Raw genomic sequence first — 70,191 nt, 5'->3', positions numbered from 1 at the left:
GTTCCTGTCCCATAAATATTTGGGTAGGGGACAACTGGGAAACTAATTGCCCTCAGCACCACATCCTCTCATTTGCAGGTCAGGTACAAAGCAGGCACCACCATGGCCATGCCACAGCTTAGAGATACCCTGGAGGAGATGGCTGGCCCTTGGGTTTCCACCTTCTAGTTTCCTTCTCAGCAACTAGATGGCGTTGGCTTGATGCCGTGAACAGTCTCGGTTGGCGTTGCAGAGGCAGGGTTTGCAGGCAGGGAGGCAGGGTTTGCCCCCAGGGCCAGGCAGGTGCGGCTTGGTGGGTCAGCAGACAGAGTTGATAACACCGGGGGGTTGCTTCGCTGCCTCTGTGCACCTTGCACATAACCCCTCACCTCTCTCCCAGGAGCTCCCTTGTTTCCTTTTCACCTCCAAACCCCCATTGACCCGTGCTCCTTAAAACCTGGTGCTGGCATGGGCGAAGCACGCACCAGCTCAGCCGGCATAGCCAGCGTGCAGAGCTGTCACCTGCTGTCCCCAGCCTGCTGCGTTATTAAGCCACGTCTTCAGTGTGGGAGTCCCGCTGAAAGGAACATTTCCTTGCAGTGAATGTAACGTTTTGAATAAATCATTTGCGCTGTCGGGGGGCTGAGAGGTACCTCTGAGTCAGCCTTTACCAGTCCGAGGAGCTCAGATTTTCGGCTTTTCTGCAGCGCTGTGTGTGGGCACCTGAGCGCTGTGATTCCCATGGGGAGTCCCCAGCACCCGTGGTTGGTGGCCTCTCTGCTTGTGCCGGGACAGAGGGGCTGTGCTGGATGGCACAGGGAAGTCCACAGCGTCCCTCGCCCTAGGGCTGCTCTTGAGACAATGCTGGGCAGGGGTCTGGCACTGGCCCAGGGTGTTGTGAGCCCCCTGCTTGTCCCCTGTGCCTGGCAGGATGCCACTGGAGTCAGGCAGGTCCTTGGCATGACGCACGGGGAAATGTGTGGGACATTCTCCCTTCGACTTTCTTAAAGAGAAAAATTGCACGCTGACACAAAGCAATCTCAGGATATTGAAATTGCAGGCTCAAAAGGCCCAGAAATCAGGAAATGAGGGAATTAGGGCTGCTGCCCAGCTGGCAGCAGTGGCTTTGTGCCTCTGTGCTTCCCTCACTGCATCCCGATGGATGCTCAGGGCATGCTGCTGGCCGGCAGGAGCACAGCTCCTGGCCATGCCGTCCCACCAGCCTGTCCTGCTCAGCTCATGTGCTGGCAGAGGCACGGCTCCTGTAAAAGGTGGGGTTTGTAATCAAGTTGCTAAAGACTGTCAGTGCATGTGCACATCGTGGCACAATTCAATTAGTTTAATGCAGTCTGCGTGTGTGCTCCCTGCAACACAGGGAGCTGGAGGAGGCTGGGATGAAACGAGAATCCTCTGCCCGGTGGCGAGGGGATCCTCTCAAAGGGAGGTCAGGCAGGATGACCTCCAGAGATCCCTTCCAGCCTGAATTACCGTGGGATCCTGCGGTTCCTGGGTGCTGCTATGCAGCTGACAGGCTGCTCCGTGCTGTACGGCAGCGCAGGAATCAGGGCGAGCAGAAACCCCTGCACAGTAAACACCTCAAAATGCCATGCTAAAGGCCAGTGTAGTTTCACAACAGATGCCTTTATGAAACGGGAGTAAATGCAGAACATGTGTCACAGGTATAGATTTGCAAAGCCACATGGACTGTTAACGTTTTGCTCTTAACTGTGGCTTGACTGGGAAATACGATGGGGTTGGCTTTGCCATCTGCTCTCCGGCCCCTGTGCTGCAGCTCATGAGGATCTCCTGCCATGGAGGGGGGCGGGCATCATTCGCCATATCCCCGCCATTTATCCGAATCGATCCATCCTGAGCACCATTGCTGCCGTGCTCCCTGTCCCTGACGTCTGTGCTCTTTGTCCCCAGGTTCCCTTCTCCGGGCGGCGGATGCACCACACCTGCCCCTGTCTCCCCGGCCTGGCCTGCATACGGACTTCTCCCGGCAAATTCAAATGTTTACCAGACTTCAGAAAAGAAGATGTCTTTTTTTAGCAGGAGCTATTCTGCACTAGAAAGAGCCACTCGATGTATTCTTTTTTCTTGTTGTTGTGACGAACAAGGTAACTTGCCAGGGGAAACCCTTTACTATACTTTCCTGCCTCACCAACATTAAAACCGAAGATGAGATACTGCGCTGTGGTGGCCGAGGTTTGCAGGAGGGACTCAGGGTGGCAGATGCTTTCATTTTTGGGGTAAGCAAAATGAGATTTGCTAAGGTGACACTGCTTTCCGAGGGCAGGAGCTCAACGATTTCTGAGCTGTCTCGTGGTCTTCATGGTTCCAGCTTAACCCCAGAATGAAAACATCCAAGATTACTGTCAGTTTTGGAAAACTTTGGCCACGTTTTTACACTTTGGAATGCCCAAATGGAACTGAGAATTGAATAATTGCTTAGCGTGAAGCATATGATGATTGCCAAAAAACTGTATTTACATCACATTTCATATCTTTATTAATATAACTGTATTTGTAAGTTAGGCGCATCTCTAGGGTAAAAGTTTAACCAATAGATGTAGTTTTTACACTTTTTTAAAGTGGCAGGTGGAACCAAAGCACTTCAATATTCAAAGCATTAAAAGGTTATTTTAGTATTCTAAGATGCGAAGACGTTGTTGTTACTTGAGTTGGTGTAGAACTACCTGATCATCTCAAACTATGTATTAAGATGTAGTTTATATTAAAAAAGGAACCCTGAAGTTTATTGTAATGGGCTGCCTGACTTCTTGTACATGTATCTAATTTGCTGTGTAAAAATTCTGTATCAGAATAATGGCAGTATATGATTTGATTTATTTTAATATTATAACATTATTTTGTCATTGTGGTTTTCCATTTTTATTCAGTGTAATCCGTTATCACATACTCGATCCACCCAAGTTAGCAGAGCTCCTTACGGATAGCTCAGCAAAAGATTATACACCTCTGGCTGCTTTTAGGGAAACTCAGCGATTTACAAGGCATGAACTCCCCAACCAAGCTGCAGTCTTAGATCACGGAGGTATTTTGGTGTAGCTAATACCAGAGGTTTTTCTTGGCACACACCTCAAAGGATCAACTTTAACCCGGCAAACATATAACTTGTGGGTTTTCTATGAAATACCGTGCAACTTCATATTTACTTGTCAGTCCCTGGAGCTGGAATTCCAATAGTTTGTGTGAGTTTCACACATTTCTTGCTCTCAGACATGCAAACATATGCTGGAACTGGAAAAGTGAAGTCATTCATCATTCAACAAGCAGTGCTTTGCTGCTGATGACGATGAGCGGTTTGAGAGAAGTTAGCACACTTGTATCAAAGCAAACACCTGTATTAGAGAAGACGAGAAATGTCCCAGTGAGTTTACCAGGTACCTTCCACTGGGCTACACAGCCTCCCTGAAGAGACAGAAAGGACCACCTGGATCTGCTATTTGGCCAGATCCTTGTGGATCCTGCACCCCTTAGAAGGATAAGTGTCTTGAGAGACAGGATTGCATCCTCCCAACTCTGAACAGCCCAACCCCAGGGCTCCTGCTCCAAAGCCTGTATATTTTGCTTCACCCTTTGCGGTGGCGATACAGGAGCTGTGCAAGTGACAACAGACTCAGGTCCTGTAGGAAAAAAAACAAACAGAAAGTCTGGGGCCACCAAAGAGTAATTTTATATGTGGTTTGCATTAATGTGATCAGGTGCAAAGAGCCGGTATTAGATCTGAAGTCTTAGAGGGGCTCATCGCTAACCCAAAGGGCTGGATTGTGTTGGTGAAAGAGCATGAGTGACCTGCGAGCACTGCAGAAATTCCCTTAACCAGGATTTAAAAGCCCCAAAACCTGATCCTACCACTGTCACTCAGTAGTGGGGCTCCTCAAACACCCTGTGCACCCACACAATGAGTCTCCAGAGGAGGAATGCACTGGGAGCCTGGGATTTGCTTTTCTGTCCATGTCTATCAGTGTAAAATTAGCTTAATACCATAGACTTGAATTTACACTCAAAGGGAAAATGAAGAAGGAAAATAGAAGCAGCCCAAATGTGTATGTGTTACACCTCTTGCTTCATTCATTTTTTTACCAAAGCACGTTGTCATAGTGCTCAAAACAAAGAACCACAGCATGAAACACCAGCCCTGCTTCTCATCTCCCACTGGCACAAATCACCAGTGACTCTGCTGAAGGTAATAATCCTGGTTTACGTCATCGTGAGTGGACAATTACATCTGATGACAGCCTTAGACCTGCCCAACTGAACTCCTGGGAGAGTTTATCAGGCAAGAGCAGAGCAACTTCACAGTTATCATTTGTGCCAATTAACTTGTGGGATTAGGCATTTATCTGGGTAATGAGAACAGCCCCAATTACATGAGTTCAAAGTTCACACCATCTGTAGGAGGTCGAAGTACTCATGTCCTGCAGATGCCCTGGGACAGGGCATTAGGAAGGTGCTTCTTTGAGGGACATTATCCTGAACTTGTCCTTGAGGGGCTTCTCCACACCGTCCCTGCCGCAGCCGGTCTGCCTGCCGCTGGAGCGGCTGCTGGCATAGAAGAGCTAAAGGCACAACCTCACTGTCCTACATCGCCACTATATTCACTTGGCAGTCGTTATTACCACGATTCCCCTTTTAGTAATTTAGTTCTCATTAATTGATGCTTACAGTGAAGGTTAGTTGATTTGAGAGATCATTTTGGAAGGAAGATTAAGCTTTTGCATCCCAATTCTTTCCTAAACTCTGTCCTAATCAATTATCTTTTCTGCCATCCTAGGGGAGATCTCCTCACCCAAGCACACCTGCAATGCGCCTTTCATTTCTGTCTGCAGTGGAAGAGGGGGAAAAAAGCCCTTTACCTTTGCTTTACGGTGATAACAGGTTAACCAATGACCACAAAGAGTATTTCAAAATTTAAATGGCCACGCATGCCCCTCTGCATTTCCCTTGAGGCAGCTGTAGACTGGAGGGGCACAGCAAACTAGACTCCATGGGAGTGCTGGAAAATGTGGCCAGCCTCGAGCCAGCTCTGCCACGGGAGTTTTCCCGGGGCCCCCCGTGATGCTCAGTTTGCTTCAGCGTCACCCTGGCAATAATCCCAGGGCAGGAACAGCTTCCTCGCCCACCTGGGAGGAAGGGAAGGGGCCAGGCCATTGCAGGAGGAATGGGATGGGAAAGAGAACAGAACTCTTGGCAGCCCTGGAAACACCTTTGTGACAGGGAGCAGTCTCATTCTCCACATGTAGCTTGTTAAGAGACAGCCTGTTTAAACACTTTCCTTTATTCACTCCACCTAGGAGATCTGAGCCAACATTTGGTTTAATTTAATTAATATTGAATTAATATTATCAATTATTAATAGAAACGTGCATTAATGTTTAATATTATATTAATATTTATATTACAGATATGCTATAGAATAATGATATCACACCAAACCGTAGGAGCTTCCACGTTTGTAACCAGATTTGGGGTTAGCAGAGAGCCATTTCAGGAAAGGACTCCACCGCATATAATGAGCTGCTGCCTTAATTTGATTATGTGCTTATTAGGAAAGGTGAAGCAAGGTGTTTCGGGTTTGCGGGTGCACAGCTGGCCGAGCAAACACACACCTGTGAGCCTGGGGGGGCTGGAGGGAAAGCTCTGCTGTTGAGCTGGAGAGAACCCAGCTGCACCTCAGCCTCATCTGCATCCTCCTGCCCACACCCCCCCTGGGAAATGTGGTCACTTTGAAAAAAAGTATTGTTACGAAGTCTATGAGTGAGGGGGTGACACAGAATGAATTGTCCTGGTTGTGTGGGAAGTGGGGCTCAGATCGGCATGGGTGCTTGCCTGGGAGACAGGTCACCCTAGCCACAACATTGGTTTTATAGCAGGAGCAGCTGAAGTGAAGGCTGCTAATTTGAAGAGTGTCTTGATGGCTGAGAAGATAGTTTGGGGTACCATATGGTCTGTATGGTAAACTCTAAGGTAAGAAACAGGATTATGATTGGCTTTATCCCTTTGTAGATAGAGTCTAGGCTTCAGACTTGTTGTTACTTCAGAACCCTAGTACGTTAGAAAATTTTACAATGTATCTTGTCAAGAAGTACTTTGCTGATTAGCTTTATCAGCATAATGCACCATAATGATGTATGATAACACCAAGTATGACCACGGTCTGAGGTCCTCGCTGATGACTCCCCTGCCCCAGTAGCTCCCTAATTTGTTATTACTGTGCAGATGGCTATTCGAGAGAAACAGAAGGTGCTAAGAATCTCTTGATTTAAACAAGATGTCTCAGGAATTTGATCTTGACAATGTGTAACATGTTCTCCAGAAGGAATTAGAAAATTGCAGGAAGAGAAAAGACTGTGCAAATACAAGAGGATTTTGATAACAGCAAAATCAGTGTGCCTTTCTCTATTACATAGATATGAAATGCCAACCCAGCGGGGGTACAGCTGCTAGACTAATCAATAATTCTGAGCACAGGAATGGAGATGAGTTTAATGCACATCAAACGTACAGCAAGTCACCTGTCATTTCTCAAGGAGAGTCTGGAGTGCGGGCAGAGCCAGCCCGGTGCAGTAGGATACATCCCGATGATTTGGCAGGGCAGACTCCCCCGTATGATGCGGCTGCCTCAGAGGGTGGTGGGAGCCTTTGGCTACTCTGCCTGGTCGTCAGGGCTGGGAAGGGCTGAATGTGAAGGGCTGAAGCCATGTAAGCCCGGTGCGCTGAAGGCAGGGTGGATGGCAGCGCGTTTAATGGCAAGGAGTACAGCCCAGTGTGCAGGAAAGGAGGAATGAGCAATATAATCCTACAGCACCCTTGTAAACACCCCCGTGGCACGGGTTCCCCAAAGGTCTGAGTGTAAGACAGCTTAATTCGTGGGGGAAAAGAATGCATGCACAACATAAAAATGAGAGAAAATCTCCTCTGCAAACACAGATTTGCCTGGGAAACTGGGTACATGTTCATTGTGTGCCAGCAGTGCCCAGAGCACCCCAGATTGATGCTCCTTTGTACCGTGGCACCAGACATCGGCATGTTCCAGGCATGTCCCGGTCCCCAAAAGGTTATGAATCTCATAGACCAGATAAAGCATGTGCTGTACGCAGCATGTGCCCACACCACGGCAGCCTGAGCTATCCTGGGATGCAGAACCGTCCCAGCAGGCGGCATGGGAAGGATGGGCTGTAGCTGTGTCCCTGCCAGCATCCCGTGAGCTCAGCATGGCACCCTGTGGGCAGTGCGTATCTCCCTGGGCTGGGAATCCCACCCAGCCTCCGCCCCAGCATCGCAACACGTGGAAGGGGTTAAATCTGGTTTTAAATGCAACGTGGCTTTGTAAATCCCAAGGCTGTAGTGCAGCTCAGAAGCAGGCTGAAAACATGGCCAGGTTCCAGCCAAGCAAGGAGGGCTGAGCCTTCTTTGTTTACTTTTTCTCTCGTACGTGTGAGTGCACTCATGTCACTTCGTGCAGACGTTTGTGGGCTCTTTCAGCGCGAACGGGCAGCTGTGGCTCTTGCGGCAGAGCGTTCATAAAGCAGCAAAGCTGCTATTAATTTCAGGGGGTGCAAAGGTGGGCCCACCATGTATTTACTCCTCTAGGCTACCCTGGAGCCCAGGCATCGGAGCGCATCTCTAATCCCTTTCCTGGGACCAGCCAGAAAGGCCAGCCCAGGCAGAGGCACTGGCAGGGTAGCTGTAACCATGCTCCCTCTTTCCAAAATTTTCACCGCATCCTGTCAAATTAGTAGATTTATTTTTTTTCCCCTCTGCAATTTCTTCTCTCGCATGGGTGAAACCTTGACAGGAAGGTCCCCCACCCCTTCAAATTCAATGGCAAAACTTCCTGACCGCGGTGGTGTCATAATTTCACCTCCGTCCCCGCCCTGGTTTCATTAAACTCCCCGAAGTCGCTAACAAACCTTTTGCACATTGCAACAGAGCCTTCAACTGTTTGGATTTGGTTTACATCAGCACTTGGGCTCAGACAGACATTGCACAAACGGAGAGTAAGAGAAAGTCTGTCTGGCTGAGAGTTTAGGATCTATTGGTGAGGAAAATGAGCGCGGTGAGCTCCGTCCCCATCGGCAGCGCTGCGGGCAGGTCCTGCAGAGCCTGGCTTCTGCAGCATCCTTCATCACCCCGTCGGGAAGCACTTTGGTGATGCTCGGCTTCAGCGTGTCCCTCCTTGCTTTTACACCATGGCTCCGAGCTTTACCTCTGCCCATTCTGCTGGCTCCTTGGCTCAGGTGCCCATGTTTTCCCCCTTTAGTCACACTGCAGCTTGGCTGAACATATTGCACGTTCACCCGCCTTCCTCCACACCCAGATGTCTCCTGCGGCTCTGCTCGTTCCCCTGGGGCAGCTTGGCTGGTCCCTCTGCCCCAGGGCCACTGCAGCCCCATGGCACCCAGGGGACCGTCCGTCTCCTCCCTCACCCTTGGCGCAGCACACTGGGGGACCCGCTGTGCCCTGTGAGCATGCGAGGCCTAATGAGGGAGGAAAAGGAAAAGAAAAGGAAAAAGCCCAGTTGATTTACTCGACTATCAAGCTACTCAACAGTTTCCTTTCCATCACCCTGCTGCAAGCACTTGGTGACAGATGGGGACAGACTGAGTGGTTCGATGGAGTGAGGTAATATTCCACTAAATCGTTCCTCTCTTTCTCGCTGTCAGAAAGCACCCAGATTTCAGCCTTTCCTTCTGAATCTTCCTCTGTTTCCCTCTGTGGATTTTTTTTTTTAATGACAAAGCCATTTCAGCTCTACCTCTGCTAAAATTCCTGAGAGAGGCAAGCACTGGTATTTATAAGGTATGATAAAATCGGTGTTGTAAAACAGTTAGCAAAAGGAAGGAGTGAATCACTGCGAGACAGAGAGGGTTCTGGTGCTGTTTACTGGTGTTTCTGATTTCTTGTCCTCCCTGGGGGCTGGGCTGAGCCCCAGGCCCTGGCGCAGGGCGGGCAGCGGGCGCCGGGGCAGGTGTGCTGTGGGCAGGCGCGCAGGCTCACACCGCACCTCTCACAGATGGAGGATCCGTTTTTTTTTTTCTCTGGATGATTTGTTCCAATGGTTAATCATCCTCACAAAAACACAGGATTAATTTGTTTTTTTTTTTTAATGACACACCAGTAAATAACATTCAGAAACTTTAGGATGGGCTTTCTCTTCACCAAGCGATCTCTTGATTTCTGCCTACTCTATTAGCGCTGTGATGACTGCCTAAAATTAACTGGGACTTCACAGCTTCCCTGCGCCCTTGCAAGACTGGCTTTGAACTTGAAAGCCTCCTACACAAAGTGCTTTGCGCTATCAACCTGGTCACCATAGAGGTGAAAAATGTGGCACTGAAGAAAGTGGCTTTCCGATAAATACATCCACAGTACAACCATGTGTGACTCACAAGATCAAAGACAGAAAGCAAGTACTGAGGTCATTAAACATGAATGGAAATACAGAAATGCAACAGCTTGCATTAAAGGCTTAGCTTGACTTTAAAGTTAAGTGATGAAAGCTTATGTAGTCAGCGATTGTTCACCCGTGGTAATGCTCTGCTCTTGCCATCAGTAGTTCTGTGCTTTACAAAGGTGACTAAGAATAATTAATCATTTTTCAGATAAAGTACCGAGGTGTGGGGCAGTTAATGACTTGTACCAAGTGAAAACAGGCTCAAAGATGCTCAGCATCGTCAGCTTGAAGGAAAGTCAGAGCGCTGCAGACGTCAGGCCTGAGGGAAAATCAGCTCTCGGTCACCGGTTCTACAACCGACAGATGAGTAAGGACTTACCCCGCACAGGGTCCTTCATGAATGACATGGCGTCAGAGGTCACCAGCATAAAAGGAGCTTTGGGGTAAGACTTCTGTTGGCATGGCCCCGGCCCAGCGTGACTCTGCGCCAGCATTTAAGTGACGATCTTCACTGATGGTCTTTCTCTGATGGCTCCATTTCTTCAAGACGTCATATACTTGATAATATTCTGAAGCTTAAGAACACCATAGCACGGGAGGTGCTTTCTGGTTCATATCACAAGCAAGTTAATTGTAGCCTGTGCAGTATTCTTAGCAACTATAAAGGAAGCTGTGCTAAAATTGAGGATTTTAGGGGACCTCTATTAGAAAATAGCCCCCCTGCTGTGTTTCTAATAATTTTATTTGCAGCATAACTATCTAATATGGTTTCTGGAGCATTCTGCTATGCCACAGCAGCATCTAATCTGCAGACTAAGTTAATGAAGTGAGATACTTAACATTGCGTTCTGCCAATATGTGGCTGTTACTTTGTCTGGAGCCGCATCTCTCGGGGTGGTTTGTTGGCAATTCTGAGCAAGCGCGGGTGCCACACAGAAGCAAGGTGACTGTGCTCAACCGTGTGGGGCAAGTGGCAGGGGTCCAGCCAAACTCCACCCATCCTTTGCTGGGAAGAGAGGGGAAAATGCCAGCTTTGCTCTCCTCCGCGCTCAGCACAACGTGTCCCAGGGCAGTCCCGCAGCATATGGCAGAACAGCCTTCTGGAGGTGTAGCTGTATCACATCCAGGTAGAGCCCCAAGAAGGAATTGTTGCTATCAGACCAAGCCAAATTCCTGCCCTTTTACTCAAGGCTACTGGCTTCACACCATTCTGGGAGGCAGCTTTGTCTCCTCTGGTGCAGACCTAGTACTGGAAAAGCAAATGATGACAGCTTGTGGGCTACGCGTCCCCCTGCTCATCCTCCACCTCTAGCAGGACCACCGAATGAGGCCTTTACCCAACAAGATAATTTGGCTGGGACCAAACATTTCAGCCCCTTTCCTAGCAAACTCTTTCCAAATCTAACAGCAGAGCTAGAAGCACCCCACAGTACTCCAAGCATTGAGTGTTGTAAGTCAGAGATCACCGTAGCCACTTCTTGAGATTTCAGTCCAGTGTCATTTTTCAAGCTGGCCTGAGATTTAAGTTTATCCTAAAAACCTCCACTAACTTCAAGATTTTTGACTGGGAATGTTGCAAGGAATGTGTTAAATACCTGGGGAGTGAGTGAAGATGCCAGCAGCAATCAAGATTTTTTTCCGGAGCGGGTCTCAGTGTAACTGCAATTCTTCACCACAGATATGCAAAAGCCAGCACGCTGTGACCTCGGAGCCAGACTGCCGAGAATCTCTGGGGGAGATGATGTTGGTATTTCCCGTGATGCTCAGCACTCGTGTTGCCCGGAATATGGAAAACTCTCACACATCTGCCTGGAGCGGTATAGAGAAGACTCAATCTCTATTCTGGTCAAGCACAGGTAGAGGGAAGAACTGGGAAAGCCCCGCTGCAGCTCGCCAAACCCTCCCAGTACTTTGCGTTTTGGTCAGTGGGGATGGGGAGAGGGGTTCAGGTCATCTGAGTTTTCACAAGTGAGCCCAGGACTTGCACAACAGGCTGCAACAGCTTCTCACATGGACGGGGGAGGTAATTATCAACACCCAGCTCTCCCCGAGTCTCAGCCACTAGCACGTCTCAGTGAGACCAGCAGCACGCTGGATTTTGGATGGGCAGCTGGGGGCGTAGGGGCTTTGAGCTGCTCTTCACATGTCCCAACAGCATCAGGGATGGCTCACTATGCTCAGCCCATTCTCCCTGTTGTTATTTCTCCAATTTTGTTACCCAGAGCAGGTTTTCATCCTCTCTGACACCCCTTCTCTGATCTTGGGCAACACATTTAATCTCCGTGACCCACTTTCCCCATATGCAGACTAAAGGATGCTGTGAGAACATAATGCTGCGCTTTGGAACTGCTATGGTTTTTTTGCAACTTTATTATTTTTTCTTGGATTTCAGAAGGTATGTTTATCCTCTGGTGCCTCGCCATCCCTTTCTGGTTTCTCATACTTTCTTGGTGTGCCCTCAGCCAGCAGGACAGACCTGCAAAGTGGTGTTTGTTGGTGTGCTGGCACCAAGCGCTGTTTCATTTTCTGCCACGTGTCTGTCCTCGATATTTAGTTTCACACTTTCTGGAATGAAGGCCTAGTGAACAACACCCATCCAAACCCTGAATTAAAGCTACTGGAGTTCCTTCTCTTCTGTACTAGCCTGGCCAGCATCACAATCTGCCTGATATTACAAGTACCTAAAATATAAAATTAACTTCAAACAGCACTGATTCTGCCCATCGTAGGGTCCTGAGACAGCCCTGGAAGCTACATGCAAGCAAAAGGCCTGGTATAGACTATCCTTTTAAAACTTTTTTTTGTATCCTTTTGCTCTGGTAAGGCTGGGTCTGGTTGCCACTGATAGGTGATAGCAAAGCATCTGTTATCTTCAGCAGGTAAGAACCAGACTCACCCATCTAGCGAGGGCATCACTGCAATGGGTGATGCCTACACAGAGACTGGCCTTCAATACAGCACCATGGCTTGATAAACTAAGTCTAAATCAAACCATCAGGTCAGCCAAAGGTGTTTTTTTTTCATCCCCCACATACATTATTGACTGTACAACTTGTGCTTAATTTTTCTGGAAGTGAAAAATCTGGTCCTTGCAGCTTTTAAGGAGGTTTTAAAATAACTATTCTCCCATCTCTGTGGTTTAAATAGAATCGCAACCATACTACTTATAGCCTAGAAGCGAGATAGGATGCCAAAATATCAGGCATTTTTAATAGGATAAGAGAAAGAAAACATTGGCTTGGGTACCAGCAGAATTAGGAAAAAGAAGGCAAGATTTGAGTTAGAGATCATAGTTCTAGGCCTCTACATAGGAAGCTTCTTAAGTTTTAAGGAAATATGATTCTGCAAAAGTTGGAATCCTGCTAAAAAGGCCCATCAGCAAAACAGGCATGTAAGGTGTACTTGGAACACCATTCCCAGCAACAGCATCGATGGCTTGTCCCTAGGTCTTTGTAAGACAACTCTACCCCATTACTCTCCAAGATTCACTACGCTATGATCTGATATTCCAGGATGAAAATATAGCCAGCTCTGATAACCATCTCCTGCTGTGATCTGGGGTTCCTGACAGCTTTCTTCTGTACCCAGATGCATTTTCAAACAGCTTTGGAAATGACCATTAAGTCTCACTTGGTTTTCAAGACACCCCATCCATGGTTGTATTCCTCAGCCCAGCTCGGGCAGTATCACTACAGCTCCATCTTCCTCCTGCCTGCCTTCTCGGCCGCTATGCCGAAAGCTCAAACTGCAAACTTCTCCTTATGCATGCGCTTCAAGAAATGTTGCCTCTCTGGTGTTCAGATCTGATTTGGGGTTAGAAACCAAGACATAAAACCAAACCAGAAGCCTCACATTTCATTCCCTGCCTCCATCTGAAGCTGCCACCTCAGCCCTCTTCTGATCTGTCACACGTCTCCTCGGTGCTCACTTCTGTCAGGACAACCATTTCTCAGTTGATGCCTAACAACTTTGCACTACTCTACAGAAATACTCTTAGCACAGACACGGATTTCTTCACGGAAATGGAGCTTTTCTCTGCCACCTTGCGTGTGACTTGCTCCAGCACTGCTATCATCTGTGTTTGATAAATGTTATGTGATGCATCGGAAAGAAAGCACGGCAGGGACAGCTTCCTCTGAGATGGCTAAAAAGTTGTGTCAGGATCTTGCCATCAGACTGCCGGTTAAAATAGTTTCAGAGAAGTTTTTTTTGTAGGACAATAAAGCAGGTTAAAATGCCACACTTAATAAACGTAGATTACCCATTAAGAATATAGTTTAGAAATGAGTACAGTATTAACCAAGCCACCATGCTAAAAAACTGCTTTGACAACTAAAATTAGCGATCCACAATTACGCACTTTTCTATCATTAACAGAGGAGCGATTAGCTAAAGCAGAAATTTGCTTTCAGTAGACACACAGAATTGTGCTATTTAAACCTGTTGCCCATCATGAACTTAAGTCTTCTTAAAAAATAGCTTTAGTCACTTTTATTGGTATAAACACCTAAATTGAGATCTGACAGCAAATAAGGATTGTGCTTGTCCATAATAACCTCAGCTGTGAAATCTACTCAGACACAAGACATACAACCTTCCACATACACAAGTTATTTGCCAGCAAAGCAGAATGCTGCCATTCTGAAACAATTACATACAGTAAAGGTTTTCAATATTTTATTAAAGAAAACAGTCAAAATGTACAAGTATTACCCAGGTTTGTAGATAACTTCCTATAAAGGCAGTAAAATATGAATTTCAATCTAGGTTTTAAAAACTGCTATAGTTGATTATTTTTAAAGTTGGTATTTTAAAATCACGTTTCACAAATAGTTCTGAAATATTACCAAATGAATAGTGCAACAAGAAAATTGAAATTAGTTCTACACTGTTTGCATGTCAAGCAAAAGTTATAAGTAACTGCTTCAAATACTCAAAACCATTTAAGAATGAATGAACCCAACAGCTCCCACCAAAAACTGACTTCTGACCACATTAGGAACATCCTCTTCTTGTTCTTCACTTAAAATCAAATAATAATAAAACAACACCTCTTGAGGTCATCAAAAATAACTTTAGTATAAAATTGTCTCGGCCCTTATCAAATATTACATGAGTAAAATTGTTAAGCCTTTATCAAAACAGACAGGAATAGGGAAAGAAAAAAAAAAAAAAGTCATGGCCTTAATCCGTATCTGTTGGAATCATGTCTAGAAACGTTAGAAGCAAGACCAGAAACTTGGAGCCCTGTTTAGTTTTTAAAAACCACACAATCACAAAGAAAAACAGCTTCTTACTGCCTAAGGTTTGGGGGTGTTCTGCTCAAGTACCTGTTCCCATAGACAGCAACCTTTTATGTTCTGAAGAGAGCATAAGCAAAATATAGAAAAATAAATAAAATAGCTTCTTACAGCCTAAGGTTTGGGTGCTGGGTGGCGGTTTATTATGTCCCCCACAGGTCACACTCTCTTGAGATCATATGCAGAAACATGGAAAATGATATCCATCTTTCTTTTTCAGAAAGAGAAAAGCCCCCCTACATCCCAAAGCTCTTGAGATCGCAAAGGATGGTGCCCTGGGTGCTCTGGATGCTTTGGCAGCATGGGAAGTGGGCTCGGAGACAGACCCTGAGCTCCTTGTTGAAGATGAAGCAGAGGATGGGGTTGACCCCTGCCTGGGCAAAAGTCATCCAGACGGAGGTGGTCAGGTAGACCTGGGGGATGGAGCTGGCCTTAATGAAGACCCGCAGGTAGCAGGCCACAATGTAGGGGGACCAGAGGAGCAGGAAGAGCAAGGTGATCATGTAGAACATCTTGCAGAGCCTTTTCTCCATCTTAAACTCCTCCAGCACCAGCAGCCTCTTGATCTGGCTGTGGGTGGCCTGCCTTATGCCCACGAGGGTGGGTGGTGTGGGCCCCCTGCCAAAGCCAGCCGTCCAGTTTGCAGCTGCTTGGCCGGTGGCTCCCGGCCCGTGGAAGGTCCAATTCTGGCTGATGGCCGGTACCAGCTGGGCCGGCTTCATCTTGCGGTGGCCGTGGATGAAGAAGAGCAGCTTGATGTAGACCAGGTGGGTGGCGGCGATGACAGCCGCCAGCATGAGCATGAAGCCCAGCGTGTCATTGGCCTTGACGTAGCGGTGCTCGAAGATGCACTGCTCCTCCTCCCGGATGAACTTGTAGGTGCCCACGTCGAAAACTGGGGGGAAGGCCATGGCCATGGAGAGGGTCCACACCATGCACACCACAGCCAGGCAGGTCCAGCCCGTCATGCGCTTGGCGTAGAAGCGGTGGTGGGCGATGGCCATATAGCGCGTGACCCCCACGCAGAAGAGCAGGAAGGCGGCGTGGAAGCAGAAGAGCACGGCCAGGAAGGCCAGCACCTTGCAGCTGAGGGGCCCGTGGGGCCAGGCGGCCCCACTGCGCACCGACAGCATGACGAAGGGGAAGCAGGCCAGCGAGCGGAGCCCGTCGGCCAGGCAGAGGTCCAGCAGCAGGTAGTACGGGGCGCGGTGCAGGTGCCGGTCCTTGAGGATGAGCCAGGCGAAGAGCACGTTGCCCGCCAGGCTCACGCAGAGGATCAAGCCCAGGGTGGCCAGCTTCAGCCCGGAGGCGCTCAGCAGGCCGCCGGCGCTGGGCAGGTGCGGGCTGCTGCTGCTCCCCAGCTCGCTGCTGTTCGCCATCGGTCCTTCCTCCTCCTCCTCCTCCTCCTCCTCCTCGGCGGCGCCGCGCAGGCAGGGCCGGGGTCTCAGCGCCGCGGCAGCGCGCCGGGGCCGAGGGCCGCGCCGCCCGCCGCCCCCATGCCCGCCGCCGCCGTCCCCCCCCCGCCGCCGCCGCCCCGGCGCCGCGGGGCGCTGCCGCCGCGCTCCCCGCGGGCCATGCGGCTCTCCCGCTCCGCGGCCGCGCTAGGGCCGCGCCCGGCGCCGCCGCCGCCCCATCGAAGATGGGGGATGCGCTGGGGGCGAGGCGCGGAGCGGCGCGGAGCCGCCCGCCCCCCCCTTACCGCCGGCGAGCTGCCGCTGCTCCTCCGCGCCGGGCGAGGGGCCGGCCGAGCCTGCGCACAGCGGCGGCGGCTCTGCCCACCTCCCGCCGAGGACAATGGGGTAAATCCCCCTCCCTCCCTTCTTCCCTTCCCTCCTCCTCCTCCTCCTTCCCTCCGCCCTGCCTCCGCCCCCCGCGCAGCCCGGCCCCTGCGGAGCGCGGGGCTGAGTCAGGCGCGCAGCGGCGCGGAGCGGCGCGGAGGTCCCGCTGCCGCAGCGGGGCGCGGAGAGGAGCGGGGGGATGGTGGTGGGGTGCCGAGGTGGGGCTCGGAGGCATCCGGGGTGAGGGCGGCATCCCTGCGGCGGTGGGGTGGGATGGGATGCGATGAGATGGGATAGGATGAGGTGCGGTGGGATGGGGTGGGTTGAGGTGGGGTGGGGTGGGACGGGGTGCCGTGACTGGCCACTGCTGCCATTCGACTTCGGTGTGGCCTCAGAGAGCCCCCATGTCCCCTTCTGGAGGCGGAGCAGTGAAGCTGTTCGTAGCTTATGGAGCTGCTGTATGTATGCGTGACACAGGTGTGTATATGCCCATGCGCACACCTGTTCATACCTACCACATATATGTATCAGTCCAATACATTAGCGATATACCTGTGTCACAGTCACCAGTGTGCTTTTGCTTGACTTGGTCTAGCAAACGCCAATTTGTTTGCGAACTGGGGGGGCAAGTCCAGTAGCACCTGTTGCAGTGGAGTGTCCAGGCGTGTGGTCCCTTGCTGGGCAGGGAGGTTTGCAGGGGAAGGAGGTTTGTGGCAAGCTCACGTGGCAAATGTTTGAGTGTCAACATGGAGGAAAAGCTGCCTCTGCAAGTTGTGAGCCTGCCATGTGGGGTCTGACTGGGGTTCCAAAGAAGGCAGAACAGGAGGGGAGATGGCAAAATGTCCCCAACCCACATGGCTGCTTTCAGTGTTTCTGCGTTGTGCAGGCTTTACCGGATCCCAGGCTCAGTTACACAGGACTCATGGAGGGCTGGGCAGGTTTTTGTGAGCTGGGTAAAAACCTTTGGCCAGACTAGCACAGAGCTGCTGCTGCTGCACCCATACTGCTGGTGTGGGTTTATAACGGGCAGTTTAATTAATGTAGGCCAGGGAGACGCAGATCCTTGTCCTCTGTCTCCCACTTTGCCATCCTTGTGTATGTAGGGCAAGGCCTCGCTGTGTGCTTGTAAGGCATGCACCATCACACGGCCCTGGGCTCGCTGGAGGTGCTAATGCAATTAGCGTACTATTACTGGGTTTCCTTCGTGGCCTCTTGTGAAGGACATGTCTGAAATCCTTTTTGAGCATTCTATTAAAAACCATCAGTAAATTCAGCGTTATTCCAGAAATGATAGCAATTAAATTGTCTGCATTGGCCCCAAAAGCAGATGTCGGTGGAGCGGCTTTTGAGTGGATCTTGCTGGCTGGTTTCAGAAAGTCTCACTGGAAGTGGTGGGGGCCAGGCACCGACCTTGATCGTGCCACCAGACCTCCAGAACAGCTCTGCTGAACTCCTGGCATTTAAATGGTGGTGGAAACAAAATCAGACTTTTGGCCCAAAGATGTGTTGAGGGCAATCGGTATTGCACGCAGGAATTCGTTTGCCTGTGGATTTGCTTTGTATCTGTTATTTATTGCTAGTGTTAGGAGAGTAAAGAAATCCTGAGGAGGGGAGAAAAAAGAAGTAGCAGATAATTGAGGCTGCTTTTTGCTTCCTACCAGCACATCTGAGCTGTTTTCAGTTGTTAGGTTTCTCATTTGCACCGAAGTTCTACTGTGACAGAGAATTGCCCACGGGTTGTTCAGTGCTTTGTGCAATTTTCAAGGCATTTCTCACGTTCGCACAGTGACTTGAGCGCCGGGTGCGCGGTGTCCCCTCGCCAGCCCCGGCAGCGACGTCAGGAGCGGTGTCTCTCTGGAGGGGACACCGTGTACCTCGCTTGCCCCCGGAGCAACACGGGATGGCGTTAACAAGCTCTGCCGGGTAGGGTGCCAGCAGCCAAAGCGCTTTGCCAAGCACGAGTACGAGGATCGGTTGTCCTTGGGGGCGCCTGGCTTTTCGGAGGAGACCTTATGGCCCGTGTTAGCTCTCTGATCTCTGCCATCAAGTGAGCAAAAGGGAACAACACACCTGCTTCCCTCCTCCGCGCCTGCGGGTAGGGTTTCTCCTCTCCCTGAATGCTCGCCAGCGCAGCTGAGCTGGCTCAGGAGCCGCCGTAATTCACTGCTATCTTGCCAGGCCAGCAGCAAATTGCTAGCTCATCTTTCTCCCACCTGTAGCGAGGAGAGAACCGGCAGGGAATGGTGTTTTTCATCCATCTTCCCAGGCCTGATGGGGCTGCTATGTAGTGCTACAGGCAGTGTGAGCCAGGAATTTGGGGCCAGCTTCCTTGCGGGGCTGGCTGAGAGGTGCGATGCTAAAGGACCAGCCAAAAGGGACGGGGAAATGCAGGGCAGGCGGGGTCAGGGGGGGTAACAGCCTGCATGTGAGCAGGCTCCTCGCCTCCCACAGGGACTGACATGGGGTTAGACCCGCCAGGATAACTCTGCCTGCTGCTTACACCCCAGCCCTTGTTCTGATCTCCCTGCCGGGGAAGAGCCCCCCCACCCCATCCAGGTGCCGCGTCAGGCAGGGCAATGCCTGCATCTCAGGGTGCTTCACCTTGTCTTTGCATCAGGCCCAGCAGGTTCAACCAAGTTCCTTGCCCAGGCTCAGTCTCAGTTTGGGCATTAGGACAGTGCCACCTTTACAGTGTTTGACTAAAAAATGAGAAAGAGGGTATTTTGTAACCCCTCTGCTGTTACGGAGCTGCTCTGGGAGCTCTTCCAGCCCACAGGGACTGTGGTGCCCAGGGAGATGTCCACCGTTAAGATGTACTGGGTGTATGTTGATTTGGGCATAGCCGGACAAAAGCCAGATCCATCGCAGCCGTCACGGGGAACAGGTAATTTCCAGAGATTGTAATGAGCGTGTTAAGCTATTTCCCTTTCTTACTTCAATCACTTTCACAAAATGAGTTTAATGAAGAGCTATTCTGTGCTTACAAAATGGTGCTGCACAAGCTAGATGGATTCCTCTGACCTTTCAGTGTGCTTTACTTGAATTGGCTGCCTCTTCATGTTCTCCGCTCGCTGCCTCAAACAGCAAAGACAGCTGAAATACCGACTCTTACAGAAAATACTGTGGCATATTGCCTTCTTTCCACCAGCCACTGGTATTCTTCCCAAAGCCTTAGCTATTTATTATCGGTGGTTATTTGTGTTCTTGTGTCTGGGAGCTCTGGAAGGAGAAGCGTCCTGTAGCCTTGGTACTACTGTAGTAGAAATCAGTGTTATCTCTGGCATGACATAAGGAAAGAAGTAGGAAATGTCTGGATGTGCCTGAAGGACAAACCCAGAGCCCTTCCATGGCCGAGATGCCACTGGGAAGCAGGACAGGTGAGAGCAGTCAGCCAAAACAATTTTGCCGTCACAGAAAATTCAGGCAAGGAAGAGTTTTCAGGCTTAGTCATCAAGGAGCTGGAAAGGTCAGTCTGGAGCAGGAAGGGGTAACGGAGGCTTGAGTCGGATGCTGGCTCGAAGATATGGACCCTCCTTCCCAGCTGCCTGTAATTCCCAGACAGTTCTCCGGATGACAGTCATTATTTGTGTTATCTTTGCACCTAACGGAGTGAGTCAGGGCCCAGGGTGCTACATAAGCAAAACAAAAAGCTGTCCCTTTGCCAAGGGAATTAAAAATCCAACTGTGCGATGGGAGAGAGAGCCGGTACGAACCCGAGAGGAGGGGGAGGGTGAACGAAGAGCGAGGCTGCAGCCTAGGGAATGGCATTGGCGTAACCGCGGCCATCACTCATCCCTGCGGAGGGAGGAGAGAGTGCAAGGAGATAGTGGGGGAGGTTTGTAGGTGTTTACAATGATCATGCTAATTGTGACAGTGACAGAACAGAAGATGACACATTAAGGTAATGTTTGTGCACTGGCTAACATGAAGACAGCGTGAGAAGTTTTAAGTCTGCAAAATTTACGGGTCTACCCAAAATAACTGCTTTGCACAGGAGTTGTGCTCGCCCTCTGTAGCCGGGTGCAGCCATGGAATGTGTCAGTGAAATGAAGACGGATTTAAACCAAGGCTGGAAAACCCTCACCCTATCTCTCGCTCGCTGAGTGTCCAGGTGTCGGGTCGGGGATGGGGCACTGGGAAGTGCCATCAGGCTGGGAAGAGCATGGGCACGCAGAGGCTGGATCTGCGCACAGCAAAGCACTAATGAAGCATTTTGGATGTGGTTTTGTTCACAGAAGTATTGGCACAGTCGGGCAAAAGGTACAGGTGAGACCGAAGTGGGTGAGAGCATTAATGTCACTGTTGAATCCCAATTTCCTGGACGGCAGCAGAGGATCTGCAGGCGAACAGTCACATAGCTGCAGCTCTCTGGCAGAGAGGTATCTGACAGCTAGCTATCACATTTTTCAAGGGCTTGTTCCTTGCTGTTTAATACTTCATATGCTCTCTTGGGGAGGGAGGAGAGAAGAACGGAGGAGTATATTTGGCACAGCAGGGAAGTGGACTCGGGTCTTTTCCATCCCTTAGTGCTGTGCTGTTGCAGAGGGAGAGAAAGCCTCCTTCCACAGCGGTACTAATCCTCCTCCACAGCGAGCTGAACGTTTTGAACTTGAACAACTCCTCTCATTTTTCCCCCATGTGATTGTGAGTCAGGCTGAGCTTCTCTATTCTTCTCCATAATTGAGTAGGAGATTATTTTGACTGGAAATAACCAGACGCAGGTATCATGGCTGTGAATGCCTCCGTGCATGGCACTTGCTGAAAGTTCTGTAGCCTTCTGCAAAGGGAGCTGGTCTTTAAAGGCCAGCACATCTGAGCTGTTTTCCCTCAATGAAGAGGGAAGAAAAGCAGAGGGGAAGAATAGCTCCTTCCTGCTCACTTCTATCACTGGCTCTGCTAAACTTAACCCGCTGAATTGTTGGTGACACGCTGTTCTTCAGAAGCGGCTCTTTTGTGGAGGAGCTCCCCTGTGACATGGGGAATAGCCGCAGTGAGACAGGAAACATCCCTGATACAACGGCTCTCTGCAGGAGCTACAGCAATTCCAGTCCCACGGACATGCTGAGAAAGTTAGGAAAAGCCATTCCTCTAAAGTCTCCAGGGGAACGTCCCCAGGCACACATCAGGGTGCGTGGCTTCCTCCACCGCTGTGGCCAGATGCCATGCCCTGCTGGTCCCGGCTCTCGGTGGGCACCAGGGAGGGGGCTGCAGCCCCTCCTCAGGGCTGAGTTTTAGCTCGGGCTCATCCTACTGGCAAAGCTGGATACTAAGGAGCATTTCACAAGATCAGGCTTTCTCCAGTTTAGACGTAAGTGGGATTTCTTCAGGCTATTAAACCAGCGTGCTGCCAGCTAGCCAGCCCCAGAAGTTTTATCTGTGTTGTAGCAACCTCAAGCCATTGCTGTTCTGCTTGTGCATCTCATGTCTCAGCTGCTTACTGAGGAGCTAATGAGCTTTTGGAGATACATGGGTGCTATAAACTCCTTAGGCCGGAGATAAGCAGCTTATTGCCTTTCAGAGCCCTGCCAGCCCTTGGCTCTGCCGCTGTGGTGCTTCTCCGGCCCGAAGTTCTTCGTTAGCAGGATGGGTTATAATGTCTTGCAGTAAATAAGTGTATTCCTAATTACACACATACATGCGTGTGCTGCAGCCGTCTCCATGGGCTGAGGACAAACAGGCAACAACAGGCTTTACACACTGCGTAAAGTGTCTCCCTGCACGACCGACTTCAGCCCTCGCAAACTGCCTTCCCCACAGAGGGGCTGCGTCATCTCCTCGGTACAGGAGGAATCCACCACCCTCCTCGAGGTCAAATGGCCTTGGGCACCCAACAGCAAATTCACCATGGGCAGCGTGGGCAGCTTCAGGACAAAAGGTGGCTGTTTGGATTATGAAATAACTTATTTCCATTGCTATCCTTTCTCTTCTTTCGGATAGACCTGCTGTGAACACCTGACTAGAAAATTCACTGGGTAAAAGCAAAAAAAAAACAAGTGCACAACTGAAAGTTCACTTTCAAAGTCACTGTGAATGCAGGTTTTTACTTCTTTAGTATGAATTCAGCCCTTGCTGTTCTCCACTCGCTGTCTACAGTGTCTGCCATCAAAAGCAATCCTGCTGCAGCTGGTCAACAGGCTGCAGTTGCTACTCTTACCAAAAGCCAAACAGAGCCTTCAAATAAATCTGCTTGGCTAGTCAAAGCATCTTCATCTTTATTTTGTATTTAACTTCCCCCTGCCTTTTCTATATTACCCAGGTAGAAATTAGCCCAACAGCGCTCTTTCAAGGAATAACTAGGAACATAATTTGGTAAGCACATCTCAAATTCTTGTTTAGTTGCTCTCCTTGGGACAGTTTTGGAATTAATCTAATAATCAGGGAAAGTTATTTGAGGTGCTGGAAGTAACTTCTGATACCACTTTTAACTTGAGGAAACAAAATCTGAAAGCTGGTTTCTTTGCTGTTCTATCGTCCTTATATATTACCATTCCTGTTGGTTTACACCCATGCACAGCTCAGCCTGAAGCCAGAACTACTCTCTTCTTTTGGCACCCTGCAAAGGGATATCCCCTCCTTGCCTACAGCCCCACAGCTGGTTGAAATGAAAGGATGAGCAACGCGAAAAACCCTCAATGTGACTAAAACTGTGGGATTTAACAACATCAGAGAGTCCATGAACACTGGTTGAATGCTAAATTCTTAGTCAAAGGGGTGTTGGAGCGGGATGATAACCCAGCAGCGTGTGTCCGTGACCGAGGGCAGTGGTTTGGAGGTCAGCCCAAGGCTGTCCACCGCCGCTGCTGGAGCAGTTCAGTGCTACGTCGGGAATTCAAATCAAGCCATCACCAGATTCGTGTTCAAGGGCTGAAAGTCGCTAACTAACCCTTCTGTATTTAAATTACTTCTTCAACAAAGGTGTTCTCTCGTCATTTAATTTTGAACTATAGAAATAGCACGTAAAAAGGTTTTGCAGTTTCAAAGTGTTCGTGGGTCTCAACCAACTTTGTAGGCTAAGTAAGTAAAGCGTGAGAAACATTTTTTTACCGTACTATCCTATCATCTGAGCTTTTAAGGCAGGCTGATGAAAAGGAATCTATTATTTTAATAGCGCTTTCTCTCTGGTAAAAGGTCTTTCTAACTTACTGAAGCAGAGCTTGAAATAACAGATAAAAACTGGCAGAAAAGCTGTGATGTAGTTTGGAGCTAAGTGAAAATTGTGACCAAAATCTGAGCCTACTCAAACCCTGAGTTAAATGCCAAAATGCCCCAGGATTCCTCTGATCATCACGCAAGCTGTTAAAGATAACAAACAACTTATTTGTTTGGGGTTGGGTTGATTTTTTTGTTGTGTGTTCCTGTTGCGCGAAGGGTTTTTCTTTGGGAGGATTGGGTGGTTTCTTTTTTTTTTTTTTATTTATTTGGCCTTTTGCCCTTGCATTTTATCTAATAGAGTTCACTTCAGTGATGCAGATCCGATGAGGGAAAACCTCCCGGAGCTGTGTTAAACCTGAAGTCTTCATACCTGGGAGGAGGATGGTATGGGCTTTGGGGAAGACCCAATAGATTTCACATTTTTTGTGGTCTGGAAGAAAATTATTGTGGTTAAATAGAAACAAAGCGTAGGGGGAGGAAAAAAAGACATTGGTTATGTGCATAGTACAAAAGCCTTGTAGAAAGCCTCTGTCTATCATTTGAATGCCAATTGAATTACCTTTACAATAAGGACATGACGACTGGGAGGACCGTGGAGAGCTGTATGGATTTCGTCCGTGCAACGCGTGAGCCCAGCCTGGCAAACAAACCTCATCTGCCAACTTCTGTAGGGCCATTTCCAGCTTTTCTTCTCAAAGGAGGGACCCGGCTCTGCTACCAAGAAATGAAGTGGGAATTTTGACATTGATTTCAAAGGCAGCTAAACTGAGCTCCATGAAAAGGGAGCGCTAGCATGCAATGCTGCTTTTCTTTTTTTCTTATTAATGTGACTAATTAAATGTTTGTATTTTTTAAGCACTAACTGGGTTTTGATGGTCGTTTAGAGACTTTGAGAAAGTCAATAATTTTGATGAAATAAGGCTGTAGACTCCAGAACAAAGTCCACATGGAATCCGTGATGTTGCTAGGATACAGCTATTAGTATTTTCAGTGGCTGGGGTATTTTTTTGGTGTGTTTTTTTTTTTTTTAATAGAGTCGGCCTAACCTCTCTTGCAAACAGTAGAAGAATACGTGACTGCCCGATCCCATTTACATGACACTTCCTCAGTTTACAGTAACGAAGCCAAACTCGACCCATTCATTTCAGCCACTTTTGTTTGTGAAGAAGAAACGCAGAGAGTAATTTTGACCTGAGCTATAGGGAGCACATTTTATCTCAATCTTGATTTTATTAAATGATTCTCCCTGTGGGTGTTACATTGCTGAAGACAGTCTCCCTCTAGTGGTTTATTTCCAGAGGGGCCCTTGGCTTTACTGGCTTGGACGGGTACCAACTTTCATAGCGTGATGCCGAAAGTTGAATGACCCCTCTGAGCAGCATCAAGCTCATAATTTTTAAGAGGTGAGCATAAACCCTACAAAAATATTATTTCCTATGTTTTTTATATTTTAGAATTTATTTATTTTTTACAATATCAGTAATAGATAAGGCTTTCTATCTCAGGCTTACTCTGCTGTGCAGGCTGACATGGTTTGCTCAGTGTGTAGGATGTGGCTCTTGCACACTGTTTCCTTCAGCTGCGAGCTGGGATGCCTGTAAAAAAAAAAAAAGATCAGTATTTAAGCTCATGTTCCACATCAAAGCCGATGCCAGATGTGGTGCCAATAACAGTCTTTTCGATTTAATGTAACACAGAATAGCATTGTAGATGATGCTATTTTGGGATGCCCGTGTTTGGGGAAGCAATATCTAAGTGAAAAACTCTGCAGATATTTTACTGGGAAATCAGGAAAAGCAAGCTGTTTGGAGTTTGTTTTCTGACATATAAGTTAGATTTGAAGTCTGTTGGGTTTCTTGCATTTATGCCCCTCACCTCACCTTTGCTGGGTTCCTCTTTCTTTAGCACCTAAAATAATTCCAGTGCCTTACAAGCGTGGGGAACGGGAAGCGGGAGAGATGAAAGCAGAAGCCTAGTATCCAAAGCCAGGTAAGAAATTCAAGTCTCCTGATAGCCGATGCAGGGACTGGATGCTGAGTCAAGCCCGTTCAGCTCTCCGAAGATGGCTAGGTGAAGAAGAAAGGTCTAATCTAAAGCATATGGAAGTCAGTACATGCCTTTACTTAACTGTAAAGGGCTTTGGATGAGGCTGAGCCGTCCTTCACAAGCGATGGTAACCAGAGAGCTGTGATTCTGCACTGCATCAGGGAGCCTGGAGAGACTGATGTCTTTCCAGCTGGCACACTGATCTGAGGTAGGTAGAGGACCAGTACTGCCTTCTTCATCTTCACATCTGGCAGAAGTCCGTCCTGTGGTATCCCAGAGGAGATATTTGGCCTTGTTTTTTCCTTTATAAACTGTAATAGAGAGAAATCTTGGAGAAATTCAGGACCTGCCCCAGAAGAGAGCAAACTCCCCTTCCGTTTGCACAGGCCCCTGACAGAGGCTGTGAGATCCCATCGCCTTCCCGTGACGCGTTTTACGGCGTCTTCAGTTATGGAACAACTTTAAGGGTGAGGTTTTATTTTTGTTTGACTTTTACTTAATGCGCAGCTTCTATTGAGCAGTCAGGAATCTTGATCCCTTGGGACACTGCTTGAAACACTTCCCTTTGGACGCTGCTCCATAAAAGCTGCCAAGTGATTCTGGTGATAGTGGTTTTGGAGCCAATTTTGTCTTTCATTTTTGTTTTCACTTTTCAGGCTGAAGTTTGCACCAGTGTCCTCGCCAAAGGTGATTTGATTTTTGTTGATAACTTGAGCAAGAAGTATTTCATTAATTTTGTTTACATAAAGAATATGTATTTACTCCTAGAATGTGGAACAAAAGTCTTGTACTTTTTAACAGCTCCACAGCTAAAAGAGCAGATGTATAAGTGCAGTATGCGCATCGGTGCCTCTGGGATTTATTCTAACATCACTTACAGACAGTAAATTAATAGGAATCCTATGTTTACAAGGACACTTAGTGTTGTGGACAGTTAGGAGATGGCCGTGAATGCATGAACTGGCTTTACTTTTATGTAATTGCATAGATTTATTTTTTTTTTAGGACTTGCACAACACATATGTAGGAACTTTTTTCGTAAGGAAGGAAAAGATCTAGTTGAACTGCACTTCTTTGTTGGACCAGTGAATGCTTATGTCAACCGTACAAGCTAAGGAAAGGCTCCTCTGCTTTGAGAAGCTCCAAAGACTGAACCAAAAATGGTTTATCAATAGCAGATACCTCAGGGTCTCCTCCTGGCGCACGCTATTCCAGCCAACCAAGCAGGTCCTGCCAGAGTAAACTTCCAACAGCAAGTGGCGGTAGTACCTCCTGGCTCTCCCTGGCCTTGCATACCTTGTTTGACTTGGGTAGGTTCACGCATTTGAAGGAAGACTTCAATGAACGGGAGCTTGCAGCGAGGAGCAGTGCTCAGTACTGTGCATGAAACTTCCCGTCCCAGGCAGGGCTGGACACCAGCCTGCGAGAAAAATAGCGGCAGCGAGCCAGTTTGTTTTTAACAAAACAAAGTTATGCAATATCATTTAGTTCTGACATGTTCCCAATATGCAGCAAATGAAGAACTCACTAAATACAGTATATCTCTGGCCATATCATTTGAATATAACTTGTTTCCATGACAACCTCCGCTTAACAGCTTGGCTGATATGAAATCATTCCTAGATGAGGGAGCTTTTGCCAAAAGCATTGGGATTCAGCACTTCTATATCGTGTTTTAGGTTTTAAAAAGCATTTATTTAAGCCTCTGGAAGCAAATATCAGATAAAATCCCTTCATCCTCACCTCTGCTTCGGCTCTCGCTTGATCAGTTTATCTTCCTGGGAACCTCTTCAGGGGCAGCTCATGTGTTACTTAATATGCTTCTGAAGTCCCAGGCAGTGTTTCAAGAGCAAGCGATCGTGACTCCAGCGTTCGGTAGAGAAAATACATTTCATGGCTGTTGGCTCAGCCTGCGAGGCAGCAGGGCAGCAGCTGGGCACAGCAGCCAAAGCTTGTGCTCCGGCTGTCCCTCAAGTCCACAAAAGTTTAGGCTCCGACCATCTCTGCCTGGGAGTAAAAAAGAGGAGCTTTGGCTAGAGAGAGGTCTAGCCCAACATTTCCCACGGTTCATTTTGTATCAGGAACACCGAACAAATAAAAACAGGTTATCTATTAGATGTCTCCTAAGGTGTCGTACCTATTGCCTCGGAAATAGCTGTGGAACGCTTCCAGGGTGGAAATGTTCCCCCTGGAAGTGGGGGGGGAACCCCCCCCCCACCAGGACTGCTCATATGGTGCTTGTTCCCTTCCTCCCTTCCAGGTGCTGCAAGGCATTAGAGCATAGCTAAAATAAGCCTAATGCTTTCCTAATATTTCTTACATGCACAGGCATTGCAGTTGCCACAGTGATGGTACACAATTGTGGGTGGGAGAAAGGATGGTCCTGGCGGTTTTAAGAGGCAGTCGGCCCCTGCGAATCACTGCTTCTGCCCCTGCGAACCACCATCGGCCCCTGTGAACCACTGTGGCTCTATCTTGCGGGGATTCCCCGCGGGGGCTATGGGAAAAGCTACTGGAACAGGCAAATAACGTTTCAAGCACATGTAACGTACCCATTGCTGCCAAGATCTGGGGATCAGCAAGGATTCTAAGAGTAGCGGTTTAAATCTCAAGTAAAACCATGGGAAGAGTTATGAAGTATTCATTGTTTCTTCTGGCTATAATGTGCCTTCTTCAGCTCTAATGAGCCCCAGCGTGGAACAAGTCGGGCCCTTGCTGTGGCAAAGAGGTTCAGGTCCCTGCAGCTGGGTGCAGGCAAGCAGTGCCAGGAGCACACAGAATGGGGCAGAACTTTTTTTTTTCTTCCCGGTTGATACCTGGGAAAATGTCACCTGTTACCCATCTGAAATCAGCTGAGCCAATCTACCGGCTGACTCCTGCTCTTGGCCTGCTTTATAAGGCCTTAGCAGAAAATTATGTGTTTTCCTGGAGAACTCTGCAAGCAAGAGGAGGATGTGGCTGGGAGAAGGCGTAAGGAATGGAGCCAGAAGCCCCTTCTATGGTGGTGAGCTTTAAGCAATTCCTCTCACCTTCACGGCATCTTGTAGCACAGGGCTGCACTGTAACACAGTTTGGTTGTGGTAAATCTGCTTGAGAAGGCACAAAAGCACAGGAAAAGGCATCACCAGTGTTTCTTTAAAAAGAAATCTTCAGATAGATGGCAAATATCAATGAAATACATTCTTAATTAAAGCCTTAGTATATCTTTCTAAAAGTGCTAATAGCTTCCTGGGATTTTTTTAAATCTCTGAACTGAGCTTATTCAAGGTGTGCTGGCAGCGCGTGGTAGCTAAGCAGAATCAGGATGCTGTTCTCACCATCACTTTTCCGTGTGAGATCCATCTCGGGAGACTTGTTTTTCTTCTGTATCACGACTTCTTAGAAATCTCTGTAGGCAAAGGGTGCGCCTAGTTCAATGCATCCTGTGATTGCCCTTCCTCCACAACCAGATTAATTTACTGTTACTTGAGATTCCCGCGACGTACCTTGTGCCACTGTGAAGCCTGGTATTTACTGATGTAAACAAGAAATAAACGGAGGCTTTACACGTCTCATTTGGAATAACGATGCAGGCTCTGCCGCCTGGCACTCGCTCCGTGTCTTGGAGGTGCGGGGGTCGTACTTCTATATGGTTCCTTGCAGCTCAGATTGTTTATAACAGAATAATTTGTTTTCCACCTGAGCTGTAATGTTTTAAATGAGGAGCAGCTCTCTGATAATGGAATCTGGAGGTTTTCACTGAAGCGTCTGGTTCCCGACAGAGGCAGGTGCTGGTTCAAAGGTAGTTAGTTTTGGTCATACACTCTAGTGCGTTTGGCCCTATTTCTAGTGTGATGCTGCTGCTGCATGTCCAAAAATTAATATTGTGTTGGCAGCCTCAGTAGAGGACACCAAAAATGTATTAGGTGTGGAGGCTGTCAACTACAGTCACGGAGGCAAGATGTGGCCCTTTAGGGCTGTAAGAAATTAGCACTCTCCTGCTGTCTTCTCCAGCTCTTCTGAGAAAATCTGTGCCTAGATACAGCCATTTATTGTGATGGGATTTTTTTCACAATTAACATTTTTGGCAGGGTCACCATTAAAATAGAGAACTCTCGGAGTCGGCATACCAATGAATTTTTAGATTCCAGGCTCTCCCAACCGGTCATTATCTTGCCTTCTATTTAAAGAGGAGTAAATTAAATTGCAAGAGATGGTGCAACTAGTTTTCCAGATCTTATTTAATTTGGCGTAGCAGTTAGCATTTTCCATCTGCACAACATAATCATTAACTTTTTTTTCTTCATTGTCACTGTACAGACTGCTTTTTGTGGGTGATCTCTGCCCTTTCTTACTGCTAGATTTTTATTTCTTTAAAGCAGTGTGTCTTTATTGATTTTTCTTTTAGGATGAAGTATATATAAAATTATTCATCCTACTAAATGTGCTTGCGAGGAAACCTCTGTGATTCATGGTCTTTGATCCTGCTGTCACTTATGTGGGTGTTTAACTTTACTACTGTGCATAGTCCCGCTGGGGAGAAGCTTAATTTAAAAAATACCATTATAAAAATAACGTGACCATTTTAGCACGTGTCCATGCTGGATTGTGAGGAACATCTCCCAGTAAAACCAAGCATGTAAATTAAACAGGCTGTAGAGAAGATGAGAAGACAGATAAATTATCCCCCCCCAAAGGCTGGAAAGGTTCGTTGTTGTGTTATTGTCTCCGTCCATGGTCAGTTTGCATGGTACTCGCCCCTCCATTTTGTGAATGTGCAAGGGTTTTGTGTCCTAAAACTTGGGGTTTTAGAGAGATTTAGTTTTCTGGTCAGCATTGCCAAGCTGAACTGAGCACGAAGGTTATTTTCTTCAGCAAGGCAGCCCCAGAGATGGGTCAGGTTTGTGGTGTGACCTGTGTGTGTGCAGAGAAGGGGCTGCCAGCAGCGCACTCGGTGTAGGACGGTGGCACTGGGTACCCTGCCCGCCCAAATGCCTTATGGCTGTGGGTCCTTGTAAGGGTCTAAGGAAGCAGATCAATGCTTTCCCTCAATGCAGAGACATGGATGAGGTCAAGTGCGTGTGCTGGGCCTGGATAAGGGACCCTTTCTGGAGCCACCCGTGCCCTCAGATGGGCCCATCGCTGTCACCATCGGTGTGGCTCCCTCCTACCCTCCCCTGTCTGTCCCCCCCACCACCTCCTTATCCCTCCGGCCCCCTTGTCCCAGAGCATCTGTCCCTCCCCTGTCCCTCGTCCCTTTGCCCGAGTCCCGCTCACCCCCCTCCGTCAGCCCCCTCGCCCGGCTCCCCGTCCTCCCCCGCCCCACCGCAGCGTCCCTTGTCCCCTCCCCGCCCCCCGGCCCGCCCCTCGCCCCCCCGCCCCGGCCAGGGAGATGGCGCTCAGCCCCCCCGAGCGCCGCGGCGGCGAGCGGCGGGGCGGGCGGGCGGCCGAGCCGGCGGGGCTACCGCTCCACTCGCCCTGGACCTTCTGGCTGGACAAGTGAGTGGGGGCCGGGGGCGAGCAACAGTCCCGCGGGACGCACCGAGCCGGGCGAGGGAGCAGAAGGGGAAAAAGAAGGGGGAGAAGCCCTAAAAATCCGTCTGTGGAAAGCATCTCTGCGCTTTCTCTCTCCTTTTTTTTTTTCTTTTTTTTTTTTTTCCACTCGTGGAACGGGTTGGAGAAGGGGAAATTAATCTTGGGAAACCGGACGATGCGAGGGAGCGGGGGATGCGGTGTCCCCTTCCCCTCGGGAAGCGGCGGCGTTTGCCGGGAGTTAGTTCGGGAAACGGGTTTCTGACAAACGCTCTCGGTTTTGTGGTTGGACGGACACACGGGGATTGTGTGTTAAAACCACCGGGGGTGGCGTTTTGAACTCTAAATTTAGCCCTGGCGCTGGGCAGCCCCGGGGTGGGGGGGGGAAGGCGAAAGGTTGGGCTGTGCTGCTGCGGGGTGGGACGTGGCGGGGGTGTCCCAAACCGACCCGCGCCCCCCCGACCCGTCGGGTTTTGTGACTCTTGAATAGTCAGGTTTGACTGCTTTGACTCTTAAAACCGGAGGTGAGCTGTTTTGAAGGGTTTGCTCCGATTTATGAACTAACGGCAGCGTTCACGCGGTGGGATTGCGTTTCGGGTTCTTGAAGCTGCAGCCTGTTGTGGAGAGCTGCCAGGGGAGCTCATCCCGTGGTGCGGACAGCCAGGCACCCAAGTCAAAACTGAAAGAGAAACTTTAAAATCAGAGTTTGATATTAGGTTTCCAGTGTGTACTCTCTGGCATCTTGTTTTTAATCTTCTGCACCTCCCTTTTCTCAATTTTCTCTTGTATTTCTCCTCTCCTCCAACTCCAGAAGGAAAGTTTTTTCCTTTATATGTCTTTCTGCCACTGAACATACTGCCTTGTTTGTAACTTTTCAACTCATGACAGAGAAATAGCAAAAAAAAAAAAAAAAAAAAAAAAAAAAAAAAACACAAACTGTTGAAAACACACAAATATTCTCAGGTCCTGCAAATCAAACCTTAAAAAAACCCCCACAAGCTATTTCTGGTTAATCCTTTTGAACTCAGGATGTAGTTATGGTCGGGTTCAGGATCTGAGTTGTGTTTTCTGTTTGTTTTTAAAAAGCACCATTTGAACTGGTCTTTAAGCAAGCTACATCCAGATCTGTTTGTTTACACAAGCCATGTGGAGATAAGCACGTTTGTCTTTTATAATCAACATCGGAAGTTAAAATCTATTTCAAGTTCCTGAGTTGCATCGTGCTATTTTTTTCCCCCCCCATGTCTTGGTTCCACTGTAATTTAGACTCTTAAAATTCAGTTATTTTATTGGTTTTTTTCTTCTTTCTGATCACATGTAAGTGCATTTCATTAGGTAGCATTGTTATTCCTTAACTTATGAAACCAAGAGTGTATATGTGAGGGAAAGAAAACAACGACCCGTGGGACGTTATATACACAAAACTGTGTTTTGTTTACCAGCAGCAGGGATAGAATAATGGCAGGGAACAAGAATGACAGCAGCCAAGGCATTTTTCATACACTTAAAAAACAGTTAAGGCATTAAAAAGCACACAAGAGATGCACCCGTGAACTTCATTCACTGCAGCGTGTGGAGGTTCCTGTCTCTCTACAGCGTCCTGCAGAAGGGGCTGTGACATTTAGCAGTGCGTCCACGCGGATTTGATGAAGGGATCGTTGCTTAGGTTTGCACAGGGTGGACTTTCCATAGGAGATAACTGTGGGCGCTTTTTTAACTTACTTTAGTAATACCTGGTGTGGAGCGGTGATATTTCCTCATGAGATGGCACTGATTTTTGACTGCCACTAAATTTTGCCCTGTACTTGGGCTGAAAGGCAAGAAGTGATGCTTAAGTATAAACACACGTTGAGTTAGATCTGTAGTTATCTCCTTCTATTAAATTACTGCGAGAGGTCCGTGACATACATATTAACATCTCCAAAATGTATCTTTTCATTAAGTCACACTGTTAAAATAAATATCCATCAGCCAAGCTGTACTTCCTGTAGCAACTAGTGATATGCTACCAAGTGATTCCCTTGGGGCTCACAACCTTGCTTTTATCATAGTGGCTCTCGATACGTCTCCTGCTTCAGCAGTAAATGCCTTTGTTTTATCTCCATCAGCACTTGTTTCTGTGAATGCCTTGGCACAGGCTTAACATCTGGAGACTGGGATCCTGTCACCAGGTTCTGGTCCATTGCCATTATCTCTCACGTGTCGCGGGGCATCTGCATTTCCCGTAAGCGCTAAGCCTTTCTTGGTATGTGTGTCTAAAATAGTAACCATCTGATATCGCTCTCTGGTATCTTACCCCGTATACGCTTTAGGAAAGCGAGCATGATGAAAGCATTTGGGAGAATGTTATTCACCAGTTTGACAAATAAGATCCCATCTGTGATCTTCAAATGCTCGCAGGTGAGCAGTTTCAGAGAAGCTGTCAGGTGTTTGTCTCTTAAGAGAAACAAGATTTCCTTTTTAACTGCTAAAATGTTTTAAGTTCACGTGCTGGAAGTCTTGAGACCAAGGCTTTAGGTCTGCTGTTTGTTACGGTTTGAAGAATCCACAATAACTTACTGTTGTTTAGACAATTATTCTCTCGCCCGATGACCCCTCCCCACCTAGGAAGGGGAACTGGGGAAAAAACCAAGGAAACACGAGTATTGAAATATAAACATATTTAATAGAATAAGACTAAATAATTAACATTAATAATACTAGAGAACCAATATTGATCCTGATAGCAATATAAAATATACCAGCATTATACCCAGCCCAATTCTATCTTAGGAAGCCGTGCGCTCCCAGCAGGGACAGCCAGTGTGGGACACTGCGAGCGCTGCGGCTTCGGGGGGAAGGGAAGGGTTCAGGGTCTGGCACCGGGGCAAGGAGTTCTCAGGACTGCAGCCATTAAGGAAGAGAAAACTTCTCAGCAGACTTAGTAATTTTTATTGACTGTGATGTTCATGGTATCAAATAATCCTGTTGGACCCTGTCAAGTGCCTGGGTCTCACTCCTCCTCATCCCTGCACCTGGCAAGGCTTGAAAACACCAAGACCTTGAAACCCACATACCATCGCTGGCTATAAAGTAAATATTTTCACAAATTCAGACACTAGAGTCTTCTAAAAGTGCATTTTCCCCAAGCATTAGAAGAGACCTTACTGAAAGGTAAAATTACTGAAAGATAAATTAATCCCGTGTCACTCAAACCAGGACGCTGTTTTATTTGTCCATTCTGCAGGCTTCCAAGTTCATACCTACGTGTCTGATTTTCAGTACTCTTACATGCAGTGACGTTATGGCCCATGGGGAATTTCAGCAGGTCTTGCAGATGGCTTTGGTACCACCTTGGGAAGCTGATCCGTGCTGGTGGCTCTGCACACTCGTGCTTATCTCAGTGAGGCTCCAGGTTGGTGTTGGGTCCTGCTTATAATGGCTTCTGGCTTTGAAATGAAGGGTGCCTTTCTGGTTTTTGCTACACTGTGTAGTCTTTAATCTATTTTTTTATTTTTTTTACAACAAAGTGGAATGCATCACTGAAAATAAAAAATTAAAACCAAGGATTGCAAATCTGGTCATTATATTCCTGTTGTGTAGCACATTGAACACGGGGATTGTACAAAAGGAGAAGTCAAGTGAAATGACCATCAAAGGCTGGGGTGTCCTGGGTAGGTGCTTGGAGCCATCCCTTAATAGGATTTGGGGTTGCGAATCTGGATGCGATCTTTGTGTAAATACAAAGCTGTGAAGCTGATTGTGCTTTTTGATGAACGTGTGGACATGATGCAAATATCCCACTTGGCAAACCTTGCAAATCATGAGGGTTGTTTAGCCTGGGTGGTGTATGCCTCCTTACGTTTGATGTTGCACCAAGTAAGCCTTTCCCTACCAGAAGATAAGAGAGAACGTACTATTAGTTGTCTGATTTTCCAGCTTCATGATGAGAAGCCTGAGGTTTTGTCAGGGATAACAGGTTTTGGTCCAATGTGTGCGTGCACACGCAATAATGAAGATGTTGCGCGTCCTTGCGGAAAGACCGCTTTTAAAGATCTAAGTGCAGCTGAGCTGCCAGCGTTGCTGACAGACCGCTTTCAGCCAGCAGCGAGGAAAATACCAGTGCCCTTCTTTACAAATCAGTGCTTTCAGAAACTGAGCACAGATCACACAAAAGCCTGGCACAGAAGTCTCACTTCTAGGTAAACTTGGTCAAAGACGCGCTGGCTTCCATGGAAGTCTGAGTGCTGAGTGTGCAGCAGCGCGGGTCGCGTTGCAGGGTCACGTCCTGCCTGCCTTGTCTTCTTGCTTTACTTCTAAAATACACTGTTAGGTCATTTTGTTTCTGTTGCGAGAATATTTTAACTCTTCTGTATCTTTTTGAGGGGAAGAATATGCTTGTAAACGTTGTAAAATATAACGCGATGTTATTAGTCTGTTCCAGGAAAGCGAAAATATTCTTGCATAAACGTATTATCCTTTTGTGCTGATTTTTCTCGTTCCATGTTATACTGATAAGTTCTATATAAATAAAGTTTGGTTGATACGGAACAATTTTCATAGTAATTGTGAATCTTCATAAGTGAACGCATCAGATATCTGAAACTGAGCTTAATAATTTCCCTTCTTCCCTATAGCAAAATCTTATTTATCTAGAATCATCTATTTCGTCTATTAGAGCTCATGAGTAGGTGGCTTACAATGAAAAATGATGGTTAATATTATAAGAATGTTCAACCCGGTAAATGCATTTTGACAGGCTTTGATGGCTTGAAATTAGTCTTTGTATTCAGAATGGATTAGCAGATTTATTTAGTTGCCACAGCATGTTTTTGAGTTTTTGCTTTGTAAGTAAATATTTTGCTTATTTATACCAAAAGCAGTTGTGGCTAAGTACTTACAGGGGTATCTTCAAAAGCGCTTGGCAGCTTTTAAAGCTCCCGCTAAAGCTGCGATGAGATTCCCACTGGGAGACAAAGGCCAGTGTGAGCACATATGAAAAAACTTCTATCCTTAATTCTTTGCAGGGAAACAGAAGAGCTACAGTTCAGCATCAGGCATTAACATAAGCACAACCACCTGGAGGTTTACTCATGGATAAAACAATGGAAGTTATCTTTGTATCCTTTGTTCTTTATTTGTGCTGGAATAAAGGAGGAGTAGTGAAGCAAGCCGGCGTTAGGATTCAGTTCACGTAGGTTATCCCTATTTCCATGTTCCACTTTTAACTGATGCCCACGCGGTTTGCTGCGAGATGCTGTGCGGTGGCTCTGGCCTGATTTGGCGACTCGATTAATCCTGATATTGCACTAAAATTTCTCCCTTAAAGATTCTGAAGATGCAGAAAAGTGGCATCACGGGGCACAAAACAGGCAGAGCAGGAGAACTGTTGGATGTTTTATGGGCAGACTCTCCGTGGGGAACCCAGATGTGGGTTTGCAGGTGGCGTGGCGATGGACCAGCTCCCTCCATCCCCGGGAGAGCCATCGGTGCCTGGCTGGTGCTGGGACCCAGCTGGGAGGACCCATCCCTTCCCGCAGGGACTTGCAGGGCCTATTGAGTTACTTGGAAAGTAATTGCTCACCATGATGATAACTGACAGTTCAGTATGGCAGATCGGATTAACTTTATTGTTGATGGCAGTAAAGTTATCCGAAAGGGAGGAATCCTGTAATAGCTTCATTTCCAGGGCCAGTATTTGCAGGGTTCCCATTCCATGGTAGCATGTGTGTTGAGGTTTTTAGCAAAATACACAACCATCTTACTACTCGCTTATAGCGTGTTCGTTTAAAGAGTTACAGAAATACGAATTTCTACAGATTCCTTCACTAGGAAGTCATCTGCCGTTTCTGCTAACTTAATCTAAACTTATTCTGTGTACTCAGTTAAAAAAAAGAAATCGCAATTTCGTTGGTTTCAAGGCACAAAACCCCACTCTGTCATTTGTGCTGATCTACTGAGTTTATGGGTGGCTATCGCAGAATCACTGTGGTTCAAATTTGCCAGCAATCTGTAATTTTGCAGGAAACTGAGATTTTTTTTCCTTCTGTCTGTGATTAAAATACCATCTCTGCCTTATATTCATCCGCTAAACCAAATTTGTGCAGGTGTAATTTCTGCAGCAAATGATCCCAAACTTCTACATTGATGCATGTTATAATTTTCTCACTTGCATTCCCTTTGGTATTTATTTTTTTTTTTTTTATAAAAAAGTTTGGGGGCATGTCTATAAATCACTGACACTTTCCAGGGCTGGGTGAAGGGCTGAAATAATGCTGTGTAATTCAGTGGGCACGGAGCACTCGCCAGGCAGGTTACTAGAAGTAAATGGTAGCTCACCTTAACTTTTAAAACAGATAATTTGCTGGTTGGTTGGGGTCTTCTGCCAGCTGGTCACATTGTTTCTCTGGAAAATGTGTTTTGCAGCTATCAAAATGAATCATGTTATAACCTCAGAGCGGAATATTGTCTGTTTTTCTCAGCTGCTCTTTTAAACGGCGCTGATTTTTCTGAATGGCTACCGTGATTATCTGGATAACCTTTGAAGGCTATCGTTAGAGAATAAATTTTAATTGTAGACCTTACTATGGCAGCATCTCAGTGGCAGTATCAGTGTGAGATAGGGAGTGGTGATATCGCATGCTGTAGAACAAAGTTAACCCTTGGTGACTGCTGAGTTAGCAAAGTGGCAGTAGTGCCTCAGAGAAGTAGTTTCTCGGGCAGTGGTGTGAGACACCCACAGGCAAAGTTATCTCAGGTTTTGCTTGTTTGTGTTCTGTAATGTATGAAATGAAGCTTCGTAGAGAGGAGCCACTTCTGTCAGCAACAAGCTAAAAACTAGGGGGGGTTTGTTGCAAATCCTCTGCTCCCCACTGACAAACAGTTAAATCACTGGCGAAGTTTTCTGTCTGTTTTAACGTACTACTTTTTTCTTTTCTGCATTCAAAAGCCACCTGACTGACTTTGTTTCTGTTAAATACTGTGAATTTTTCTTTCTGCTCTTTAATGCTGTGTGTAGAATGTAAAAAAAAAAAAAAAAAAAATACTCTTACTATGATAATTCTTTTTGAACACGTTGATGAAAGTTTTGGCTGTTGTTGTTCCTGAGTTATCGGTTTTCCCATGGAGTTTTCATAGTTCATGAGGCACAGGACTAGAACCTGCACCGCAGAGACTCCTTGGGTTTTGCGTGTTTTTATAAGCTCTAGTTAAAGTGATTTTTGAAATTTGGACATGTAACACAGTTTTCTCATCAGCTCCACAGCTGCAATGTACCCTTATCTAGTGATTAACAGACGAATAATAAAGTAGACGTTAGTTTGTTCTATACTGAAAAAGTTGAGAGGGATTTCTCTGCTGGTTTTGTACGTATTTTTAAAGTAACTTACTTTTGATAGGAGCCTTCAAAAAACTTTGGAACTTTTATTAAAGTTTTGAAGATGTGATGCTGTTCCAGTAGTTTTGCATGTTACACTTCTTCCTTTACACAAATACCTAGTTTTTCCCCCAGAGCCTGAATTATATCTGTAACAACTGAGAGTTACTTTTGTGTTTTCCTGGACATATTTCATGCTGATCAGATGCATCAGGACAAACAGCCGTGTTGACGGAAGCGTTGCTGAGATCTGGTTTGCCCTTACCCTTTCTTCAGCAGGTACATGAGCAACAGCTGCGGTTTTTTTCCCCCCATGTTTCCTTAAATCTGCTTCTGTTGCTTCTGTTTCCAGATTTAGTCATTTCACACATTTTTATTTCTTCTTTTAAGATGCAATGGGAGGTTGCTTTGTCTTTGATCTTCATTTTTCTTTAGAAACCCTCCTTCAGCTTCTGATGGGGAAAAACTGTTTCCAGTTCTAACAAACTGCATTCACCTTACCAATTTTGACCTCATTCCTCCCAAATTGCGTCTGTGGGGGGCATGTGCTGGGAATTGTAAGATGGTTGTTACCTTGCGCTATTAGTGTGGTGACAGGAGCCAGCGATGTCTGGGGATGTGGATGGACCGTTCCCTGCGTCGCACGCACCGAAGAGTCGTGATGAAGGTTATAAACAGAATCATGGAACCACTTAGGTTGGAAAAGACTTTTCAGATGACGGGGTGCTGTTATGATTTGAAAAACCCACAGCAATTTAATATTGCTTAGGCAATTATTCTGTCACCTGATGATCCCTCCCCACCTGGGAAGGGGAATCGGGGAGAAAAACAAGGAATCATGAGGGCTAAAGTATAAACAGATTTAATAGGATAAGGCTAAATCCATTAACATTGATACTAAAGAAACAATGTTGATCCCGATACCAATGTAAAATAGACAAGGATTATACTCGGCCCATTCTCTCCACAGCAGGTTGTGCTTTCCTGGCAGGGGACAGCAAATGTGGGGCACTCGAGCTCTGTGGCTTTGGGAGGAAGAGAAAGGCTCAGGGCTCCGGCACCGGGGCAAGGAGTTCTCTGGATCACAGCCATCATAGAAGAGAGAGAACTCTTCAGCAAACTTTCTGATTTATAGTGAATGTGACATTCATGGTATTAAATAATCCTGTTGGCAGCTTGGGTCAAGTGCCCAGGTCCCGCTCCTTCTTATCCCTGCACCTGGTGAGCTCGGAAACACCCAGACCTTGAATCCCCTGTAGCATAGCTGGCTATAAAGTAAATATTTTCACAAATTCAGACACTAGAGTATTCTAAATGTGCATTTTTCCCAAGCATTAGAAGAGAAATAAGTCCTGTGTCGCTCAAACCAGGACAGGTGCCTAAAGGGAGCAGCTCCAGATGGGAGCTGGGAATAACCAGGGTGAGCTGGAGAAGCTAAACGGTGCCTGGTGAACACCAGCGTAACCCTGAGGTCTGGCCATGAAACCAACCCAAGGACCTCCCGGCTGTATGGGAAGTGCTGGTAGTAGACGTGGCTTGAAGCAGCAAGTGCTGGTGGTGGAAGAGCTGGGGGAAGCCCTGGAGGCTTCCAGCGCGGTTGGGTGACGGGGCTCGCTGCCCGCCGGCGGCTGTGTGTCCCTGCCACCTAGCGGCCTGTGCTCGGCCGGCTGCCGAGCAAATAATCGTTCATTCATTCTATAAACTCCGTGGATGACTTTTCTTTTTAAAAGGATGGAAGGCTGAGAGTACGTTAAAACGCTTCAAGGAGGTTCGGGGTTGTATTAAATGCGATTAACTGGTGGTCCCTCGCTGATAGCCCTTCGCATTGGAACTGCAGAGCTTCTTCTGATGCCTCGCGCAAGGAGGGCCATTAAAAGGAGCACTGTTATTCTTGGCTTAAAACTCCTAATTCAAATCAAAACATTTTTACAAAATTCCCAGTGAGTCTTAATTTATTCAAAAGTGTAAAAGCACATGAAATGATTCATGATATTTGGAATTGGAGTTTATTGTGCGACTTTGACATGTGAATATTTCAACTTCACACTCACGTGATTCACTTTCCCCATCCATCTCTCTTCTACCCCCTTGATAAAATAAATATTTTTATTAATCTCTACTTTGTTTCCGAGGTCACTTCCTGGGACAACAGCGGCTGAATGTGCGTTAAATTTGAAGAAGATTTATACAGTACAAACGGTACAGGTAAGGTGTAAAGCTTCACTGTGGGAGTTACCACATGTTATTAATGTAACTTCACACCTTAAGTTTCGTTTCTCCTCATACGATGCGTCACACCTGTGGCTTTGCTTACCTGTGGTATGAGACATAAGCGTTATTGTGGGTTGTGTGGGGTATTACTTAGTCAATGTTTGAATTTCATTTGGCTTTCCAGACCAGGAAAGGAGGAAGCATATTGAATTGAACAGGCAAGAACACTCTTCTTAAACTTCCCTGAGTTTCCACTTTTGTCTCCATTGGGTGTTATACTTGATGTATTTAAAATATTTTTCCTGCCTTTTCTCAATTTTTTTAATACAGAAAATCGTTACACAAACACTAAAAGTTACAGCTTGTGGTTTTTTGATTTTTCTCTCCTTGAGCATGAATTTTAAAAAAGAATTTCTAGCAAATTGATTTGAATTAAAGTACTGCAATGTTTGCAGCAATGAGAAATTCTGCACGTCTGCGTCATCTGCCAGTGCCGAGTAGCGGGCATCTCTTGCAAGTAAAATTGCATTTCTGTTTTAATACCAGTTAGCATGAAGTGTAGCAAATTGGTATTTGTCTCACCTTAATGCTAGGCTGACTCTAGTTCACTAAAGCTCTGAAATTCTAAGGCAATGCCAAAACCTTCTCTTTGAAGCAGCCCAGCCATAGTGATCTACTGAAGTTTTAAATAACACTTTCTCATTAACGTCTGCACAACTTGTTACGTCGCATGATGGAATTGGCCTAAGAAATGAATTGGCTTTTCTGGAGCCAAAATTGGAGTTTTCTGGAGATGAGTTTATCAGTAGAAATTCTTTGGCATAAAGCATGGAAATGTCCTTCAGACCCTTGGGAGAGGTTCCCTCTCACCTCTCCGTGTCACCAGAATGTCCCCATTGGTCATGCAGTGAAGTTTTCTTATATTTCTATTTTTTTAATATATATTTTTAATAGTCTTCCATCTCTTCCTGTGACTGGGTAATGGCTGGTAAGTAGAATTGCCAAGGGCCACAAAATTATATCACATAATTGTGCAATCTTTGTTTCTAAAGTTGTGCTAATGATTAAGTATTAGATAATACTTAATGAGTTGTACTAATGCGCAATATTGCATTACTGCATGTTGATGCAACGCACGTCTTTAAAGATCCTTTCTTATTCCCAGCTGTTGGATGAAGAAGAAAGGGGATTGGGATCTTTTCAGTCATCCCTCTGTGTTGCTCACCACTGCTTTTGGGTGCCTTTTATCCGCCCCAAACATGTAGGACAGCTTCTGCTTTTAGCAGCAGAAAGGCTGGGAAGTAATCTGATGGTTCCTGGTAACTTGGGTCCTCTAATTCCTCCCCCATTCCTGTATTAATGTGTGCATCTCAAATTCTTTGCGTCTGTTTGCAGCTTTTCACTGTGATCTAGACAAAGTAGCTGGATTGCTAGTTAGGCATTCAGTTCAACAGAATTATTGTTTGTGGTGGTTTTGTAACTCAAGATAATCATAATCAAGTTTTAGACTATTCTTAAGTGAAGCAAGGTGGATACTTGATTTAAAGTATATATTTTTAATATGCTAAGACAGTTTTATGTATTGGGTTGTTCTGACGTACCTAGTGTAACTCTCATTTTGATTATTTTTTTCTCTCTATTCCTATGACAGTTGAAGTGCTTCCCTTCTTTCTCCAACTTCTGCAGAAATGACATCTAAAAAAAAAGAAATAGAAGTGAAATTGCAACAAGTTCTTTTCAGAGCATTTTATTGTCACGTAGAAGGTGCCAGTTCTCTGGGAGCAGGATATGGAATTGTTTTGGAGAAAATGAACAAGGAAGTAAAACTACGTTAAACTTACTCTCTTCTGTTAATGCAACTAGTATTTTTTTTTTCTTTTTAAGGACTTCTGGAGTGTCTACAACAACATTCCTCCAGTGACAAATTTGCCTCTGAGATGTAGTTACCATTTAATGCGGGGAGAAAGGCGGCCACTTTGGTACGTGTGTTGTCATTTCTGGGAATGGGGAGTGACAAACCCGAGGGGGTGACAGGAGCAGGCGTGGGACAGGAATGTCTCGTTTCTGTTGCCTGCAAACTCCTGAACTCGAGAGACCCACAGAAGAAGTATCCTAAGGATCTTGTTAAGCTTAAAAGTACTACAGAGTCTTTATTAAAAACACAGTAATTTAATTGTCCACCTCTGAACGTAAACAGAAGAAGGAAATTAAATTATGAAATAGAAGTTAAGAAATTAAAATATGTTTCTGAATTTCAGTTCAAGAATATACAGAATGGGCTACTTGCATTTAAATTACTTTTTATCTTGCAAATTTTTCTTTCTTTCCACTGAAGCTAATGTAATAACAATGCAAACGACTGATGGTCCTTAGCTGTTCATCACCTGTGCAAAATTGTGCTTCATATGCATATAAATGCACATATACCTTGGATTAAAACTAGCTTAAGGCATTATGAAATGATTCATTGCACTGAATTCCTGATTGATTGTCAGACAGTAATGGAATAAAGTATAAATCGTTGAGGTTTTCCTTTCAGAAATTGAGTTTTGCGTGCCTTCGTCCTGGTGCAGCTCTGACACAAAGTGCCGAAGCACTTTCTGAAGAGTTTTGAGCTTTTTGGCATCGTTTCCATAGATCGCAATTGGATTAGAGGTCTTTAATTTGATCATAGTGCAGCTGACTGGGTGGTGACTTACTACAGGAGATTTCCGTCCTACTCTACTGAACAAGTAAATAATTTTCTCAAGTGAAATGCATCTACGTTACTTTTCTAAAAATACTGTGAGTGGTCAGGGTAGCTAAACTGGGTTTGAAAAAATGTTGGTGTCAGTATAAATCAACTGGGCCATTGTGGGCAGGTCTTGATATCTTTGTAAGGATGAGTTGAGAACATTTCGGGGTTTGTTTTAGTTTGTTCTGTTTTCAGCTTTGATTCGGTAAGGGACTATTAGAGGTGTGAAATGCAAAGACCTCTTCTAAAAAAACCAATACCTCTATTTTAAGACTGTCAAAGTAATTTTGTATTTTAGGAAAGGGATTGCAAGAGATTGATCTCATCAGTAACCCACTAATTTTTCAGTAATTACTGCTAAGAAGCTTTTCTCAGATTACAGTTACAGTATACTGGTGAATTGCAGCATTGTTTTTTAGGAAGAAAAACAAATTCTGAAGTAAGAATTGAGGACTACAGATTTTTTGAAGATGTTCTCCCAGAGTTTTCCCAGTGCTTGTCTGGATTGGTGGGAGACCCAGTTTCATACTGGTCTTAGATATTCCAAAGATGAATTTTAGGTTATTCTTTAAACTTAGCTATTACAGAGTTTTTAACAGGAAACTAGAACCCTAATTTAAAAATCTTATAAAAAGAATTGTGACAGAATAAACTTGCAGCTCACAGGTTTGTACGCTGTGCCTTTGTCATTATGAGGCAGTTTAATGGTTGTGTCTGTGCCCTGACCCGGGGCAGCTTCAGCCTTTCTCTTAATAAGGGCAATTAATTTCTCGCTGTCACAAAACTGAAATGAAGTGCTCTCATGTTCTTTTATTAAACTGGATAAACTTGAGAGTAATAAGCTGCTTCTGTGAAAATATGCCAGAGTTTTTTCCAAAATATAAAAGGTTACCATAGTAAAAACATAAAATTGCTTTGTGGCTTGTTCCCATATAATATGCAGCCACTTCTAAGATGGTCTGTAGTCAGGAAAAATGTCAGTATTTTCCAACATGCAGAACTTAGGAAAGGGATTAGGTGTTGAGAGATAGGCTTCATACGAACAATGAAAGAATTATCTCTGATGTCGGAAGTCATGGCTTGAGTCATGCTACCTGGAGTTAGTAATTGCATTTCAAATGACATTTTTATGGGAAAATTAAACCCCAAACATAAGTTTATCTAGATGTGGATGTGAGTGTTTATCTTACTGATCTATTTTCCATAACCAGGGAAGAGGAAAGCAATGCCAAAGGAGGTACTTGGAAAATGAAGGTCCCTAAAGAAAGTACGGTATGTAATTATTGACTTTTTACTTAGACATTGTTTAGTAAGGGGCGGTTCTTGAAACTCCATCTGATTAAGCTGTTGTAAAGCTTTTTAGTTCTGACATCACCCAACACAACAACCAAACAGTATTTTACCATCTATAACCTTTTATTTTAAGACAATGAGCAAAAGTTTCTTTTCACGTAGTTCCATATCTCTTGCTTGTGATAACACTTATCAATGTATTAACAAGCAAATGAAAGCTGCAGTGTTATACTCCATTTCCATTTCGAAACACAGTATTTTATAATCGCCTTTGTTCTCAAGGCTGTTTGCTTACAGGCATGCAAAAAAAATGAAAATCTTCCTGATAATATTACATGCTAAATTATAGCCAGAGCCACAATAATGCTCTTCAAAAGTCAACACACACAATCCAGCACAACTTCGAGTTTCACTGAAGGGCCAAATGCTCCTAAAGTCTCTGTCAGACTCAGCAGGACTATTTCTGCTTGGCATTGCGTGTTTGTACCTGTGCGTGGCTGTGAGTAGCGCTGTGACATTCTCTCCCCAAACATGGACCAAGACGTTGTTTCCACCAATAGCTAATCCCGTCTCATGGCTTGTCCTGGAAAGGGGAAGATCTTGCTTGTACTCTCCTGATCCCTCTTGCCCTGGCGCTCATCGGATTGTTTTGTGAGCCAGTTTAATGCATGCCAATGTCAGAAAAAGTCTCCCATTTATTTTATTTTTAATTTGACTTTACAGCCAGGAGAGTGTTTTGATGGGTGTAGGGCATAAAGGAGAAAAGACAAGTAGGATCATCCCCTTTGGCAACAGTGAGTTGTCACATCCCCTCGTATGCATCTTGTGAAACTGTAGTGCTGCTTGGGGTCTTTTTTTTTTGTGGTTTTTTTTTTTTTTAATTTTAAAATGTGAAAGATAAAATCCATTCAGGCATGTCATAGTTCTAGCCCTGCTGAAACTACTGGGTTTCTCTTTGCGCCCCTACTGAAATGCACGTGAGTCGCGTGCACCTCCTGAGAACTCTCATGGTGAGGAGATTCGACCTCTTCAAGGGTGGTTTTTATGTGTGTGAGTTTGTTCTGGGTCGGGCCTCTAAACGTGAAAAGCGAAGTGTCAGAAAAATGTGAGAGCTTTGCAGCAGGCATTAAATGCTGAAAAGTGGTACTTGAAATTTCAGCCAAAAGTTAATTGATTTTGGCCTATGGGCTTTTTCCCCATATGTGAATTGCAGCTTTCCTCCCTGCAGTCCCAAGAGATCGCAAAAGACTGAAATTTTCTGTTTCCTCTTATAATCCAAGGTGTGAAGATTGTCAGAAGTGACACGTGGTTTGGGGAGCCTGCGTTACTGGGTGGTGAATTTAGGGGCCTGAGAAGCCTTGTTTTTCAGAGGCTGACTGATAGCCCCTTTTTGAAATGAAGGTACTTCTTGATCTCTCAAACTATGTACCACACATCCTGGGTCACTTCTGAAAGGTTTAATTGAAGGTGAACTTCAGTAAGCTTTTAGTGCCTCCGTAAATAGCATAAATAATGTCTTTATGCCCGTTTCTCACTTTTTGGCTTCATTCTTCGTTGCGTGTGCACATAGCGTCTCCTTGGCTAAGATGAACATCTTGTACAGACCTAACTCAAAAAGACGATATGCTATAGCAGCTCTTGGAGATGGTGTGGAGGGAAGAAAATGCAGGTTTTTCTAAAGATACTGGTCTCTGAAGTGGTATGAAAAACTGACTGACAGAATACTGACACTTAAAATGTTGTTGCATGCGTACAGTGACCCTTTCTGTCTGCTGATTTTTTTTTTTTTTTTAATATAAAAACTAAGATTTTTTAGATCCTCATAAGCCTGATCCTGCATCTGCTTGCTACTGGATGAAGTGCTTCCTACCCTTGAGACCATTAGGACAACTCACAGTAGTGAGCGCTGTGCCTGGTAAAGAGAGTGTGCGTGGTCAGTCCCACCATCAGTCTCTGAGCTGGTCCACTGGCAGGCGAAAGGCCACCACATCAGAGGCTGTCACGCTGACGTCCTCAGCCTGCTTCGGGAGCATCAGATGGTCCTTCCCATAACACAGCTTTATATGATGCATTGGATAGATGATGATGAGTCACAGAAATCCTTTGTATTCTTCTAGAAGATGGCTTAGGAGTGCTCAGAAACTACCATTAAAGTAGTTTATTAGTTTGTCATCTTCGCAGCTGCTTGTTTTTTGTTTTAATCTGGTGCGTTTGATATGTTGGGTTTTTTAATAGTGCTAAAACTCAAGATAACTTCATATAGCAGAGAAGGGACTCCTTAGAAGTATCACAGAATAGTTTGGGTTGAAGGGACCTTTAAAGGCCATCTAATCCAACCCCCTGCCATGAGCAGGGACATCTTCAACTAGATCAGGTGGCTCAGAGCCCCGTCCAACCTGACCTGGAATGTTTCTAGGGATGGGGCATCGACCACCTCTCTGGGCAACCTGGGCCAGTGCCTTGTCAACCTCAGCGTAAAAATTTCTTATATCTAGTCTAAATCTACCCTCATCCTATCACTACAGTCCCTGGTAAAGATGATGTTTAAATATAAATCAATTTAATTTACTGGTAGGGTTTTCAGGCACTTTTCTTAAAGTGGTTAGTAATTCTTTTCTGTAGAAACCATAGAATCACAGAATGGTTAGGGTTGGAAGGGACCTTAAAGATCACCTAGTTCCAACCCCCTGCCATGGGCAGGGATACCTCCCACTAGACCAGGTTGCTCAGAGCCCCGTCCAGCCTGGCCTTAAAAACTTCCAGGGATGGGGCTTCCACCACCTCTCTGGGCAACCTGTTCCAGTGTCTCACCACCCTCATGGTGAAGAACTTCTTCCTGACATCCAGTCTGAATCGTCCCATCTCTAGTTTTCATCCATTCCCTCTAGTCCTACGATTCCCTGACATCCTAAAAAGTCCCTCACCAGCTTTCTTGTAGGCCCCCTTAAGATACTGGTAGGCCACTATAAGGTGTCCTCAGAGCCTTCTTTTCTCCAGAGTGAACAACCCCAACTCTCTCAGTCTGTCCTCATAGGAGAGGTGCTCCAGCCCTCTGATCATCCTCGTGGCCCTTCTCTGGACGTGCTGGAATGTGTCCATATCTCTCTTGTAGTAGGGGCTCCAGAACTGGATGCAGTACTCCAGGTGGGGTCTCACAAGCCTTACGGTCTTTTATCATGGGAAATACTTGGGAGAAATCTGCTTTCATGCTTTACATTAACTAGTGCATTTGAGATGAGTCATGGACACAGATAAAGTGAAAGTAAAGTCATTGTTAAATATTTAAAATGTTTATTAGAACAATTCTGTGTAGCAGTATGTATTTGCAGGGTCTAAATCGTTGCTCCAACTGTATTGAAATTAATTGTATAACACAGCAGGTACTTACAATAAACGTTCTTTTTTTGTCTAGACAACCTCAGAAAGAGAATGCACTCAAAACTGAGCTAGGAAACCTAACTTTTAAATTGAAAAATAATAATGCTAATGTAACTTTTTTTTTTAATTTTCCCCCTCCTTAGGCTGCAGTTTGGAAAGAGCTGCTGTTAGCAACTATCGGAGAGCAGTTTACAGGCTGTTGTGCAGCAGGTAACTTTTCAGAATTATTGAGGCTTGCATGACAAACTCTGACTTTGAATGCAGAACATGGAAGTACCGCTAAAAATGGGGTACAGGGCTGAAATTATATTCAGACCCATTGTCATTAAGAGGAGGAGAAGGTATTCTTGACCGTCTTAGCGCAAGACTCAAGCTCAGCAGCTTGCATCCCTGGGAAGCCAGCAGGTTTTCTAGTTATTGAATATATATAGATATATAAAAAAAAATATATTAATATATATAATCTATAAAATATATTTTTTATATATGTACCTGTTAGCCAGCATTTAAATCATTAATATTAATTCTGCAACGCCAGGATTCTGGAACCCCAAATTACACTATATTTTGTATCATCACTGTTGGAAGCAGCTACGCTGGATGGATGCCCCTATTAGCCCTCAAGGTCTCTTTTGGTTCTCTTAAAAGGGTTAGGAGTTGTCAGGGGCAGGAGACCTGAAGCAGAGGGAAGGTGCGTAGTTTGCCTCTGGTGATATTAAAAGCCTGTAGCAGGGTCATAACACAAACCTGGCTCTCCTCAGTCCCAGGTTAGCTCTCTACACAGAAGCAGGATTTTCATTATTGCTTAAAAATACTGCATAGGTCAAGGTAATCTTTAATGTAATTGAATTTACGTAAATATTCTTAAAATACTTTGCTGGTTTACTGGAAAACAGGCGTTAATCACCCAGAAGCTCACATGTGATTTTGGTCAGAGGTAATAATTTAACGATGTCGTTTTGTGAACAAATATCTTCTCCAGGCTTGCAAGCTTGCAGGTTTCATTTGGAAATGGACTCAGGGAAGGGACTGTGAACGCTGGCTGGCTTTAGATAGATCATCACATGCTGCTGCTTAGTCACAAAAAGCCAGTACGAGTCTGTGGCCATTTAATCCGTGAAGGTTCGGTTGTAGAACTGTTTCTTGCCTCTGGGTGAAGTGAATAATGAGCCTGCTGATCCGCTGGCCTAGAGGGAAGGACTTCTGGGGACTGGTTACTAATCTTAACTTTTCAGTTTAACCTGACATTTCTTCATCACTTCTTTTGACCATATTTATTTCTTTCCTAAGCGTGGACATGTGATTAAACTGGCTGTCGCAGTGATGGTATATATCCCCTTAGGAGTGTTCCTTCACTGCTTTGTCATTTCAGAGAAAAGAATTGAGTTTCTTGGGTTGGCAGAGCAGTTCTGCAAAATTCTTTCTAACAGTTTCTCTTACAGCTAGCTAATACAGAAGAGCAGGCGTATCGCAGTAGGCTGCTGATGGTATGTTCACCTTGGTGGCTTTGTTTTTTCCACAGGATTTTTATTGAATGAGTTTCTCAATTAGTGCATTTCTCTCATGGCCTTCCCACCTTTCAGAATTGGAAGATACAGAATACGGGCCTCAAATCCTTGATCTATGAGAGACACTTCTAATAGCTGCTTTTCAAAATCCTTGATATGCATAATTGAGTTGGTGTCATGAAGGGGGTGTTCCTGCCCTTTACACCGATGGGGTGGTCTCAGGTCAATTTAAGCAAGTACACAACATTCTGCTGTCTGCAGAGGTAGTTTTTTCCCTTGGCCATGTGCTGTTGACGCCACCTTTGCATTCTTGTCTCTGACCCTTTCCTTAGGATGGACTGGGGAGGTCACTGCGGGAGGCAGCCACCGCTCCCAGCCACAGTGTGGCCTTGGGCTGAGCTCTCCATCCTGAGATTTTCACTCCAAAAAGGGCTTCTTCAGCAAAGCGGTGGAGTTACCAGCACTGGCAGCAGCAGCAGCAGCCTGACGGGGGCTTTCTTCTTCTTCTTCTTCTTTTTTTTTCCTTTGTCTTTTTTTTTTTTCTTTTTTCCTGTTCCTTCGCAAAATGACAAAGAGAGCAAAGTCTGGAAAAGCTGGTGTCTGACCTCCTGCAGATACCGTTCCTGGGGTTTTAGTTGTTTCACCCATCCATTTTTGCTTATAGACATTGCTGTAAGTAAATTCCCTTCAGTAGTTCATATTACTAACCTGACCGAAGGGAGTCTTGTGATTCTCTTTTAATCAAGGATCAGAGTGCTAATAGCAAAGATGAATAATCTTGGGGCACTTTATTAAAACCACTATGAGGTAATGTTTCCAATAGCTTCTATAAATACAGTGTTTGTTTCTTTCTGGTAACTATTTTGTCTGGTTTGAACATTGGTATTCTCCTCACTGGAGATCGCTCTCTTTCATTTCTTCAGTTTGTTCAGCTTTTGGGCACTGTTTCATAATACATAAGTATCAAATTAGACATGTCTCACTTTTAAAGTATTCCTTAATGATCCTTCCTCTTCTGCGCAGATGATGAAGTAATAGGGGTTAGCGTCAGCGTTCGTGACCGTGAAGATGTTATGCAAGTCTGGAACGTGAATGCCTCTTCGGCAAGTGAAGCAAAAGTTTTAGAAAAGATACATAAACTTCTGCCACACACACCTTTTAAAGTGGCGTTTTATAAATGTAAGTATTTTGTACTGTTGATTTCCAGCTGCATTAGGGAAACGAGATGCTGGTAGGGTATTTCTATGGGAATATCCTGCCCGATTCATCATTTTCCACTTGGAAATGTAACATCTCTCGTTGCATTCAAATTGTTACTTCGAAGATATGCATGTTTTTTCCCTTCAACATAAAAGTTAGCTACCGTTCAAAATAGAAGATATTTTTAGTTGAATTGTCGAATATATTTGGTCTCATGTTTAAGACGCCTGATTTGTAAAATGAGCGAGACAAATCTCTTGATAGCTCTCAAGACTCCATGCTGTTCGAATCAAGTATTCATTTAGAGGAACCATTTACAATCAGGATTTTAAGGGATCTCTTATTTTAGGCTCCATATAAATGTATTACCAGAATAGTGTATTCCCAAGGATTACTTGTTGGCACATTGTGTCTTCCTTGACTGCTCATACATGGTCTTCTCTTTTCAGCTCCTCAACAAAGTTTACACATTCTTTTATTCTTGTTTTTCCTTCTCTCTTCCTTAGCACACAGAGAGCATCATGCTTTTGAAGGCTGACGGGGAAAACATTAAGTGCCAAGCTCATTTGTTGTCATTTGGTGTGTTGAGGTGGTCTGGGCAAGGAGAAAGATGGTGGAAGGCCCTGCAGAAGCTCTACACACAGTGGCCCTTTTGAGTTTCTGACATTTCAAACTGGGAAAATGAGGAAAAACAGTTGCTTTGACTGCTCAACGCCCAACTAATTTCTGCTTGTTTAGTTGGGCTTTTATAAATTTTTCACTGGTTCTTTAAAAAGATATTCTGGCCACTTTTTTTTTTTCAATCAGATCATATTTGTTCTTATTTCATTAAGATAGCAGGCTTTAATTTCTTCTGTACTGTACTTGATTAAATGCAAACGTGCACAAAGATGGTGTGCTGCGTTTCCTGGATGTGCTGTACGTAGAGGAATACTGGCTTGCTGAAATGTGTTTTCAGTTTTCAATTTTGAAACATTCCTATCGTGTTAAGATTTACTCGCTGGTTGTGTCCCAAGAGAGAAAGAAATTGCGCTGCATTTATTCTAATATTCAGTGTACTCTGGGCTTGCGCTGACAACAGCACACATACTGTACGAGTAAATAGTAAAGTGTTCGCTAAATGAGCAGCTAAAGAGAACACATTCATATTGGGACTGAACCTGTGTGGGATGATGTTAACGAGTGTTATAATTGCAGTGATTTCAAAAGAGCCCCTGTTGGAACTAGAGTGAGAGATCTTTCAGCAGGAAACCCTGCAAACTCCACACCTCTCTTATTTAAGAGGGGATGGGGCTTTCTTAAAATGTTTTATATTGCATAATTTCTTAGGTTATTTTTGTGTCCATTCATGATGAAGTGTCATGAATCCTTTCTAATGCGTCAGACTAACTGGATCCATCCCTCACGCTTCTATGAGAGCTTTAGTCCCGTGCCGGCACCCCCAAAGGTCAGCATCAGAACTGCCGTTGACGTCGGTGCAAAGGAAGAGATCCCATCGTGCGTAGCTTCAAGCCATCATGACTTCCTAAGTGACATTTTAAAAAAAAAAAAAAAAAAAAAATACAGAAAAGACATGGATTTTGTGTTGCAGCATGAATATGAATACAAAATGTGTTAATCTTTTAATTTTGTCCATATTAATTGTTTGAGGTGTTAGTTTGGTTTATTATACTACCAAAGATGGCTGTAGTTCCTTTGACAAGAAGCAGCTGCGAGGTGGAGATGAACGTACACTCCACCGAGCGTTACTTCATTGTTAAGAGGTTTTAGTTTGGGAACTTTTCAAGTTGCACTGATTTCCCCATCTTTAGTATTTTAAGAGGCAGCCATTAAAATAAAATAAATTTAAAAATAAGAATTGCACATTTGTGACCTTTTTTTACAACTTTATCTGTATTTATGAATTAAAACCATGCAGTTGATGAGTATTATTAATTAAACAGGTTTTCTAAAATCCAAATGTCTTGCTTCTGTGATTGCTTTCTGAGATTAAATGTTACCAGACTTGCTTTTTTAAAGCCCTGTATTTTTCAGTAAAACTTATTTTCTCAAGAGCTAACTATGTTTTATTCATAGATTAAAAATATTTTTTAATTTTTTTTGTTCAATCATAAAAGAAGCCTGAAGCTTATTAGTAGTATCTCTTGTACATATTTAGTTAATATTTGAGGTATTTTTGAGTTGCAGTTAAATTGAGGTTTCAAAGTAAAAAGCAGAGACTATAACCAGTGTAATTATATGACGTTTCTCAATTCACACTGTATTGGTGTATGAAATATCCCAGCTAGTCTTATTTAGATTAATTTTTACCAGTGTGACTTTCCAAGATGCATCTAATGCTTCAAGGATTTCTTTTTATGGTGCTACTCACTTTGAGTTACCTCCAAATTGTCTGAGATCTGTTTGAAAAAAATTAAAATATTGTATTTGACTACAAACAGGGTTGAATCACAGAATGGCGGGGGTTGGAAGGGACCTTTGGAGATCATCTGGTCCAACCCCTGCCAAAGAGGGGTCACCTAGAGCAGGTTGGACAGGAGCGTGTCCAGCTGGGTTTTGAATGTCTCCAGAGAAGAAGGCTCCCCAACCTCTTGGGGCCGCCTGTTCCAGTGCTCTGCCACCCTCAAAGCAAAGAAGCTCTTCCCTATGTTCATGTTTCCCTTCTGTTGAAACTAGGAATGGTTTCTCTTGTAGGTACATCATCACCCATTGAGTCCCATGTGGAGATACCCAACCTGCTTGAGAAGTGAGGGAATGTAGGAAGGTGCTTTCCCTGCAAGGTGAAATGAACTTGTCGCTTGTCCCTCACTTTTATCTGCAACAAGTGGGGTTCCTCTTTTTCCAGGGAAGGGGTAGAGGAGACCTCAGGACAGCAGCTACCCATGAAGTGCCAGCTGATAGCTGTGGGTGTGATGGGTACGGACAGCCTCCAGGCCTGCGTGATGGAGTCAAAAAGTGACTTTGGAGAAGCAAAGAGTAGAAACCTTGGAGAAAAACATTTTCAACAGCTTGAAGAGCAAGATTTCTCACTTGAAATAGTTTCCCATCTTTGGAGGAAATGTGACTGGAATACTAATGGGGAATTAATCACATACCTCATCCTTTGCTTACTTTTGCTTTTGGCAACAAGCCAGAGCTTCTCACCTCTCCTCCAGGTTCTTTTTGAGCACAGACATTGACTTCAGCTGAGTTGGATCTGCTGGCAGAAGTGGCCATGGCCAATTTGGTGATGACACTGGAACTTGCTAATGTAAGATACTACTTTTTTCATACTATTGACGAAAATTGTTTTTATGCTCGAACATCGGATAGTGACTGAGAGAGACCTCATCCTAGCCCTAGGATAGGGTAGCTGCACACTGACCACCACAGTCCACGTTCTGACCTGTTGTCAGTTTTTCATTGTTCTAAATCCCTAGCCTATAGAATTAGGGTGTTTTTCTGTATGGCTTAATCCTGATGATAATTGTTATTAGTACTTAGAATCTGGGTTGATGGATATCTTCTGATTAAAATTCAGTATATCATATGCCACAATCCAAAATTGGGCTTTAATCAAAATCAAAATGCGTAATGCAAGTTTACAGGAACATGACAAATTGCATATTAGAATTTTGCAACAATTCATGTAAAGACTTTGTAGAATTTTTGAACTGTCTTTTCATCCCTACTGATCTCCATAGCACAGATGTATTTATACCAAAGGATGTTGAATAGTTAATTTTTTTAGTCTTTTAAATATTTATTATTTTCACCTGGAGATGTGCTTTATTGAACTTGATTAAATGAACCCCCCACTACTTCAAAATCATCTAAATTGTTTAAATGGATATCAAAGAATTCCTATCAACATGAATTTCTGCTGGCATTTCAACATAAAATTAAAACATTTAACTTCCATGGTGACAGACAACAAAGAAAACCCAGATTGCTGCATTAGCTGAATTAAAGACATCTGCGTCCCTCTTGGGGTGGTAACAAGCCCTGGCTGATACTTGCCCATGCTGGGGCAGTGCTTGTGGCCTTTATCTGGTGTCTGCTGGTGTGGAAGTTCACGCTGAAGCCTTACATATAGCTGGAGAACTTGTCTCTTTTTCCCAGGCTGTTTTTATGAATTTTGTAGGAATTTCCTATCTTTGATACGCCCGTCTTGACAGCCAGGCTGCTGGGTGTGGAGTTACTGTTGTGTGAGGATTGTCTTCCGTCCTGGGAAGCCAGGTGAGATGCAACGTAGGGGAGAGATCTCTGGCTTTAGAAATGTCTGTAGCACCTTCTAAAAGGTGCTCACAGCATCTTCCTGGGAAAAGCTTTGATGCTGCATGGTGTTAAGTGGAGGATGGTGGTGAGCTGGCTGAAGAGGTGCTGGCCTCTTACACAGACACAAGCATGGACTTTGCTTGTGGGAGGAAGGGAAGGATGGATGCAGCAGGAGCACCACCCCAGGAGAAGAAGAGATGCTGGCTAGGTGGTGGCTGAAGCCGCTGGGGCAAATGGAGCCAGGAGGGACAGCTGAGAAATAGTAAGAGGAATTAATAGCTCTTTACTTGGAGTATTACACTTCTTGTGCTGGTTGACACCTTCCTGGGGCTGAAGACAGCCGCTGGCAGCAGGCGGGGGCCGAGCTCTGATCATTCTCCCTGACTTAAGGGCATCTCTAACAGCTCTCTGTGGCTCCCCAGGCTGCAACACAACTGCTGCTGGAGGGATTAGTTGGGAATTTCACTTAACAGGGATGAAGGGCTGTCTTCTGGGGCTGGCTAATTAACGGGATTCTACTCTGATAATTAAATAGCAGTTTGTTGAACACAACTTAATTGATGAAATCTTTGGAAAACAACCATTAGCAGGCAAGGAATGGCAACTTTGCCTCAAAAGCATATCCCCAACCAGTTGCTGATACAATTTTAACCTTTCATTCTCCAGCAAAGATGATATTGACTCTCAATTGATTTGGTTTTGCTGCTGTCATTGGACAGCTGGTTCTCCCTGCTGTTGCAGCAGACGGTTCCTAGGGGTTCTTCTCAGATGCAGGGGCTTGAGATGTCCCACTTCACCTGTTGTTTTTTTTTTTTTTTTTTTAGAAGACTGTAAAAGACTTTAAGAAGATGCTGGCTTCTTAAAAGCCAATGCTGGAGGACAGGAATGTTTGTCACCCAAAGAATAAATCCTTTGTCTTCCTGCTGGCTCAGCCGTGCGTGCCTTTGCACAACCTGGTTGTGCCTTCTCTGTGGGGAGGAGGGTTTCCACCACGGTCACGCTGCGCAGAGCAGCATCTCCCTCCCCTCTCAGAGAGACACGTCTTGGAGAGATCGCGGGAAGCACGTGGGGTTTCCTCAGCAGGCGCTCACACCATCCGTGTGCACTGGGATGAGCTGCAGCTGTGTATTAAGGCTTCTCTGCTGGGGTTGCTCACTTTGTACTCATGGGGCCTTTTTTTAAACTGCCTTCTCAAAGTGGTCCTGGAAATGAGAGGCAAACCAGCATGAATTATTGCGGTGTATGGCTTATTTGCACCATGGAGGTGCTCGTGGAGTTCTGTTTTGGAAAGTAGCATTGAGTATTATTATTAGTAGTAGTATTTTGTTTTGGAGAGTAGTAAAAAGAGCATGGGGGGAGGTGGAGCAGGTAGAGGAGAAGGTGCTTTTACGGCATATGATGTGCCTTAGCAAAGCTGCTCCATTGCCGCAGAGAAGCGCATCAAAGTGCCTTCGATTTAAAGCCATTTCATGCTACGGGCTTTGCTCAGTCTTCTGTGCGCTTTTATTTTAGTGTGGCAGGTTCAGGACAGGTTGGCACTCTCTCCTCGGTAATAATTAACTAACTTAATACTTCAGAGCGAGGAACACAAAAGCTCTGCGGGTCAGAAGGGGCTCAGTCAATGCTCTGCCTTTGCAAGTTGATGGGATTACAAAAGAATTCACTTTTTATATTCTTCCTGCGGCAGGATTGACCAGAGGGGATCAAGCTTAAGAGTTGTCTTAAAACACAAACCTGACTGCGAGAGGAAAATTACTGATCCCGGGCAGTTTATATAAACCGTCTGATCGGCACCCGCACACGGACGGGAGGTGCTTTCAGCTGGAAACCGTTCATGTCTTCATCTTTCTGCATCTCCCTCTCCTGTAATGATTCTCTTAGGACAACGACGAGGAGGAAATTAGATTAGACAAACAGTGGGAGATCCCACATTTTGCTATAAAAGCCACCTCCAATCTTTGCTACACTTTGACAGCTCTCAATTTCCTAATTTGACAAGTTAATGAAGACCGGATTATTTCTGAAGCCATACGTACCGTGCTGCCGTGGAAGTGGGGGGGCTGTGCTCCGCACCGGGACTACCCACCCCAGCACCTTCCTCCCACCCAGCCTGCAAAATCCTCATCCCTGGGAGGGAGGAAGCGTGTGCCGGAGCCTGGGGTCAGCAGCAACATCTGCAGGATGGTCAGGAACATCTGGCAAGAGGGTCAGGAGCATCCGCAAGATGCTTACGCGCCAGGAAATAAGTGGGCTTGCCTCGGGTGCTTGTGTCATCTCCGAGAAGCCGTGCTGGAGCGTTTGACCTGCCGGTGTTTGGCTTGGCTGGCCGGTACGGTGTTTCCTTCCACTCTCCCCGGGGCTGCGGGCAGACAGCGGAATGGCCTGGCCGAGCCAGCCAAGCTAAATACAGCAGGAGACGTCCCGGTCGCGCCTCCCGAGCACAGCATCCCCGGGGTGGGCGCGTGGGCATCCCTGCACCCGCATGGCCCTGCCTCCAGCCCCAAAACATGGGGTGGGAGAAATGACCAGCCGTTGAGTGGCAGTGGCAGTGCCGGAGCCAGCAGTCCCGGGTTGTCTTTGCAGAGCAGCGAGGCCAGGAGTGGAGTTTTCAGGCCTTACTGCTCCCTCTCCAAAGCGCCCGTTGCAAGCCCCGTGCCCATGCCGTGCTCTGTCTCCTGGGAAAACTGGGAGAGGAGGGTTTCCGTCAGCGCAGCGAGGCTCCATAAATAAGCAAATTGGAGCAGGCTGGAAGTGAAGAGCAAAGTAAGTGTCATTCATCATGCACGAAGGCCTGGAGTATGTTCCAGCTCGTAATGCGTAAGGGAGAGCAGTGTTATGAATAAGCATGGGATGAATCCCCTTCTTTTTGGATCGTGATTCTGTGTAATAAACATGCAAGACAATTTGTATAAAATAGTGAGGATTCTTTCCTAGAGAAGTCATTTAAAGCTATATTTGCACATCAGGGAACAGTTCGTAGGAACGGTTTGTAGTTCAGTTTCCATACAAGTGCGCGAAGAGAAAACAACGCGGTCAGCAAGTGATGGATGGTGCATGTAAACCTGTGCAACGCTGTGCTCTGCTCGGGCTGGGAATCCTATTGCATGGCCCCCATCGTACTGGGGAAGCATCCAGTCTGGCACCCTGTATCCCTGCCTCCCCCCCAGCCATCAGAGCCATGGGGCGGATCACCCAATAAATGTAATCTAAGGTAGAAGGGATTTTTTTTTTTCTGAGCGTCTTTTGGTCACGAAACAGTTGTTTTGGAGTAGGAAAGTCCTGGCACAAATGCATTACCGCTGCTGGCTCTTAGCAACCTTTAAAAATAATATTTCCCTGTAAAAGGAGAGGGTGACCTGCCAGGTAAAATGCAAAACGATCCCGCAATGTGCAGCGCAGGCATGGTCTGCACAGAAAGTTTGCTGGCTTTTTTTTTTTCCCCCCCTCTCTTTTGGGATAATTTTTTTGGCGCACTTTTTTGGTCTGTTTGCTTTCAGTATTTCCCAATTAGATTGTGAGTCACTCCCTGCACCCTGCAGCAGCAGCTGCCCCACTCTTCTGGCTTTGTGTCTTGGTTTCCCCCCTTGCAGCGGCTGTGTGCGGGGGGGTCACCAGGTGGCTCTCTCTGAGTTTCTCCCAGCGAGATGCGCAACCAGAGAAGTGCTGGGCAGTCTCCTCCCCATGTTTTTGGAGGCAATCAGGGTGACGTTTCTCTCTCTGGAGCCAAGCGAACAATAAAAGGTGATGCGAGCATCCTCATTGCCCTCACCTCCATCTTTTTTGCTCCCTTTTCACCGTTTTGAGCTGCTTGTAGCCCTCATCCCCCTGCGCACCCCTCTCTCCCTCCTTCACGCATTCCCAGAGTCAGGCCAAGGTCTGCAGGGAGCTCGGACACTGCTCCTCCCCTGCCTCTTGCAGCATCTTCTTCACATAAAACAAGGGAGCAACAAACCCTTTGCTGATGACTGTGCCACCCTGCCACACTTACAGGAAACCTCTCAGCTTTTTTTGGAGATCCAAATCCTATCAGACCCACTGTCTTGAGAGGGTCAGACCCCAAGGAGGGGGATGGATGCGGCCCTGGGGGCTGAGCCCTTCCTCTGCAGTGTGGAAAATACCTAGCTGGGAACGGGCAGGGCAGGACAGGGTGCTGCACCTCTTCCTCTGCGGGTATTTTCCCTGATTGGTTTTATCAGACATAGAGCACGTTTTTTTCCAAGGAGGGACCTGTTGCCCTGGCTCTGGCAGGGGGGCAGCAAACCCTCCGTGATGCTGACAGTCCATCTCCCACCATGGCCTTGACCTTTGCAAATGGGGTCCTCAGCTGGTTGGAAAAAACATCTGACCTTCCTGGGTTTTGTTTGCTTGGGCAGAAACCCCCTCCAAGCCAGTGCTGTGTGTGCTACTGCTCCACGGAGCAGAAACCTTCACTCCCATCCAGACTTTAATCTTTGGGATTAGGCCTCCCTCTGATCCTCCTGTGAGCACAGGATGAGCTGAAGCCTTGAAGAAAAGGTCTTTTGAAAGCGTGGCTTTCCCAGCACACCTAATCGGCTTGCCAGCACGCCGCAAGACAGGGAGCAGCGTCTGATTTTGATGTCTGCTTGTTCTGCTTCTCTTCTGTAAAGGGGCCGTCCCCGTCTGCCCGGATAGAGGTGCTCCCACTGCGCACCCAAGGGTGACGGATGGAGCAGAGGTTGCTCCCCGTGTTTGGTACCCCCCGGGCTCTTACTGCTGGAAACTTCTCAGAGCCATGAGGAGGTGGAAGGGAACATTCAACATTTGTAAATAGTTTTACTGTTCGAAGCCTGCGATGGCTTCCAGATTTAAGTACAGTTTTTCTTTTCTTTTTTTTTTTCCTCTCTACTAAAATAAAGGAGCCATTAGAGATACTCTGTAATGTGGAAGACACATGTTTGTATAGTGTTACCATTTATATAGCAGCCGTCTGGACTGGAAAGCTGATCATCTTTTAGGGAAATAAATTATCTCTTTACTGCGTGTGCTCCGTCCTGCAGCCTCCTTTGAAGGCTCTTAATTTTTGGACATACGGCTTTTTGCTAATTGAAAACTTATTTAATCTTCGGATTTGTTTTTTTTTTAAAGGGTTTATAAATCGAAAACCTGAACAGCTCAGCAAGAAAATACCTGCAAGGAGCTGCAAGAAAACGTCTGCGGTGTGGCCGGAGCTGCCGTGAGATGGCACTGCAGCACAACGCATGGAGCGCGGCTGCGGGCGCGGCGCCGCGGCCATCCCGCCGGGGTGCGCTGGGAAGCACCCTTCCTGCTGGGAAAAAGGGGAAAGGAAAAAAAAAAAAAAAAAAGATGCCAAGGAAGAGAAAGGACTTATGTAAGGATAATTCTGCTATTAGTCAGGGGGAGCTGTCGTGGAGCCGTGTCTGGACTGGACTTTTCCTGCTTACACAAAGCACATAATGCTGGAGGAATTCGTGGATAAACAGTGCAAATGAGGGGGGGGGAGGCTATGTGAATTACGAACAGCAGTAAGGAAAAGGGTTTTCTTTAACTGTTGCTGGCAAATTCAGGAAGTCTTTGATTTCTGGGGGGTTTTCTGAGCATAACTGTGCGTTAAAAATAGTCATGGTATAACTTTCTTCTAGACTTGTGTGTTTCTCCCTTTTTCTTTGAGCACACACAAAGCTTAAAACAAGCTGTGGGAAAAGAGGAGAAGCTGTGTCAGGACTGGGCAGGTTCACAGCAGAGGCAGGGGCTGGCTGTGCCACCCAGGCACAGATCCTTGGGGATGGGATGGGATGGGGCACGTTGCCTAGGGTCTGTGCTCCTGGTAGCACACGGGAAAAGCACTTTGTGTCCACACCAGGGCAAAGCAGCATCCTTGTCACAAAGTGCCACGTAACGCACTGCTTAGCAAAGCTCCATTGCATTGGTGACGTCTCTGAAACCATAAATTAAACGCTTTTGAAAAAAACCTTTTGCTGACTGTTTTGCCCATAGCCAGACAGAAAGCATGGGGTGGAGCATGCTGCAATTTCTAATCAATTATAATTAGAAATACTAAACTATGGAGGGGGCCTCTGCGAGTGGCTTCTTCCCTCTCTTGAGCTGAGCTGAATAGCTGCCTTTCCCTCCCTTCTCCCCACCTAGAAATATGCTTTTTTGGTGTTCCGACAGGATCTTGGCTGGGTCTAACTCTTGGAAAGTAAACAACAGCACATCAACTGTGTTTCTGCAGTCAGAGAGTAAGTGGGCTGCGTCTCCACGGCTTCCCTACGGCACTGACAAGGTCGGGCACAATTCTGGAAGAAACCAGCAAAACCCATTCACGCGAGTGGGCTGGGGGTGGTGATGCCCTTTTCCTGCCCCACAGCACGAGGAGGGATTGGTGACTGGGGCCAGCAGCGGGATTTTTCCCCCATTGAGGTGTTAAACCGCCATCATTAGCTGGTGGTGTTAATAACCTGCTGCGTTACCCGGGTGCTTGCCCAGCACGAGTGGTGCCGGCCTGTTGCAGGAGTGGTTTTTTTTATGTGGTTACAACTTCAGCATCCCCCCAGCTGCTGCCTGCCCCACGGTGCCGGGCAGACCCCACCACCTCGCACGGTGCAGCGATGCGCACCCCGAAACACCCACCAAGGGGTACTCACACAGACCAGCCCGGGGACCTGCATTTTCCTGAGGTCCAATTAGGAAAAGCGTTTTGGTAAGGAGTAGGCAGGTACCCCGTACCGGTACCCAGCTGGTACTGGGGCCAGCTTGTCAGTGGAGAAGCTATTTCGTGGCTGTAAAAGGTTGCGGAAATCCACCTGAGCTCCGAGACTTCGTTGCTGCTTCTGCTGATTGAGGTCTGCTTTTCCTGTGTTATCCCTGCCCACTACATAAAATACAACAAATAAAAGCAGCCTCTTGTACCTGACCCACATTTTTCCAAGGGCCCTTTATCTTCCCTTCTTTTACCCCCCAGTACCTGTGTTTCAGTCCAGACAAGGAGCAGAGAAAGGACATTTCTCCATCCCACTTCCCAGCCCGGCAGCCAACACAGTGCTGGGCCCTCCAGGCACTGCCGTGGTGTGCACCCAACTGCTGCATGGGCAGGAGCATTGGGGTGGGTTTTTATTTTTTTTCTTCAAAGGCACAAAACTGAGTTTTTAAGGGTGTTTTTTTAAATGGGACTTTGGGGAATAATTACCCTTTACGCTACTTCAAAGAAGTCCCCAGCACGCTTAGCGCTACCCTCGGAGGACCATGCCTGTTAGGAAAATACGCTGGCTTAAGCATCCTGTAAGTAATACGAACTTTGACTGATGGTACTTAGTGCAAATGGGCCAACAGTCACATGGCTGAGTCTCCTAAAGCCATTCAGGATATTTTTGCACCAATTGCAGCCTATTCATCAAAATAAAATGCCAATAAGTAAAGCATTACAATGCTTTCAGAGGGGAGTGCGCAAAGGAAAGTAGGTGAATTCTGCCCCCAAATGGATATTCAATCTTATAACATGTATTGTGTATTAAAAAAAGGGAGCGCCTTGGCTCCTCGCCATGCTGCAATCGTAGGGCTAATGCTTTATCTCCATTATCTGTGAACGGCACTCCTGCCTCCGTTGCATGCAGACCCTGAAATGAAGTAACTCACGGCCAGCTAACCAGGATCTATTTCATTAGGTTGTCCTCTAAAAATGGTAGCCTGTGCCCTGATAAGAGAGGGGCAGGATGCTGCAAGGGCAGGAGCTGGGGCTGCAGGGGCTGAGGGAACACCCTGGGGCGTCTGAATTTCCCCGGGGGGTTGCTTGCCTTGGATATTTTCATTTAGGGATTTTAAGGAGCAGGGTGTGAGAAGCCAAAGACGCATCAGGAGCACCTCCTACTTGCACGGCCTTGAGCAGCATCACAGCGCGGTCCTCCCCGGGACGTGCTGGAGCTGTACCGTGCTCAGCCCCTCTGGTGAACGGATTAACTGAATATTTCTCCCCTCCTTTCCATACCAGCAGCCAGCCACGGTCCTGGCCTGGGCTCGCGGTGCATCCTGAGATGTCTGGTGGGGCTTCCTGATGCTGCAGGGAGCAGAGGGTGTCACCTGACGGTGAGGGGACCCACAGCTCAGACCTGTTACAACCCAACCCCAATAGTAAATTGTTTTTAACGCTGAGTTTTTTGCTGTCTACATCCTGAGCTTCTGAATTCATGTTTTGCAGCTTTTTCTCCACAACTCCAAGGATGCAGCAGGTAACCCTCCTATTTTCACCACCTCTCCCCAAGTCTTTTTAAGGGGAAGCCAAGAGTCTTGGCTGTATGACCCCAGGACGTGGTGCTTTAAGGAAGCCAGTTACTTCCAGTGAAGCCCGCGGGAGCTGGCAGCACCGTGGTGGCAAGTTGTGGGGCTGGGATTCACCTGCAGGGAGCAAGTGCTCCATGCAAAAGACCTTTGGCTTCACAGCCGAGCTGCCTGCCTGTACCTGCCAGCAGCCCTCCAGAAGTCGGCATGGGGATTTCTGGCTGCTGTGGTCACGCCATGGAGGAGCTTATACCACTGCACAAAGGACAGGTCTGGCATGGTGGGGGGCCCAGGCACCCATGAGTGCCAATGGCTGGGAGATGTCACGCAGCCTGTAGTTGCTGGCGTGCGGGGGGGACACCAAAATCGAAGCCCATAAGGCTTTGGGATGGGAGGGCAGGAGCGCGGAGGAGCTCTGCCCTGCTCCAGACCGTTTCCATCCCAGTCGGTCCTGTCCCTGCTGCAGCACCACAGCAGGGCCCTGGCTCATCACGCCCGTATCGGTGTGTATGATTTTTTGTTTAAACCATTACAAATGTAAATGATCCTTCTCAATTACAAAAGCCTGTGCGAACTGGCATCTTGAAAGGAAACTCTGAAAGAGCTCCTGGCACGGTGCTTCTTCAAATATTTGGAAGCTTTGCTAAGTCTCCTGAAACAAAGGCAGGCGCAACCTCCTGCTCCTCCACCGCCCTCCCTCCTTCGAAGACGAGCAGTTTGTGGGTGCACACCGTGAGGCCATCACTGCTGAATGGTAACCAGGTGACACGAGGGGTGGCAAGGAACGGAGAAGCCACCTGCCTGGGAAAACGGCAAGGGCTGGGGCAGCCCCACGGCAGCCCATCTCCCGGCTGCCCCGCTCGCACAGCGCTGCCGCAGAGCAGCACTTATGAAACATCTTCCTTGCTTCAGCGCCCGAGTTTCCCTCCTGAATATCATGGTTTTGCCCTGCTGTGGTGGCCTAAACTCTTTTTTTTTTTTCCTTATTTTCCAACACAGCCTCTCTCAGGTAGCTAATTCTGCACTAACGATGCTCCGGGGCAGTGAGAGGCGGTCGTGCTGCTCCCCTCCGCTCCTGCTGAAAGGGCACACACAAACCGTTTCGCCAGCACGTCACCCAGGCAGATTGGACCAGATGGAAGTGAAATGAATGGTTAAATAAATGCGGTGGCCGCCTGTACACAATGCGATAGTACTTCCAAAACAATGAAACGTATTATTTCGGATTTGATATCCGCTATCAATCGAGATTGAAGGTATTGATCCGGGCTGATTGCTGGGGACAATCAGAAAGTGGAAGGGTAATTGACTGTCGTGTCCCCCATTGATCGGGCACCACAGTTCACAGCAGCCAACATTATTTTCAAGTACTTTGCAGCATCTCCTCTAATAAAGAAATACAGACTTTAAGTAACAAAGTGACTTACATGCACTGCCATTTAAAGGGGGGGTGAGGCCGTTCTTAACCAACACGTCACTGCCATAACCAAACTGAAAGGTGGTGTCGACAGGAGAGTGCCAGGGCAGGAAAGGATGGATTTATGTTTGCACATGTGTCACTGTGAGCCATCATGGTGCTGTAGGACCATCTCGCTCCTGGATGCTCGGCTGCAGCAGGTATTAAAGGAGGGCCTCCGAGACAACATGCCAGGGGAGCGTGACCTCCCCTCTCTAGGTTGTTTAAAATGTTAAAGCAACAAATATTTTATGCCATGTGTTCCACCAGGGCTCGCTAGCAGCTGATCCAGAAAAACTGTCCTGGGAGAGGAGCAAATTGGGAAACATCCCAAGTTGCTGCAATCAAATCCACAAAAAGCTCATATAAAATTTTTACATATAATCAGAAGGATGGAAAAATTACCTTATTCCCTGCTGTGCACTTCAGATTAATATAGCCAAACATTATTCAATCCTAATACTTATGGTGACCATGAAACATCTTCCTGTACTTACTGGGAACAGGCAGATAAAATGGCTTTTCTCCTAGAGGACATGTATCTGCTGTTGATTTTTAATAATATACTGTATGTGCTGTTGATTTTTAATAATCGGTACTACCTGACATTCCCGCTGCTCACCTGCAAGCTCTTTTGGGTAGGAACTGCTCCCTGTGAACTGAGGTCCACTGAAATCAATGGGATTTAGTTGTTCAGTGAGATTCTTGCGCCTAAATACCTTAGTGAGCCTGACCGCGGAGTGGGTTGAGGGATAGTGGTCCTAATTTGACTCCACAAAACCCCAAGCCTTGGGGCACCCCCTCTTCCCCAGCTGCGATGCAGAGGGATGCCTCAGGTGCTGCTTGTCCTAGAGGTGCCGTGCAGCTTCTTCAGGGATGCTCTCTCCAAAAAACCCAAGCCCCTGAGAAGCCCGAGCCCTGAAGCAGGACTCGGTGGGGGCATTTCTAACTGGCAGAGACTGGGACCGCACTGATGCCAGGCTTTGCTGTGCTCTTGCGCTCGCTCTGCTCCAGCAGCACAGCCAGACATGCACGGCCTGGGGGATGCTCAGGTTTGTATCGCAAAGCAATGTTTTGCCGGTCCATAACGTTCAGCTCACGTGGCTGCTCTCTCCCACCACAGCCCAGCGCAATTCCCAGCACGACAGGTGTCCAAGCCCATCCCAGAGCTGGTTGCATTTCAGCCATGGCTAAAGCAAAGCAGGCTGCAGAGCGGAGGGTTACCAGACATGCAGGTTTCCCGGGACATTTTCCACCTGAACGTTGTATACAGGCAGATTTGGAGGCTTTTGTGTGTTTGTCTGAGATTTCCCAATGTCTGGCAGCCTCTCGGGAGCTGCCAGATGTCCAGAGACACTGACCTCGCCCATGAAGCATGCACGAGCTCTTCCACGGCAGGCTCAAAGCAAGTCCAGTGCCTCCAGCATCACGGGGCCGGCCGTGCACGTGCTGTCTGGTCCTTTTAAGAGGGGAAGCCCTAGAGATGTCAGGGGTTTTGCCTCCACACACAGCACAGCCGGCTTCAGTTGGTGTGATGCATCCTGAAGTCATAGAATCATAGAACTGCCTAGGTTGGAAGGGACAAGCCCTTGTCCTGGTGTGCAGCGCTATTCGTTCAAGTCATTTTAGCACTGTTTCAGGAGCAATATAGTGGTGGAAAAACATATGCGGGAAGAAACCAATGGATTTTGTGCTCATGCATAAAGCATTGCCTCTAAGAGATCCGTGTCAGTGCGTAGCCTCTGCTCCTCGAGCACTTGCTCTGAGCCCCAAGGTTGGCTTCTTGCTTATAAAGAGGACTTAATGAGCTGTACGCAGATTTCTGATTTCCTTCCCAGCTTTCAGATGGTCAAACTCCATTTCAGTGAGTTTGGGGCACGTCTCACCCACTGCAGTTGCTAAGCTGAGCCGAGCTGTGTTCCTCGCCTTGGGTTTCGGTCCGTTAAACATCTCAGCCCAGCCTGCTTCTGATTTGCTTCGTCTTGACTTTTTTTGGTGCTGCCGGTGAACCGAAACACCCATCGTTCGCCGGTGTCTCAGGGCGCAGGCAGGGCTGCCCGGGGGAGGGCGGCTGAGCCACCGAACTTTCACAGCCACGGGCGGCAGCCCCGTGGGCATCGCTCGTGAGTCAGGGTAGCGAGGGCGGGCAAGGAGGTTTCTCATCCCACCCGAGTTTCCTTTCCTGGGAAGCGAGGTGGCTGCGCCGGGGCGCGTGGGCTGGGCGAGCTCCCGGGGAGTCAAACCCAAACTGAGCTGACGGAATCGCTGTAGTCTCAAGCACCCAGAGCAAATACCTCCTGTGTTGGAGGCTTAAAATGCTGATTAAACAGAGCTGGCTGGCCCCAGGTCACAGCCGAAGCGAGGGCTCAGTCCATGGTTAAACGTGCAAGAGAAACAGAAAAAGTGCTGTACTGCATCGGGTAAATGGATCAGTCACTTCAGAGAGAGGTAAATCCTACAAACGGCACCCATGTGCTGCTTAACCCCCCTCAAATTTTGCTGCTACTCCCAACAGTCCCATACGGGTGGGTTTATGGAAGTGTAAGACCGGGAACCCCGCTGACCCCTCCTAAAATAACTTTTATGAGGGCTCCATGCATGCTTCTGAGTGAAGAGCAACTGCGCTCTTCCCATTACATCTGCTGGAGAGAGGGTGTAGAGAAGGAGGAAGAGGAAGGTTGGCTGAACCGGCACTTAGCACTTAAGGACAAAAAACCAACAAAAAATAAAGTGTCACAGCATGAATTTACACAAAGTAAGAAGCATTTCTCCTTAGTGAGTGGATCTATTACAGGAATGTCTTGGAGGAGAAGCAGGGAAAACACATGCCACAGCTTAGCGAAACAAGAGTTAAACAACATCAAATCATTCCCCGTGATGGATCATTAAGAATGTGGAGTCTAAATGTGCGGTAAGATTACAGCATCGCGCAGATGTTCCTATACCGGCAGTTTATTTTGCATATTGCCAAGTATATAGATAATCCCTAGTAGCAAACGCACGCGAAGACTAGCCCGTCCTACCCTGAACGCATGTTTGGATTGCTCTACAAGGTGAATTTGTGGGGTGGAAAGGACCGACCTCAGCTGCCGCCTGGGATTACGGCTGCCTTTAGCCAGCAGCGGGACGGGTCTGCCTGCCACCTCTCCACCTTCGCCCAGGCGCAGCTTAGAGGGGGGACAGATGGACAGGGAGGGAGGTGGGTTAAGTAAACAAAAGAGAGGGACTAAGTAAGTAAATGCTGAGGATTTTTTTTTTTTTTTTTTACATGTATATATTGTAACAAAATTTAAGGCAACATTCCTCCTGCTAATTAGTGTTTCCACGGCACTGCAAAAACTACAGCTGTAGGAAGAATTCAGGAAAAGTAATCAGCAGCACAATTAAGCAATCTGCCATAATGACAGAACACAACATTAGGGTAGAATAATCAGAAACATATATATTTTTTTCCTTCTTGATTTCCATTTCCCCCCCAATGATTTGCTTTTGCAGGGTGTATACAAAGCAATGCCTGATAGAAATGCCGGTATTTATCTGCTACAGCTTGCAGATCTTGCTCCAGTGAGGATGCCCATGTTCGTTCTTGCCAATCATTGCATCTGGTGTTATTTTTACTATTTTTTTTGAAAACCCAATGTTTGACCTGCTTTAATCTTGATTTTGCCACCCTGTCTGTCTCATGTAAACTCCTTTAACTTAAAGGGTCCAACTCCTTGAACTGGAAGGTGTCAATCCTGACAAGAAAGCCTGGAGCTGAGGTCCCTGTGTTTCTGGCAGCCATCCCACCCAAGGAAGGAGAGCAGGGAGATGGTTCACTCAGTGTCCCTGCAGCCTCCAGCTCCCCTTCAGGAAAAGAAAATGCCTACACCTGTGAGCAGACAACACAGGGAACGGGCCTGACCTGCTTCATCTGCACAAGCTGTTTTCCCAGAGCTCCCCAAGGCTTTAAGAGCCCACGAGGAAGGTAAGGTCCCCTTCCTAGGGGGTTGTTTGGAAGAGAAATGCAGCCCCTGAGAAGGGGGTCCTATACATTTCAGCTTTCTGCCAGTTGTGCAAGAAGGCTGGTTGGACTGAAGCCATGGGTGAGAGGGAAGCTCTTGTGTTGCTGTGGGGAGGTAGGTCTTCTCCTTGGGCTCTGCTCAGGGGTGCTTACTGGCTGCTGGGAGAGGGCCACCATGAAAAACTTGGAGAGAAGCAGTTTTGGTAGAGTGGGGAGTGATCATTGTGCCCTAGGATGCTGCAGGGGTTAGTTGTGAAACTAGGCAAGTTTTTTGGTGGTACTTCCTAGGTGGCTGAGTGTTGCAGTGGTGCTCCTGGAGAAGACCGTCAGCCTTTCCCTGGGAGGTGGGAGCACTGTGGTGGTGGTGGTGCAGGGCCCTGGAGATCTGCTCCATGGGCATGAGGGCCTTGTACTAGGAGGGGCAGCTTGTCCTTCCAGGATGGTGAAGCATGTGGGATTGCTGCTGGTGTCTGGCTGGAGTGTTCAGCGTGCGCTTTGTTCAGCGGTGTCACGTTGATGCCCTGTTATTTTCCCACAGTTGTTTCCTCCCTCCTATTCACAAATGGAGCTTTTGCTTATTAGGGCCCTTTTTGGAAGGAGTTTGTTGACCCTAGAGGTGACTGGGAGAAGGGGCTCAAGTTTGTAACCTCTGGTGCAAGGGAGGGCCTTAGGTGTTTGGATTTACATGTGGCTGCTAAAAAGTCGGCTTCCATTAGAAACAAGCTAGCAAATGTAAGTATGTTCCACTGATGAATCTTTGTAATGGCAATGCTCTGTTTTGCATTCTACATAATGGAATGAAATGACAACTATAAAGTTATGGATTTTGAGAATTAAAATCTCATGATAATGGGACAAGAGCAGCTGGGAGCACAGTACCTTTATAACCTAAAATACTTCTTTTGTCTTAAGGAAAAAGCTTGGGATAAAAACTGAGGGTCCCAAGAGCCCCTGATAAGCAGGAAGATGTGGGTTCCAGCTCCTCTAGGCACTACTGAAAAATCTTAGTGCCCCTTAAACCAGTTTCTGATATTTGCTTTTGCGTGGCCATCGGGTGTCATGGTGGACAGATTCTGCTGTCACTCAAAATGGTGAAAAGCCACATTGCCACTACCCCTTCCAGAAGAGCTCTCACGAGTTCAGAGCTGCTATTATTCTGCATGTGCCTTTTTCATCTAGGAGACTGTCTTGCCAACACGGACACAAACACACACACAGAGATATTCCTCCTTTCCCGATGTGGTGGAAATTGAGAGCACCAGGTCCAAGGAGCAGAGATGTGTCTGCAAAACTCGCTCACAAAATCCCAAACCATGGAGGAATGCTGGGTTAATTTTTCATCTGAGTATCAGCT

The 70,191-nt window shown here is 46.5% G+C and overlaps 3 protein-coding genes and 1 long non-coding RNA gene across 8 annotated transcripts in view; 3 read left to right on the top strand and 1 right to left on the bottom strand.

Moving 5' to 3' along the window:
• PROK2 (prokineticin 2) overlaps window positions 1-2,807 on the top strand; it is an 8,236-nt gene extending 5,429 nt beyond the window's left edge. For both annotated transcript variants that reach the window (XM_054216276.1, XM_054216275.1), the window contains exon 3: window positions 1,906-2,807. In XM_054216276.1, the coding sequence (XP_054072251.1) occupies window positions 1,906-2,031 (126 nt within the window). In that variant the 3' untranslated portion in view covers window positions 2,032-2,807. The remainder of the gene's footprint in view (window positions 1-1,905) is intronic.
• Window positions 2,808-13,577: 10,770 nt separating this feature from the next.
• GPR27 (G protein-coupled receptor 27) lies at window positions 13,578-16,178 on the bottom strand. The gene has a single exon (XM_054216732.1). The coding sequence runs from the start codon at window positions 16,080-16,082 to the stop codon at window positions 14,940-14,942; it is 1,143 nt and encodes a 380-aa protein (XP_054072707.1). The 5' UTR covers window positions 16,083-16,178; the 3' UTR covers window positions 13,578-14,939.
• Window positions 16,179-31,032: 14,854 nt separating this feature from the next.
• On the top strand, window positions 31,033-54,935 carry EIF4E3 (eukaryotic translation initiation factor 4E family member 3). 3 transcript variants are annotated; one of them, XM_054216513.1, is made up of 7 exons: window positions 31,033-31,157; window positions 40,677-40,749; window positions 42,640-42,734; window positions 44,701-44,761; window positions 48,304-48,370; window positions 50,692-50,847; window positions 53,563-54,935. In XM_054216513.1, exons 1-7 carry the CDS (start codon window positions 31,051-31,053, stop codon window positions 53,616-53,618), a joined length of 615 nt encoding a protein of 204 aa, XP_054072488.1. In that variant the 5' UTR covers window positions 31,033-31,050; the 3' UTR covers window positions 53,619-54,935. The 3 variants fall into 3 exon arrangements, with proteins under 3 accessions (XP_054072488.1, XP_054072490.1, XP_054072489.1); XM_054216515.1 differs by lacking the exon at window positions 53,563-54,935 and adding an exon at window positions 52,198-52,828; XM_054216514.1 differs by lacking the exon at window positions 53,563-54,935 and adding an exon at window positions 51,375-52,828.
• On the top strand, window positions 31,624-40,669 carry LOC128915759 (uncharacterized). 2 transcript variants are annotated; one of them, XR_008468744.1, is made up of 4 exons: window positions 31,624-33,414; window positions 34,417-34,584; window positions 36,197-36,289; window positions 37,526-40,669. It is a non-coding gene; the product is annotated as an uncharacterized LOC128915759 (long non-coding RNA). The 2 variants fall into 2 exon arrangements; XR_008468743.1 differs by having other exon boundaries at window positions 31,624-33,435.
• Window positions 54,936-70,191: the final 15,256 nt, after the last annotated feature.

Source organism: Rissa tridactyla, chromosome 10 (assembly GCF_028500815.1).
Source record: "Rissa tridactyla isolate bRisTri1 chromosome 10, bRisTri1.patW.cur.20221130, whole genome shotgun sequence".
Lineage (NCBI taxonomy): Eukaryota > Metazoa > Chordata > Aves > Charadriiformes > Laridae > Rissa > Rissa tridactyla.
This window is presented reverse-complemented; position numbering and strand designations above follow the sequence as displayed.

Coding starts and splice junctions, on each gene's coding strand:
- GPR27 (XM_054216732.1), bottom strand. CDS start 16,082: ATGGCGAACAGCAGCGAGCTGGGGAGCAGCAGCAGCCCGCACCTGCCC.
- EIF4E3 (XM_054216513.1), top strand. CDS start 31,051: ATGGCGCTCAGCCCCCCCGAGCGCCGCGGCGGCGAGCGGCGGGGCGGG. Junction 31,158..40,676: donor TGGACCTTCTGGCTGGACAA/GTGAGTGGGGGC, acceptor TTTGTTTCCGAG/GTCACTTCCTGGGACAACAG. Junction 42,735..44,700: donor GGAGAAAGGCGGCCACTTTG/GTACGTGTGTTG, acceptor TTCCATAACCAG/GGAAGAGGAAAGCAATGCCA.